Here is a 72,089-nt window from a genome sequence, read left to right as displayed (position 1 = left end):
AATTATCATTCACTATAGTTACCCTGCTTTGCTATCAAATAGTAGGTCTTATTCATTCTTTCTATTTTTTTTTTGTTGTTGTTGTTGATAACCATTAACCAGTCACACCTTCCCTTTAGCCCCCACTACCTTTGCCTTTCTGTGCAAACCTTTCAGTTATTTCTGACTTATTCAACTTAACATAATAATCTCCAATTCCATCCATATTGTTGCAAATGACAGGATCTCATTTCTTAAATGGCTGAATAGTGCTTTATTGTGTATATGTACCACATTCTCTTTATCTATTCATCTGTTGCTGGACACTGAGGTTGCTTCCAAATCTTGGCTATTGTGAACAGTGCTACAACAAACATGGGAGTGTAGATACCTGTTTGATACACTAATTTCCTTTCTTTTGGGTATATACCCACCAGTGAGATTGTTGGATCATACGGTAGCTCTAATGTTAGTCTTTTGAGAAACCTTTCAGCTGTTTTCCATAGTGGTTGTACTCATTCGTATTCCCACCTGCAATGTACAATGGTTCCCATTTCTCCACATCCTCACCAGCGTTTGTTACTGCCTGTCTTTGGATATAAGCTGTTTTCACTGGGATGAAATGATATCTCATTTTAGTTCTGCTTTGCATTTCTCCGATGATCAATGATGTTGAGCACCTTTTCATATGTCTGTTTGGCATTTGTATATCTTCTTTTGAGAAATGCCTATTCAAATCTTTCACCCATTTTTTGATCAGATTGTTAGATTTTTTTTCCTATAGATTTGTTAAAGTTCCTTTTGTATTCTGATTATTAATCCCTTGTCAGATGAGTAGTTTGCAAATATTTTCCCCCATTCTTGTTTCTTCACTCTTCTTTCATTTATGTGATTCTCTAAACTGGTTATTCTAGTTAGCAATTGCTCTAAACTTTTTTTCACGGTTCTTAGCTCCCTTGCATTGGGTTAGACTTTGCTGCTTTAGCTCAGTTGAGTTTATTACTCACTTCTGAAGCCTACTTCTGTCAATTCATCAAACTCATTCTCTGTCCAGTTTTGTTCCCTTGCTGGTGAGGAATTGTGATCCTTTGGAAGAGAAGAGGCATTCTGGTTTTTGGAATATTCAGCCTTTTTTGTGCTGCTTTTTCTTCCTCACCATGGATTTATCTACCTTTGGCCTTTGATGTTGGTGACCTTCAGATGGGGTTTCTGTGTGTACATCCTTTTTGTTGATGTTGATGTTATTCATTTGTTTGTTATTTTTTCTTCTAATAGGCCCCTCCGGTGCTGGTCTGCTGGAGTTTGCAGAAGGTCCACTCCAGACCTTGTTTGCCTGGGCATCACGAGCAGAGGCCACAAAACAGCAAAGGTTGATGCCTGTTCCTTCTTCTGGCACCTTTGTCCCAGAGGGTTACCCGCCAGATGTCAGGCAGAGCTCTCCTGTGCAAGATGTCTGTCAATCCCTGCTGGGAGGTGTCTTCCAGTCAGCAGGCGCGGAGGTCAATGACCCAATTGAGGAGTCAGTCTGTCCCTTGGCAGAGGTCAAGCACTGTGCTGGGAGATCTGCTGCTCTTTTCAGAGCTGGCAGGCAGGAATGTTTATGTCTTGTTTGATTCTGTGCCCACAACTGTCCTGTCTCCCAGGTGCTCTCTCCTAAGGAGCTGGGTGTTCTATCTGTAAGCCCCTGACTGTGGCTGCTGCCCTTCTTTCAGAGATGCCCTGACCAGAGAGGAGGAGTCTAGAGAGGCAGTCTGGCAACAGTGGCTGTGCAGAGCTGTGGTGGGCTCCACACACTACAAACTTCCTGGTGGCTTTGTTCACACTGGGAGAGGAATATTGCCTACTCAAGCCTCAGTAATGGCGGACGTCCCTCCTTTGACCATGTTCAAGTGTCCCAGGTTGACTTCAGACTGCTGTACTGGCAGTGAGAATTTCTTGGCTTGCTGGGCTCCAAGGGGATGGAATCCACTGAGCTAGGCCACTTGGATACCTGGCTTCAGCCCCCTTTCCAGGGGAGTGAATGGTTCTGTCTCGCTGGCATTTCAGGCACCACTGGGGTATGAAAAAAAAAAAAGCTTGTGCAGCTAGATTGGTGTCTGCCCAAATGGTCATCCACTTTTATGCTTGAAACCCAGGGCCCTCGTGGTGTAGGCACTGGAGCAAATCTTCTGGTTTGTGAGTTACAAAGACCATGGGAAAAGCATAGTATCTGGGCTGGAATGCACTATCTCTCATTGCATTGTCCCTCACTGCTTCCCTTGGCTAGGCTCCCAACCTCATGCACTTCCTGGGTGAGGCAACGTCCCACTCTCCTTCAGTTTGCCCTCCATGGGTTGCACCCACTGTCTAACGAGTCCCAGTGAGATGAGCCATGTAACTCAGTCAGAAATGCAGAAATCACCCAACTTCTGCATTGATCTCACTGGGAGTTGCAGATCGCAGCTGCTCCTGTTCGGTCATCTGGCCAGCCACTCTGCTATTTTTTTTTTTTTTTGTTGGTTTATAATTTAGTTTTTCTACTTAAGCAAGGTTTGTGCACCACATTTACAGTGTTATACTAGTCTGTGCTTTTGTGTCTCCTTACTGTTACCAGTGAGTTTTGTAGCTTCAAGTGATTACTTATTGCTCATTAATATCCTTTTCTTTCTGACTGAAGTAATCCCTTCAACATTCCTTATAGGACAGATCTGATGCTGATGAAATCCCTCAGCTTTTGTTGGTCTGGAAAACTCTTTATTTTTGTTTCACGTTTGAAGGATATTTTCTCCAGTTACACTACTCTAGGCTAAAACATTTTTTCCTTCAGCACTTTTAATATGTATGCCACTCTCTCCTGGCCATTTTCCACTGAAAAGGCTGCTGCCAAATGTAGTGGAGCTCCGTTGTACATTCCTTGTTTCTTTTCTTTTCCTGCTTTCAGAATCCTTTCTTTACCCTTGACCTTAGGGAAATTGATTATTAAATTATTTGAAGTAGTCTTCTATAATTTTTTCCCGCCAATGTTTGTTGAGAAAAAGGAATAATTCCTATTGAATTGCAATAGTCCCATTTTTGAAATCAATTGACCGTGAATGTTGGTGTTAATTTCCAGACTGTCAGTTGTGTTTCATTGTTCTTTGTGTCTACGGTAATGCGAGTACCATAGAATCCTGATTAGTGCAGCTTTGAAGTCAGCTTTGAAATCAGAAAGTGTAATCCGCCAAATTTGTTATTTTTTCACAATTTCCTTTGGTGTTCTGATCATTTGGCATTTCCAGATATATTTTAGGAGTAGTTTTCCACTTTCTGTGATTAAACATCTGCTGGGTTTTGATAGAGATTGCACTGAATATATAAATGCAATCTATAAAGACTCTACCTGTGCTGGATTTCGGTTCAGCTGGTCATCCTTGCTTGTACAGCTCTGTGATTAATTGAAAATATAATTTTGGCCTTTTATTTCTCTTATCTTAGTTGTAGCAGAAGGATATCATGCTTTTCTGAGCCATGTGTGTTCTGCTCAAAAATGGAAGTTCTCAGCCAGGTGCGGTTGTTCATGCCTGTATCCAAGCACTTTGGGAGGCCAAGATGAGGGGACCGCTTGAGAACAGGAGTGGGAGGCCAGACTGGGCAACATAGGGAGACTCTATCTCTACAAAAAAATAAAAAAATTAGCTGGGTGTTGTGGTGCATGCCTGTAGACACAGCTACTCCTGAAACTGAGGTGGGAGGACCACTTGCGTCCAAAAGTTTGAGGCTGCAGTCAGCTGTGATCAAGCCACTGAATTCCAACCTGGGTGACACAGCAAGACCCTGTCTTCCTTGTCCCACCACCCCCCTAAAAAAGACAGTTCTCACAGGTATTTTTTATGTATCAGGTAACACAAGATCATATGAAAAATTATTAATTGTTTGTTCTTGCCTGTACCAGACAGGTAAAATTGAAAGCAGTTATACAAATAGTATACTAACTCCTCATAAAGACTACTCAAAGAGAATATTATTATCATCTGAGTTTTACAGATGATTATATTGAGGGAGAGAATAGTTGTAAAATGAAGTCTCAGACCATAGTTACATGAAACAGAAAATCTGGTTTCCTATCTTGGCAGTCTGACTCCTAAATCATCTCTTAGAAACCATTATACTAAAAAATGGAAAAGAAATAAAATCCAAGATTGGAGACTGATTTTAATATCTATTCCTCTTAAACCATTAATTAGTCAATAAATTAAATAGAGAAAAATAAAGCCAAATATTCATATATGAAGAAATCTAGACTCTTCAATGGAAACATGTGTTTTTCAAGTAACCCACAATAGTGACACGATTGCTGAGTATTTTAATTAAAAAATTAATATTTAAAAATTAGACTCTAGAGAAAAACTTATTCAAAGACCTCAGCATGAGAGATAAGTTTGATAAATATTGAAAATGGGTTGAAAAGCCCAAATGGGAAAATAGGGCTACATCTACCTGGATGATCTCCCTGAAATTAATTTTCCATTTTAGAAATTATAGGACAACAATTTCTTCTATCCATGAGGGGATGGGCATGTGTGTATGTGTGTGGCTGCGTTTGTATTAATGAGCGTGTTAACAGTAAGTTATACAAAAGTATTACTAGCCACCAGGTTTTAAGAATTATTGGCTTTTCTGAGGTTCCCAAGAAAACCTTGAATGCTTTTGGTAGGGAAAGTTGGGATTCACTCTACATGTTACTGGCGTTGAAAAATTAAATCTACCTTGGTGATGATCCTAGTTATGGCCAAGCTCCCTTTTCTGGGTAATACAACCCATGTGTCATCTATGTATTGGGTTGTAAAATTTCTCTAACAACTGAAGTTGCTGAACACAAATTATGGAGAGGTTAAACAAGGAAAAAATTGCAGAACAACATGCCAATCCTTGGCATGCTAGTAGATGAGAATTCAGCTTTCACTTCAACACCTATATGGAAAATTTTATCTTACAGCAAGGACATTGTGTTTGAATAGGAGTTAATTTGAGCTGTGCTGGAAATTATCATGTTTTCCATAAAGGCAGCATTAATTTCATCCATTAGCATATTGAGATGCTTTCCTGTTTGACATCGGTCACAGAATTTAAAAGGAACAAGAACATTACTGCATATTCAGGAATCAGGTACACATAGAAGTTAAGGTCTGGACTTTAAAGGGAATCTTGACCAGTGATATTAGGCCTGCCTTTTAAAAAAATTAAGATATGATAAATTTACTACCAGTCATTTTTTCACTAACAACAATATTTGTATTTTCCCATGGATGCCTACATTAAACTTTTAGACTATTTTTGTATTTCAAGATGTTTTTCTTTGAGTCCTTTTAAGAGTTGTTAAAAAATCCTGAAATTTCCCTTACAGTATGCTGTTAACTGATTATATTTTTTCAAAGTCATTTGACATAATGATTGATTAAAGGAAGTATCTCCAGTGTAATTATGCTTGCTTATAACAAAAGATTATTTAAAATTGAAGAGAAAATGTTAGACAAATTTATAATGAAATATAAATAAATATGTATAATACATAAGGTATTATTAATAAGTATATATGGAATAACAGTCATAGAATAAAAAATTAATTTTTTGAAGTAAAAATACATCCTGATTGAGAATAGAAAAGGGCTTGGAAAATATTGTTTAATAGTATTTTATATAAATACAAAACTGTAAATATTAGTCTGACATTACTTATTTTGGAAAGGATTTGACATAATGGGAATTTTCATACATTACTCCTAGAATTATAAATCTGTGCCATCATTTTGGCTGAGCCTGGTGTTATCTGATTAAGAAGAAGGATCACATCCTAAGACCAAGTATTTTCACTCTTATCAGAATACATATACATACACATGCATGTCACTGAGTTTTAATAGCTAAAGTTGAGAAGTCCTCCAAATGTCTATCAGTCCTACAAATAGATAAAGTAGTAGTGGCATATCTTATACAATGGAGTACTATACAGTGAGCAAAATTAACAAATAAGACTGACATGTTTACAACAGAATAACACAACAAAGAAAATGAACAAATTGGAGCTATATAGATATTAATACAGATGTGAGAGGAATTATCAAGATGGAAAAATACATTTACTATAATCTCATTTACATAAAGTTTGGAAAATCTTATTTTTAATACATTGCAATTTATTACATTGGTGATCAAACTTGCCAGTGAAACATGAGTGATCATCATAACAATTGGGAGAGTCAGGATGGAAGAAAATATCATCAAGAAAACATATATTGGGATTATCTGCATTGCTGGCAAATTCTATTTCTGACGAAGTTGTGGTAACATCGATGTTAACGTTATAATTTTTTCTTTTTCTGTTTATGAGGTGTTATTACTCTCTATATGTATGTTATGCTCCACAATAAAAAATGTTAAAAAAGCAGAAACATAAAGTACATTTCTAAGTATACAATTAGGATGACACAGCATATTCTCATAGATACCATTGTAATTAGAGTTTTTGCTGAATCAAGGAGAATACAGCATTATGGTACTGAGAAATCCAAGTTAAAATTTAAAACTTTTCTTTTTTTATTTTGAACAGGGTCTCACTCTGTTGCCCAGGCTGGAGTGCACAAGCACAATTTTGGCTCAATACAACCTCCACCACCTTGGCTTAAGTGATTCTCCCATCTTAGCCTCCTGAGTAACTAGGACAACAGGCATGCACCACCACGCCCTGATATGTTTTCTTCTACTTTTTGTAGAGACCGGGTTTTGCCATGTTGCCCAGGCTGGGCTTGAACTCCTGTGCTCAGGCAATCCACCTGCCTCAGCCTCCCAAAATGCTAGGATTACAGGTGTGAGCCACCACACCTGGTCCAAAACTTTTATTACATTAATTAAAACAAAAGAAGAGATAGGCAGGAACTGTAAATCCACCTTCTTAATGATAATATGAGTTTGAAACATCAAAATTTGAATATTTATGATTGATAGACACCTTTTTGTAACTTACAATTTAATTACTTATGACACACATTTGAAAGTGTCAGAAACTAATGAATTTCCAATAAAGTACAGTACGATGAATATTAAATATATGAAATTAAATATATTAAAATGTGTCTGTAAAGAAATATTTATATTTGTATTGTTAGCATTCTAATTTCACCATAGTATTCCTGTGTACACTAGTGTGTTGGTTAAAGCATTTTGTTACTATAAGATTTTTGGCTCTGCATTAGAAAAAAAATCATAGAAAGGCAAATTTGTTAAGGTAAAACATATGTAGCATGATTTTTTAGTATGTTTGTGTATATATAATGCTACTTTGATTGATATAGTAAAATAATCCAGATTTAGTCACCATAGCTAAGATGGGAAAAAGCATTTGCAAGAATTTGGCTTGCTAATGATGCTATTAAAAGGAGAAATAAAGTTGATATACTGTATTATTGCATACTAGTATGTGTCCATGTTCTTATTGAAAAATGCCCCAAATCCCCAAAATAGAATCCTAATTGTTGGAGGTCACTTTTCTTATCAACTTTTAAAATGTAGTGAAAGAGAAAAAAAGCAAATAAATCATGAAAATATGTTGGTTTTACATTATTCTTGATGAAGTACCATGTGAAATTTGTCTAGCCCTGATGCTGAGAATAAGAGAAGAATCACAAGCCCATGAGGAAGAATAATAGTGTTCATTACCCTGAACTCCAGTACATAGAATCAAGACTGGCATCACATTCATCAAATAGCATTCTCCCTTTCACCTGCCATCATCATTATCATCATGATCTATGTTTTCATCTATCTCATTAAATGATTTGTTTTTGAAATATTTAAATACATAAATTGGAAAATAAGTAATTTTAAAAATATAAATGTGGGAAAGTTACAGTAGCAAACAGCAAAGTTGAAGTCAAGCTCAATACATTAGATTTAGAAATTGCATAGTTTATTTTACAATACATTGCTTAAGCAAATAATTATTTATGGACGACTTTAAATGAATCTGCCATTCTCTATGATCACGATATAAACAATTTAGATTTTAGTGTAAATAGAACTCCCTAATAAGAAAGATAAAGCAAATAACACATTTTATGAGCAAGCTTTTATTTCTAAAGAAGGGTTTTAGGACCAAATCGTCAAACAGAGGTAAGACCTCAGATCTTGTCACACTTGAGTGAGTGATGATGGATTTCGAAGGTTATAGTTCTGTAACAAAAACTATATTCATGGATAGCGAATAAATGGTGGAATTCCATAGATGCACCAGATTCAGTTTTGTTTCCATGAGACTGACTTAAAGTCTACTTATATCAGATGTCCTTCATTTTTTGATAAACTTGTAAGTATTGTTTTACTATCTGATATTTGAAAGACTGTTATAAACTAAGAAGTCTTGATTTCTGCTAATAAAAACAGAGTAAAATTACAATCATGGAATAGAATGGTGGAGCTGTGGTTGAGATACTTTATCTTATTAATTTTAATGACATTTTGAGATCCAGTACTGCTCACTGAATTTCCCTGTGAGGAGAGTTTGTGATAACGACCCAGAAACAGACAAGTTACTATCCAAAATGCTAATCACATCAAATGAATTTCCAGCTTCTTCCAAGTTGCAGGAGGATGCCTAGACCTTGCTTTTATTCTCTTCTTTGACAAAAGTATTACAAAAAGAAGAAAATCATTACCACTTTCATGTCAGGAAAGTGACATGGAGATGGACCTAGGCTGTTTTTTTTTTTTTTAATTTATTTTTATTATTTATTTATTTATTTATTTATTTTTACAATGAAGTTATAGAACTTTATTTTATTAATTAATTAATTAACATTATTATTATACTTTAAGTTCTAGGGTACATGTGCATAATGTGCAGGTTTGTTACATATGTATACTTGTGCCATGTTGGTGTGCTGCACCCATCAACTCGTCAGCACCCATCAACTCGTCATTTATATCAGGTATAACTCCCAATTTACTGTTCCTTCTCTTGCCCTGCATCAGGTTACTTGAGGGTTTATGACACATTGTGGAATTTCCCATTTTTGTATTGGTTCATTTTTAAGTGTGCATTATAACTTTAATAATACAAACTTGTAATTAAAGAAATGTCTCATAGAAATTATTATTACTCATCTCATTATATACTGAGGGTAAGTATCAACTATTTGTATACATTCTTATACAACAATAAGATAGTTGAAATAGGAACTTTCTTATTTAGTTGCAACATGAGAAAATTTGAGATGATGTTATCTTCTAAGCCCAGATCTTTCCAAAGGATTTCTTCTAGCCTTAATTATCCCCCTCACAGGACAAACCATTGCCATTCCCCACCCATTTTTTTCTTTTGACTCCTGAATTCCTGACACAACAAGGTTGTACATATTTCTCACACTCTTGGTTTAGCAAAGTTCTTTTATCAATTATGTTTTTCTGCAGGAGAAAACCCTCCAAAACTACATTAGACATAAATGTCTCACATGTCTTTGGATTTCATCTTTTTGTTTCCTTGTTTGTTTGCTTTTGAGATGAAGTTTCACACTGTTGCCCAGGCTAGAGTGCAGTGGGGTGATCTCGGCTCACTGCAACCTCCACTTCCCGAGTTCAAGCAATTCTACTGCCTCAGCCTCTTGAGTAGCTGGGTCTACAGTTGTATGTCACCATGCTCGGCTAATTTTTGTATTTTTAGTAGAGACAGAGTTTCACCATGTTGGCCAGGATGGTCTCCATCGCTTGACCTCATGATCTGCCCTCCTCAGCCTCCCCGAGCTTGGCCTGGATTTCATTTCTCTAAGCTCGGTATGGTGGATGGCTCTGGTGATTTGAGATGGGCCAGATTCTGCATCTTGGAGATAGAGTTTGGCCAATTTAGTCTGGATCAGGTGGGGGCAATCTGAGTTCACTAGTTTCTCATTCTCCTTCTGGGAACAGTGTAATAGCCAGGTGATATTCTCATTGTAAATGGAAAGAGGAAGAATCTCCAGTATGGAAGCCATATCAAATCTCTGTGCAAAGTGTTGTAATTTTCTCTTTATCAAAGCAAGTTAAAAGACTGAACTCCAAGTTTAGGGGCAAGGTAGTCAGTCTTCCTTTGATGGGCGGATACTGCAAGATCATATATCAAAGGGTCTGATACTTAGGAATTCTTATAAAATTGCTAAATATTTTATCTAATAATAAATGTTTAAACATTAGACTTGAGAGAAACTTTACCAAAGTCCTAAGAATTAGAGGTATGTTTGATAATAAATATTATTCATGGGCTGAAAATTCTGAGTGGGAAAATAGGACTACTTTCATCTGCACAACCTCTTGGAAACTAATTTTCTATTTTGGAAATTATGAGAAAATAATTTGTTCCATTCATAAGTGGTATGCATGTGTGTGTATTTGTGTGCATATTTATGAGCTTGCAAATAATGAAGTTATACAAAAGTATTAGTAGCAACCAGATCTTATGGAGTACTGGCCTGCCTGTGGTTCTCAAGAAAACCATAGATGCTTTTGATAAAAGCAGTTTGGATTCTGTGTATTTAAATCTGGCATTTAAAAAAGTCCATATTGGTGATGATCTTAGTTATGACTAAGCTCCCTTTAAGGATTTAGACATTTACTGTATGATCTATGTGTTGGGTTATAAAACTTCCCTAGGAACTGAAGTTGCTAAAAACAAATGATGGAGAGGTTTCACAATGAAAAACTGCAAACACTGAAAGTGAATACGTCCTTATTTGTGTACTAGCAAATGAGGATTCAGGTTTCCTGTTAATTTCAGTATGAATAATTCCAGCCCATAACAAGAACAGACAGTGAATGAATGAGTTAATTTGAGTTGTTTGAAAATAAGAATGTTTTCCATAAGGAGATGATTGAACTCGTCAATTAACATGCCATGGTGATTTCTGGCTTGATGCTGGTCACAACATTTAAAAGTAAAAAGAATGACCCAGCACATTCACAAATTAGGTGTGTATAGAATTTAAGATCAGGATATTCAATAAATCACAACCAGTGACACTACATTGAGTGGTGAAGCCAGCTGGACTCCCTGGGTGGAGTGAACAATTGGAGAACTTCTCTGTAGTTAGCAAGGGGATTGTAAAATGCACCAATCACCACTCTGTAAAAAGGCACCAATCAGCACTCTGTAGCTGGCCAGAGAATTGTAATGCACCAATCAGTGCTCTGTAAAACTCACCAATCATTGCTCTGTAAAATGCACCAATCAGCACTCTGCAAAATGTACCAATCAGTGGGATCCTAAAAGTAGCCAATTGCTGGGAGAATTGAAAAAAGGGCACTCTGGTAGGACAGAAATGGAATATGGGAGGGGACAAATAAGGGAATAAACCGGGCCTCCCCAGCTGGCAGCAACAACTCCCTCAGGTCCCCTCCCATGCTGTGGAAGCTTTGTCCTTTTGCTCTTCGTGATAAACCTTGCTACTGCTCACTCTTTGGGTCTCTGCCGTCTTTAAGAGCTGTAACACTCACTGCGAAGGTCCGCAGCTCCATTCTTGAAGTCAGCGAGATTACGAACCCACCTGCAGGAACCAACTCTGGACACACCACCAGCATTTTAAAAATTTCTTTTTGTCTGTTCGGACATGATAACTTTTCTACCCATCATTTCTTCCATTCTAGTAGTGGTTATATTTGTTATTGGAAATTTTGCTAATGGCTTCATAGCATTGGTAAATTCCGCTGAGTGGGTCAAGAGACAAAAGATCTCCTTTGCTGACCAAATTCTCACTGCTCTGGCGGTCTCCAGAATTGGTTTGCTCTGGGTGTTATTATTACATTGGTATTCAATGGTGTTGAATCCCGCTTTTTATCGTTTAGAGGTAAGAATTACCACTTATAATGTCTGGGCAGTAACCAGCCATTTGAGCAACTGGCTTGCTACTAGCCTCAGCATATTTTATTTGCTTAAGATTGCCAATTTCTCCAGCCTTATTTTTCTTCACTGAAAGAGGAGAGTTAAGAGTGTCATTCTGGTGATGCTGTTGGGGCCTTTGCTATTTTTGCCTTGTCATCTTTTTGTGATAAATATAAATGAGATTGTACAGACAAAAGAATATGAAGGAAACATGACTTGGAAGATCAAATTGAGGAGGACAATGTTCCTTTCAGATACGACTATAACCATGGTAGCAAACTTAGTGCCCTTTACTCTGACCCTGATGTCTTTTCTGCTGTTAATCTGTTCTCTGTGTAAACATCTCAAGAAGATGCAGCTTCATGGTAGAGGATCTCAAGATCCCAATACCAAGGTCCACATAAAAGCTTTGCAAACTGTGATTTCCTTCCTCTTGTTATGTGCCATTTACTTTTTGTTCGTAACCATATCAGTTTGGAGTTTTCAGACTCTGGATAATAACCCTGTCTTCATGTTCTGCCAAGCTATTGTATTCAGCTATCCTTCAGCCCACCCATTCATCCTGATTTGGGGAAACAAGAAGTTAAAGCAGACTTTTCTTTCAGTTTTGTGGCGAGTGAGGTACTGGGTGAAAGGACAGAAGCCTTCATCTCCATAGATTCCCAAGACGGGCATTGTGTGTCTTCTAGCAGAAAACAAACTGGTGGTGTATGGAACATTTTTATATTTCTTACTGTGTTTTCTGTAATGTATGTGTATGAATAATTTCCAAACCTATACCTAGAAAAGTCTTTTACCTAAAGTTAGTCTAAAAAAGTGTATATATATGTGTGACTGTGTTTATGCATGTGTGAAAAACTTAAGAACATTGACAATAACATACTCTTTTTTGTTTTTTCATACAAACTGCCAAAGTATACAAAATATGATAAAAAATCTTCAGAATTATGAAGCCATGTTTATTTCATGCATGTATTTTATGTTTCATTTGTAGAATTTATGTCTGATTTTAATTATTAAGAACTAACAGCTTATCTCAGGAAAAATGTTACTGTTTTCTATTGTTATTTGAGCCACGAAAATATACCACAGTGTGCTTAGAATTCATTGTTTGAACCTCTAACTTATTGGATGGTAATGTCATTCAATTCTAAATCAATAATGAGGATGTCTCCTTGGGGTTTTAGTCTGTTATGAATTCCTATTTTATGTTTAGTAAAAAGCAAACAGAATTATTATTAGAAAGCAACACACCCAATAAAATTCGAGTACAAGCATATGCAGAGTAAATTTCGTCTATATCTGCCATAAGCTGTACTGAGGAATATTAGATGTCGTACAAGTATGCGAATAGCTTAGACAAAAATCTCTTTGATAATAAAGGGATTAAAAATCATGATCATGATCTTGATTGCTATTTTCGGTTTCCATATGCAGTTAGAAACCTCATTTTGTTCAGCTTTTGAATTGAAGAAAAGATCTTTTTGAAGTCGAGATGTGATGTAAACTATTTTACTATTTTTTCTAAAGCACTTCTAAGCCCCTGAATTGCTAATTATATCCTTATCTTCCATTTATAAAATTCCTTCTAAACTTCACATAAGAGAACTCAAATTTTCTCTTTTCTAAAAAAAACCAATCAATGAAAAAACTATAGAAATTACGGAAAATAATTCAGTGAAACTTTTTGTAATGTTAAAATAGTATCTATGAAATCTATGTATTAATTATGGGATGTGCCTTTAAGTTGTACTTTTGTTGTCAGTGATGAAAGTGTTTTGACATATTCATTAATAGAAAGTACTATTATAAGAAAGAAATGCAGAGTCTTGTTCACAGCTATATTCTACCTGACTGTATTAATTCTTGGTGTTATGAAATTTTAACAATGTTATTTAAACCTTAAGACAAATTATACCAACACCTGATTTATGTATTTTTTAATCATATATCTTCCTCAGTTCCCTGTAAGAACCGTAAAATGAGAGATCATGTCTGTCTTGCTTTCTGTTGACTCCCAGGAACTAGAACCCAGCACCAAGAATAGATGGTCAAAAATGATATTTTCATGAACAAATAAATGGGAGGATAAAGTGGATAAGTTAATGTGGTAAACCAATGAAAAGAAAACTCATCACAAAATCTGCAGTTGCGTGAATTCCGCTGTTCTGGTCTTAGGTTGAGGTTACAGGCTTATCCAATTAGAATCTTTCCTCAAAGTAAAGTTTGGCTATTCCAGAACTTTAGGGGAAATATCACAACAATATAATCTTGATGCAGCTGTATCAGGTGTCTGAATTGGAGGCAAGGTAGAACATGAAAATTAGATGGCACTTATTACAATATTATTTAAAAAGCATATACAAGACTTTGGTCTATTCACATATGTATTTTTTATTGCCAATTATATATTTGTATTATGATATTTTCTAGTTGATTATTATATAAACAAAAATGGCATTTCATTTCAAAAAATTTGGTTAGTAACCAGCTACTTCACAGGGAGGTGCTCTGCTGTTCTGCCTTACATCAATTGTTTCTTGGCGGAGGTTATGAAAATCACACCTCATGCCCACAGTGTGGTGATACATTCAAGTCCCAAACGGAAAGATGATCTGGATCAGGCAAGGTGCTGGCCAGGGGAGTAGGACATACTGAAGGGAATCTGAGACATCACATGTTTGTATGCAATACCGCCCCTCCTTGTGCCACTCAGATGTGCTCATACTCTCCAATCATGGCTGCTTTATGAGCATATGACTTGTACAGAGTTGTACGGGTTTTGTGCTTATAGGGGCTTGTGCTTACAGGGACTCTATGCTTTAATTAATGTTCTGCACTTGCTGTTTTGTTTTTCAAACAGAGGATACTCCTCTGCTGAAGAAGGAATGGTCTTGCACTAATTCCATAGGGATTTGCTCTCCCCTCTCCTACAGGCTTCTCAGTGACATGCATAGAGTCCTATAATGCCAACTGTGTATGTCTCTAGCAGCTTTGAATTCTGCTGGATCATCTAGCACAGTGGCCAGAGCGGCTTGGACCAGAGCCTATTAACTTCTTTAGAGCCCTCTTTTGTTCTGGGTTCCACTCGAGACCAGTAGCCTTTGGAAACTTCGTTAATGAGTCAGAGCAATATTTTCAAATGTGGAATATGTTGGCTTCAAAATCCCAATAGACCCCCAAAACATTGTGTCTCTTTTGTAGTGATAGGAAATATATGGAGACAGCAATATGCCATTTACTTTAAAAAAAAGATTGTTTTGACATGTGGTCTAGGGACACTGAATGCTTTAAAACATCACCTATGTTGTAGGTCCTTGAATCTTCTTAGGTTTATTTATTTTCTTTTGGTATTTTCCTTCCATTCAACATTAGGGTATTTTATTGTATTTAAGAAACTTGTCATTTCCTCATTATTGTACCAACTAATGTGTTATTATTATTGTCATTAATTTGAACAGGTTATCATTCTGTCCTTGCGGCTGGAGTGCAGTGGCCGAATCAAAGCTCATTACAGCCTCAACCTTCTGGCTCCAGTGATTCTCCCACCTCCGCATTGCTAGCAGCTGGGACTGCAGGGGAACACCACCACGCCTGGCTAATTTTTGTATTTGCTGGAGGGTTAGGATTTCACCATGTTTCCCATGCTGGTCTCAAACTCCTGGCCTCAAGTGATCCGCCCATGTCAGCCTCCAGAAGTGCTTGGATTACCGTCATGTGCCACAGGGCCCAGTCTTAATATTATTAATGTATTAAATTAGGTCGATGTTTTAAAAATTGTAAATTAAACTGAGAACAGTATGACAGAGCTCTGACATAAAACAGTGAAGTCGGGAAGGGGAACATCACACACCGGGGCCTATCATGGGGAGGGGGGAGGGGGGAGGGATTGCACTGGGAGTTATACCTGATGTAAATGACGAGTTGATGGGTGCAGCACACCAACATGGCACAAGTATACATATGTAGCAAACCTGTACGTTGTGCACATGTACCCTACAACTTGAAGTTTAATAATAATAAATAAAAAAAAAAAAAAAAAAAAAAAAACAGTGAAGCAGTGCTGTTATTCTTAATACAAGGCAAATTGTTTTGATTTTCCATCTTATTATGTATAGATTAAGAAACTTTCACCACATCATGAGCCCTGTAAAAAGTACCAAAAGCTAAGCTCTGCTCAGTGAAGATAGCATATCCAGGAAAGCATTTGTGAGTGTTGTTTTAAGTTTATGGAAATCTGCATGTATTTTATAATCCATCTAGTTTTGGTAGAAGCCAGATAGGTTAAGTGAATAGGGATATAAAGAGACTACCATCCCCTGTAACTTGCAAGTGTTTTGTCATGGCAGTGACCAATTCCATTCCTTAGGGAATGTGGTTATTATATTCTATATATTGTGTTGCCAGTAGTGGAGAATTTCAGAGGCTTCCGGTTGGTCCTGCTATAATAATGTCCCTTACTCTATAGTTCAGGAAGAATGTGACAGTTCTGCTAGCTGCCTTAGATATCCATTTCAATTACACATTCAGGAAGAGGTAATAACTACAAACTGATTACATCCACCTTGGGATGGACATGAGCCAAAGCTCTAGGTAGCATCTGACCTTCAAGCACTCCCACTGCAGGCTGGATGTGATGGCTCTTGCCTGTAGTACTAGTTCTTTGGGAGGCCAAGGTGGGAGGATCATTTGAGAGCAGGAGTTCCCTGTGCTGCATATGGAAACTCCATCTCCACAAAAAATTTTTTAAAAAAATTAGCTGGCATGGTGGTACATGCCTATAGTTCCAAATACTTGGGAAGCTGAGGCAGGAGGATTGCTTCAGCCCAGCCACTCAAAGCTGCAGTGGACTATGATCCTGCCACTGTACTCCAGCTTGGGTAACAGAGGGAGATTCTGACTCAGAAGAAGAAGAAAAAAGAAGTGTAAGTTCTCACTGGTGTCTTAAATATCAAGTAAAATAGGATTAAATCAATAATTAACAATCTTTGGTTCCTGCCTAGAGCAAACAGATAAAATGGAAAGTAGTTATATGAATAGTGTATTAACTCCTAAGAAAACTAACCAAAGACAGTTTTATTATCATCTTTTTTTGTTGTTGTTTGTTTTTTGAGATGGAGTCTTGCTCTGTCTCCCAGGCTGGAGAGCAGTGGTGTGATTTCGACTACCTACAACCTTCATCTCCTGGGTTCTAATGATTCTCCTGGTGCAGCCACCTGAGTAGCTGGGATTATAGGCGTGCACCACCACACCTGGCTAATTTTTGCATTTCTAGTGGATACAGGGTTTCATCATATTGGCCATGCTGGTTTCGAACTCCTGACCTCATGTGATCCACCTGCCTCGACCTTCCAAAGTGCTGGGATCACAGGCCTGAGCCACTCCACTGGCCTATCATCTGCTTTTTATAGGTGAGTGTACTGAGGCAGGGAGTAGTTGTAAAATGGAGTCTCAGATCATAGGTTTACCAAGCCAGGAATCTGGTTTCCTGTCCTGGCAGTGTGACTCCAAGATCCCCTCTTAGAAACCATTATACTATAAAAACTGAAAAGAAATAAAATCCAAGATGGGAGATTGATTTTAACATTTATTCATCTTAAACCATTAAGTAATCAAAAATAAATTATATGGAGGAAAATAAAACTGAATATTTATACACAGAGAAGTGTGGACTCTTCAATGGAAAACATTTTTAAGTGCTCAAGGAATAGTTATAAAATTGCTGAGTATTTTAATTAAATAACAAATATTGAAGTATTAGGCTCAAGAGAATAACTTAGTAAAAGGTGTAAGTATGAGAGATTAAGTTTGATAAACATTGAAAATGCACTGAAAAGCCCGAGTAACAAAATTATTTTTTCATTTTTCATTTTTCCAACCATGAGTGGTATGTACGTGTGTGTGTGTGTGTGTGTGTGTGTGTACGTGTTTGTGTTAATGAGCATGTTAACAATAAGTTATACAAAATTATTAGTTAGCAGCAACCAGATTTTAAGGAATATTGGCCTTCCTGGGCTTCCCAAGAAAATTTTGTATGCTTTTGGTAGGAAAAGTTGGGATTCACTAAATCTGGCATTGAAAAAATGAATCAACAGTGGTCATGATTCTAGTTTTGACCAAGCTACATATAACAGTGTAGGCATCTGATGTACGATTTATGTATTAGAATAGAAAATTTCCCTAACAACTGCCGTTGTGAATACAAATTATGGAGAGTTTAAACAAGGAAAAAATTACAAAATGATGAATAAGAATATGATCTGATTTTCATGCTAGCAAATGAGAATTCAGCTTTCATTTCAACATCAGTATGAAACATTTTGTCTTATAACAAGGGCATAGTATTTGAATAGGAGTTAATTAGAGCTGTTTTGGAAATTATCGTGTTTTCCATTAAGACAGCCTGGAACTCATTCAATAGCATGCCCCAGTGCTTTCCATTTTGACATTAGTCAGAGAATTTTTTTTCTTTCTTCTCAGCTCACTGCAAGCTCCACCTCCTGGGTTCACACCACTCTCCTGCCTCAGTCTCTCCAGTAGCTGGGACTACAGGGGCCTGCCGCCACGCCTGGCTAATTTATTTGTATTTTTGGTAGAGAGGGTTTCATCGCGTTAACCAAGATGGTCTGGATCTCCTGACGTCGTGATCCATCTGCCTCAGTCTCCCAAACTGCTGGGATGACAGGCGTGAGCCACTGTGCCCAGCCAGTCAGAGAACGTAAAAGGAACAAGAACATTACTGCACAACCAGAAATCAGGTGCACATAAAAATTAAGGTCAGGACCTTAAACGGAATCTTGTCCATTGATATTGGGCCTGCCTTAAAAAAATTCAGACATGGTATCTTTATTAGTACTCTTTTCTTTTTTTTTTTTTTCCTATAGCAGCAATGGTAGAATTTGTATTTTCCCGTGGTCAACTTCATTACGCTTATAGACTATTTTTATATTTCAACATTTCTTTTTCTTTGAGTCCTTTTAAGGAGTTGTAAACAATGCTGAAATTTGCCTTTCCGGATGCTGCTAATGAATCATATTTTCTCAAAGTAGTTTGACATAATGTTTGGTTAAAAGAAATACGTCTAGTATAATCACACTTGTTCATAACAGAAAAGTATTTAAAACTTTAAGAAAAAATATTAGAAAAACTAATAAAGGAATATGAACAAATATATAATTCATTATTAATAAATGTGCATGAAATAGTCATAGAATTTAAAAATAGTTACAATTTGTAAATAAATGATACGTTTTAAATTATAATAGAAAAAGGCTGATAAAATGTTAGGTTTAATATTTTCTATAAATATAAAGATGTAAAAACTAGTCCGATGTTACTTATTTTGGAAAGCATATGAAGTAATGCGAATTTTCATACACTGCTCCCAGGATTGTAAATCAGTGCAATTACTTTAAGTATGGCAATATCTGATTAAGATGATAGATCACATTCGAAGACCCAGTATTTGCGCTCTTACCAGAATACGCACGAACACACATGCATATCACTGAGTTTTAGTAGCTAAAGTTGAGAAGTCTCTTACATTTCCATCAGTGATAAAATGTATGAATAAATTATAGCACACTTATACAATAGAATACTATAAAACAATCAAAATGAACCAACTAGAGAGACATGTTTACAAAGAAGATAAATAACAAGGAAACTGAACAAAGTTAACTACCTAGATATGAGAGATACTAAGATGGAAAAAAGATTCCAGTATAATTCCATTTATATAAAGTATACAAAAATATATTTTTAATGAATTGCAATTTATTACCTTGTCGTCAAAATTCTAAAGTGAGACATATGAGTGACTATCACCCATCAAAAAGTGGGCAAAGGATATGAACAGACATTTCTCAAAAGAAGACATTCATACAGCCAACAGACACATGAAAAAATGCTCATCATCACTGGCCATCAGAGAAATGCAAATCAAAACCACAATGAGATACCATCTCACACCAGTTAGAATGGCAATCATTCAAAAGTCAGGAAACAACAGGTGCTGGAGAGGATGTGGAGAAATAGGAACACTTTTACACTGTTGGTGGGATTGTAAACTAGTTCAACCATTATGGAAAACAGTATGGCGATTCCTCAAGGATCTAGAACTAGATGCACCATATGACCCAGCCATCCCATTACTGGGTATATACCCAAAGGATTATAAATTATGCTGCTATAAAGACACATGCACACGTATGTTTATTGCAGCACTATTCACAATAGCAAAGACTTGGAATCAACCCAAATGTCCATCAGTGACAGATTGGATTAAGAAAATGTGGCACATATACACCATGGAATACTATGCAGCCATAAAAAAGGATGAGTTTGTGTCCTTTGTAGGGACATGGATGCAGCTGGAAACCATCATTCTTAGCAAACTATCACAAGAACAGAAAACCAAACACCGCATGTTCTCACTCATAGGCGGGAACTGAACAATGAGATCAATTGGACTTGGGAAGGGGAACATCACACACCAGGGCCTATCATGGGGAGGGGGGAGGGGGGAGGGATTGCATTGGGAGTTATACCTGATGTAAATGACGAGTTGATGGGTGCAGCACACCAACATGGCACAAGTATACATATGTAGCAAGCCTGCACGTTGTGCACATGTACCCTACAACTTAAAGTTTAATAATAATAAATAAATTTAAAAAAAAAAAACAATTGGGATAGTAGGGATGGAGGAAATAAAAGGGAAATGATATCAACAGGAAGGCCCATATGGGGAGTGTCTGGATTGCTGGCAATTTATACTTTATGACGAAGATGTGGTAACATGAGTCTTAATGCTATATTTTTTTCTTTACTGTACATTTAGGTTTTATTACTTTATATATATGTTACACATTAATGAAAATACTTAAAAAGTAGAAACATATAATAAATGAATGCATACAAAATAGACTGAAAAAACATATTCTTATAGACATTGCAATTAGAGTTTTTGCTGGATAAAGAAGAATAGAGCATTATGATAGTAAGAAATCCAAGATAGAATTTTAAACTTTTCTTTAAATTAATTTAAAAAGAAAGAGATAAGCAGGAAGTCTACGTCCACACTCTTAATGTTATTTTTACTTGGAAATACCAGATTTTGAGCATCTGTATTTTACCAGACACCTTTTTTTCTTATTTCCTATTTAATTATTTATGATAACGACATTTCAAAATGGCAGAAATTAGTGAATTTCCAATAAATTATAGTAATACAGACATTAGATATACAGGACAATTTCTCTAAATTTATCCCTAAATGAAATAATTCTACACATATTTTTACCATTCAAAGATTATAACACCATGCATATGTACACATGTGTGAGGAAAAATATTTTGATACTACAAATTTTTTGAATATTAGAGAAAAATTAGTAGAAAGATAATTTTGTTAAGGCATAAAACATGTAGTTTAAATACTTTGACTGCTATAATAAAATCACCCAGATTTTGTGACAGAAGCTGAGAATGTAAATAAGCAGTCAAGAGAATTTAACTTGGTAATGATGCTATTAAAAGATGAAATGCAGTTTATACACTCTATAAGTGCACAGAGTATTTGTTTAAGTTCATATGAAAGTGGAAAAAATTAAACAGCCAAAAAGAGAGTATTCTTTGCTAGAGGTCACTTTTGCCATAATTTTTAGAATGTGAGTCTCGAGTAAATCATTAGATATATGTTGGTTTTATGTTTTTCTTGATGAAATACTATGTGAGGGTATTTTTCTAGCCCTGATTCTGAGAATAATATAAGAATCATGCCAAACACTGTGGCTCATGGCTGTAATCCAAGCGCTTTGGAAGTCGAGGCTGGTGGATCACCTGAAGTCAAGAGTTCTAGACCAGCCTGGCCAACATAGTGAAACCCACTGTCTACTAAAAATAGAAAAATTAGCTGGGCACAGTTGTGGGCACCTGTAATCCCAGCTACTTGGGAGGCTGAGGCAGGAGAATCAATTGAACCTGGGAGGTGGGGTTGCAGGTAGCCGAGATTACACCATTTCACTGCAGCCTGGGTGACAAGAGTGAAACTCCGTCTGAAAAAAAAAAAAAAAAAAAAAAGTAAAGCCATGAGTAAGAATAATAGTGTTCCCCGACGACCCTTATCTCTAGTACTTTGAAAAGAAGACTCAAATCACATTTATTAAATAACATTCTCCCTTTTAGCTGACATCATCATCATTATTATCATCATCTACATTGACATGTATCTTAGTAAATGATTTATTTCTGAAATATTTACATACATAATTTGGATAACGTCTATGTAATTTCTAAGAGATGTCATTATGGGAAAGTTATATTAGTAAACAGCAAAGTTCAAGTCAAGCTGAATACTTTAGATTTAGAAAGTTAGGTATAGTGCAGTTTAAAATACTTTGCTTAAGAAAACAATTATAGATGATATTAAACTAATCCAAGGAACACTATAAAAAGGATTTTGATTTTAGTATAAATAAAATCACTTAATAAGAAAAATAAATAAACCATTTCATGATCAAGCTCTTATTTCTAAAGAGAGGATTTTAGGCCTAAATAAATCAAACAGAAGTAAGCCCTCCCTCATATCTTCTCTATGTCATTTGGATAATGATGGAATTCAAAGGCACAGGCAACTGTTTCTACAACATAAGCAAAGTGAAAATTAATTCATGGAATACAATGATGTAGCTGTTGTTGATGAACTATATTTTATCTATTGCAATGATGTCCTAAGATTCAGTGCCGCTCATTGAGTTCCCCTGTAAGCACAGTTTATGGTGAGGACCCAGCAAAAGACAAGCTACTGTCTCCAGAAAGCTACTCACATCACCTTCATTTCCAGTTTCTTTCAAATTGAAGGTAATTTCTAACACAAAGCTTTTATTCTAGTCTCTGACCAAAGTGTTAGGAAAAGAATAAAATTGTTACCATTTGCGTTTCTAACACACTGAAACAGAAAACAAAAAATCCAAAAAACCAAAAACACTTTAAAAAGAACATGGTGGTAAGAGTAGCTTTTTTCAGTTTCCCCATGGAAAATGATTTGTGGAAGGAGAATAAAAGATTATTCTGAACACAAAAGCAGTAAGACTGAAAACATGAATTATAAATATTGAGAATCCAATAGACAGAGCTAACCAGTTAGTTGCAGTAGAAAAGAGAATCAGTGAATTGGAAGATAGCTACACAGAATGAAACATAGAGAGAAAGAGATGGAAAATACAAGGACAGAGGGTAACACATTGATGCTACCATCAGAACACCTAACGTACTGCTGGAGTTCTGTCAGATTAGAGGAGAGAAAATTGTGCAAGAGAAATGTTGCAAGGATTTTTCCAAAAGTGATAAAATGTATCCCTCCATATATTTTTTGTAATCTCCAACTTCAGGCATGATAACTAAAACCTAATTAACAAAAAATAATAAAGGGTACCAAAGATCAATAGAAAATCTGAAAAGTAGATAGAGGTAGAAGATAGAGTATGTTGAAAAGAACTGCATTCTAAATACAACCTGACCTGATTTTAACAGAAAATATGGAAGCAGGAATTCAAAGGAATCATGTCTTCTGTGCATTTCCAAAGAGTAGTAGACCTTCATAAACAGAAATTGAAAATGCTATTTTTCTGATACAACAAAAATTACTGAAAATACAAAGTTCAACATGCAATGAGCAATAAAAATTAATGACAATGAAAAATAAGTGTGTAATTCTAAATAAATCATGACTATATAAAAGAATAGTGTCTTGTTGGATTAAATGTAAAATTGATAAGATATATGCAAATAGCAATAAACAGACTGGGGATAAAGGTGACAGGAATAAATTTAGTCAAACATGTTTTGGGATTTTCTATGACTGTGAGATAATCAAGGACCTGGTAGTCCTATACCCAGCTGTATATATGCGAAGGAATTGTAGCAAATGATATGTGAAAGAATGTTCATTGTGGCATTATTCTACTAGCTCAAAAAATAAGCTGCCCATATGTACATCAAATAAGGATGGATACATAATTACAGTAAAGTCATAAATTGGAAAAATCTAGAGAAGTGAAAAGAAATGAATCACATGTACATGCACCTATGTGATGAAATTTCAGATACATAATGTTGAGCCCAGGAAGCCATGAATAAAAACATATAGGATCTCACCTCTACACAGTTCAAAGCAGGCCAAACCAAGCTGTTCAATTTAGGGTTGCATACCTAGTTGGTAAAGTATAAAGAAAATTTTTAAAAATGATCATCCTAAATTATAGATGTTGCTTATCACAGGAGGTGTGAAGAAAGTTGTAGCGGATTGGAAAGTGGCATTGAGGTAAACCTAGGTTCTTAGCAGTGTCCATGTCTTGTCCTACATAATGGTTACATGAGTGTTTATGACACATTGCTATGTTTTCCATTTTTGTTTTGGCCCATTTCTAAGTGCACAGTCTAGTTATAATACAAAAATTATTACTGAGGAGAAGTGTTCCATGAAAATTATTATTACTCTGCTCATTATATACTGAAGGGAAAAATCCACTATTTGTATACTTTCATGTATAACTCTAAAAGATTTTAAGTAGAAGTGTTCTGATTTTGTTGCAACTTTTGGAAATTTGACATGATGGTAACTGCCAATCCCAGATTTTTCAATAGGTTTTTCTTTTAGGTTTAATTATCCACTTCATATAACAAAACTTTGACATTTTCATCTCACACCAGTTAGAATGGCAATCATTAAAAAGTCAGGAAACAACAGGTGCTGGAGAGGTTGTGGAGAAATAGGAACACTTTTACACTGTTGGTTCAACCATTATGGAAAAAAGTATGGCGATTCCTCAAGGATCTAGAACTAGAAGTACCATATGACCCAGCCATCCCATTACTGGGTATATACCCAAAGGATTATAAATCATGCTGCTATAAAGACACATGCACATGTATGTTCATTGTGGCACTATTCACAATAGCAAAGACTTGGAATCAACCCAAATGTCCATCACTGACAGACTGGATTAAAAAATGTGGCACATATACACCATGGAATACTATGCAGCCATAAAAAATGATGAGTTTGTATCCTTTGTAGGGGCATGGATACAGCTGGAAACCATCATTCTCAGCAAACTATCGCAAGAACAGAAAACCAAACACCACATGTTCTCGCTTATTGGTGGGAATTGAACAATGAGATCACTTGGACACAGGAAAGGGAGCATCACACACTGGGGCCTATTGTGGGGAGGGGAGAGGAGGAAGGGATAGCATTAGGAGATATACCTAATGTAAATGACGAGTTAATGGGTGCAGCACACAAACATGGCACATGTATACATATGTAACAAACCTGCACGTTGTGCACATGTACCTTAGAACTTAAAGTATAATAATAATAATAATGATAATAATAAAATGTTGGTTTGGTGATACTTTTGTGGCCCTTAGTATTTTTGATTTGTAATCTTGCTCTGGTTACCCTGGATGAGAGTGTGTGGACAAAAAAATATGAAGGGTATTTGTCTTGGATGATCAAATTGAGGAATGCAATACACCTTTCAAACATGGCTGTACCCACGCTAGCCAACTTCACACCCTTCATTCTGACGCTAATATCTTTTCTGCTGTTAATCTGTTCTCTGTGTAAACATCTCAAAAATATGCAGCTCCATGGCAAAGGATCTCAAGATCTCAGCACCAGGGTCCACATAAACTGTGATCTCCTTCCTCATGTTATTTGGCATTTAATTTCTGTCTGATCACATCAACTTGGAATCCTAGGACACAGCAGAGCAAACTTGTATTCCTGCTTTGCCAAACTCTTGCAATCATGTATCCTTCATTCTACTCATTAGTCCTGATTCTGGGTAGTAGAAATCCAAAACAGACCTTTCTTTTCATTTTGTGGCAGGTGACATGCTGAGTGAAATAATAGAAACCCTCAACTCCATAGATTCACAGGGGCAGCATCGTGTGTCTTCTAGCAGAAAACAAACTGATGGTATCTGGAATATTTTATATTTCCATTGGTTTTTCCATAGTTTATGTATTTGAGTAATTTCAAAACAGATACCTAGAAAAGTCATATATATATATGTGTGTGTGTGTGTGTATGTGTTTGCATGTGTATGAATAACAATATTGACCATAAACTATGAAGCTGAGTATATTTCACATATATATGTATGTGTATTTTATGATAGTTCATCATGTGATATTTCATGTGAACAATTTATTGTCTCTACTTACAATTAAGAACTTACAACTTTTATCAGGATGTCATTTCTCTTTTCCGTTTTAATTTGTACCTCATATATGTACTTAACTATCATTGTTTGAACCTCTAATTTTTTGAATGGTAAAAACATTCAATTCTAAATCAATGATGAGAATGTATCTTTGGGACAGGTTTTATTTTATTATGAATTGTTATTTTATGTTTCATAGAAAGCAAATAGAATTTTTTTAGATAATGATGCACACTATATAATTTGAGTGACAAACATATGTAGAGTAAATTTTGTATATATATACCAAAAACAGTACTAAAGTATACTAGGTTTATAGCAGTATGTGAATAGCTTAGAAAAAAACACATTTCTGTAATAGAAATGAAGAAACATGATCATGATAATTTCAGTGCTGTTGTAATTTTTTGTGTGTAGTTAGAAAAGTCATTTCTTTCACTCTTTGAATTAAAGAAAACTTTTTTTGAAGTTGACACCTGATGTCAAGTATGTCAATTTATTTTGCTTAGACACCTCTGAGCCCCTGAATTTTCAGTGTTCTCTTTTATCTCCCATTCTTAATATTCCTCAAAAAAATTCAAATATTCCCTCTCTTAAAAAAAAACTCAATTTAAACAGGGTATAGAAACTATGGATCATAATTGAATAAAATGTTCTGCAAATGTTAAAAATCGTCTGTCAAATCTATATATTGATAACAGGAAATGTATTAATGATATGTTTTATTGGGGGTGGGCTGTGAGCTGAGGCTCCTCAGATATCTCTTTCTATTTTTATTTTGTATTCCCCCATAGTTTCTCCAGCATTTGGCTCAAGGCGCCAAGGGCACATGTGACAAGAAGGCGTCGGCTTTTTAAACCTTGGAAGTTCTTCTGTGTCAGTTCTGAGATGATATATTAAAACAAATCATGAAGGCCCGTTTCGAAGGGTAGGGGAATAAGCCTCCATCTATTCATGTGAGGTATGTCGAAGCACTTGGACATGTTTTCAAACTACCAACTTTGATAATTCAGAACTGTGCTCCCTTTTCCAACTTCGTCCTGATACAAATGTATGATCTCTGGACGCTGCCAATATTCTCCTCAATTCCATCATGAACCTTTCTCCTTAATTCAGAATCTGTAGACTAAGCTGTAAAACCAATGACTGTCAATGTATTCTATAAGAAATAGTTGGCCAAAAAAAAGAGAAAAACATAATAAGTAGTAAAAATATATACAAAACATTTTTGCTTACACTAACGATCAAATAACACCCATAGGACCAAGCCTCCCACAGATACTTTCTATACATTCTGGATAAAATATTTAAAAACACAGCCATCCATAGGCAATGGAGAATGAACAAAAGAGGCAGATACTGGAGAGTGGTCGGCACTTGGAAGAAGGGAATAGCAAGGAGTGAGTTTCCTGATTTTATAGCTGGTCCTAGTGTACACCATTCAGAGGACTAAAACATCAGTAGAAAAGCTGTAGCCTTACTGGGTTGAAGTAACAGAAGACTGAGTTTGGGATAACACGAGCAGCAGGAGGTCAGGAGAAAATCTGAGAAAGGAGAACGGCCAGAAATGGGGAGCTCTAACTACTGAATATAAACTATCCAAAGCTTTGGCTGGTCCCTACACTATGCATATATAGGGCAGACTTCATGTAGCCCAGCTAAAATAATAAAATTGAGATTTCAGTTATCATCAAGCACAGTGAAGACAGAGATAGCAACAAAACACATTACTTTAGGCAAAGATAGCCTTTTCTTGAAAACCCAAACCACATTCCATTACCTTACATAACAGTCATATTCCTTGTCCATTCTTGTTTCTACCATGGTTTTAACTCCTACTTTTTTTGTTGTCTGGTGTGACTCTGCTGGCAGCCATTTCACAGTGAGGTGAGAGAGGCAGAATGGTGGTCATTAGATACGTGCACTTGGCTCCCAGCATTTTTGCAGAAGGGCTACAAGGGGGAAACCACAGCCAACATTAGTCCACGGAAGAGAGAGAGGAGGGAGAATGTTTCTGCTCAGCTGTCATTTGACTTCTATATCCTATTGGCCAGGGTTTACCTGAGGCGGAACTACCATCTCTGTTGTTCTGTCTTACATCATCTAGTCCCCTGGTGGAGGTTTTGAAAGTCAGACCTCATGCCCACAGTGTGGTGATGCATTCAAGTTCCAAACGGAAGGTTGATCTGGTTCAGGCAAGGCGTTGATGAGGGGAATGGGAGATAGTGAAGGGAATCTAAGAAAGCACATGTCTGTGTCCAGTGCAGTCCGATCCTTTTGTTACTCAGATGTGCTCATGCTCTCCAGTCATGGCTGGCTTTAGGAGCACATGATTTGCAGAGTTGCACAGAGTTTTGTGCCCAGAGGGGCTTGTGCTTAGATGAACTCTGTGCTTGGATTAATGTTCTACACTTGCTGCTTTTTTTTTTTTTTTGTCAGGCAGAGGATACTCCTCCGTTGAAGAGGGAATGGTCTTGCATTAATTCCATAGGGATTTGCTCTCCCCTCTCCTACAGGCTTGTCAGAGACGTGAACAGAGTCCTATAATGCCCACAATGCATGCCGCTGGATCATCTGGCACAGTGGCCAGAGCAGCTTGGACCAGAGACAATATCTGCTGTAGAGCCCTCTTTTGTTCTGGCTTCCGCTTGAAACCAGTAGCCTTTGGAAGCTTCGTTAATGAGTCAGAGCAATATTCTCAAATGTGGAATATGTTGTCTCCAAAATCCCAATAGGCCCCCAAAACATTGTATCTCTTTTGCAGCCATAGGAAATATAGAGAGCAACATGCCAATTACTTTTTAAAAGATTGTTTCAACATGTGGTCTAGGAACGCTGAAAACCTTAAAACATCTCCTATGTTGTTGGTCCCTGAATCTTCTCATATCCCTTTTCTTCTGGTATTTTACTTCCGCTCAATGTTATAGTATTTTACAATATTAAGAAACTTGCCCCTTCCTGTTTACTGTACCAACTAATGTATTATTATTATTTGAGACAGGGTCTCATTCTGTCCCTGAGGCTCGAGTGCAGTGGCAAGATCACAGCTCATTACAGCCTCAACCTTCTGCGCTCAAGTAATTCTCCCGCCTCGGCATTGCTAGCAGCTGGGACTGCAGGGGCGCATCACCACGTCTGGCTAATTTTCTTATTTTTTGTAGGGCTGGGATTTCACCATGTTACCCAGGCTGGTCTAAAACTCCTGGGCTCAAGTGATTTGCCCATGTCAGCCTCCTAAAGTGATGGAATTACAATCATGTGCCAGAGGGCCCGGTCTCTAATATTATTAATATATTAAATTAGCACGATGTTTAAATATACATATAAATTAAACAGAGAACAGAATTGACATAGCCCTGACATAAAACAGTGAAGCAGTGCTATTATTCTTACAATACAAGTCAAATTTTTTGATTTTCCCTCCTAATGGGTGTAGATTAATAAACATTCACAAAATCACGAACCCTGTAAAAAGTGCCAGAAGCTCTGCTCTGCTCCATGAAAATAGCACCTCCTGGAAAGCATTTGTAAGTGCTGATTTAAGTTTATGGTAGTCTGCATTCATTCTATAACCCATCTGGTTTCGGTAGAGGCCAGATAGGTTAAGTGAATCCGGTTACAGAAAGGACTACCATCCCTTGTAACTTGCAAGTGTTTTGTCATGGCAGTGACCAATTCCATTCCTTAAGGAATGTGGTTATTACATTTTATATATTGTGTTGCCACCAGAGGAGAATTTCAGAGGCTTCCCCTTGGTCCTTCTATAATAATGTTCCTTACTCTACAGTTCATGAAGAATGTGAGAGTTCTGCCAGCTGCCATGCATATCCATTTCAATTACACATTCAGGAAGAAGAAGTAACTACAAACTGATTAGATCCACCTTGGAATGGACATGAGCCGAAGCTCTAGGTAGCATCTGACCTTCAAAAACTCACACTTCAGGCTGGAGGTGATGGCCCATGTCTGTAGCCCTACTACTTTGGGAGACCAGGTGAGAGGATCCCTTGACAGCAGGAGTTCCCTTTGCAACATGTGGAAACTCCATATCCACAAAAAATTGGAAAATTAGTTGGCGTGGTGGTGCATGCTTATAGTTCCAAATACTCGGGAAGCTGAGGCAGGAGGATTGCTTGAGCCCAGGCATTCAAGGCTGTAGTGGGCTATGATCCTGCCACTGTACTCCAGCTTGGGTAACAGAGAGACTCTGTCTAAGAAGAAGAAGAAAAAAAAAGAATTAAAAGTTCTTACTAGTGTCTTAAATATCAAGTAAAACAGGTTCAAATCAATATTTAACAATATTTGGTTCCTGCCTATAGCAAACAGGTAAAATTGAAAGTAGTTGTACAAATAGTATATTAACTCCTAAGAAAACAAGCCAAAGACAGTTTTATTATCATCTCCTTTTGTTGTTGTTGTTGTTGTTTTGAGACAGAGTCTTGCTCTGTCTCCCAGGCTGGAGTGCAGTAGTGTAATCTTGACTAACTACCAACTGCAACTCCTGGGTTCAAATGATTCTCTTGCTGCAGCGATCTGAGTACCTGGGATTATAGGCATGCACCACCACACCTGGCTAATTTTTGCATTTCTAGTTGATACAGGGTTTCACCATGTTGGCCATGCTGGTCTTGAACTCATAATCTCAGGTGTTGAGGTCTTGAACTCATAATCCTCCTGGATTATATCCTGAAGAGTGTTTTCCAACTTGGTTCCATTTTCCCCATCACTTTCAGGTATACCAATCAAACATAGGTTTGGTCTTTTCACATAGTCTCATATTTCATGGAGCATTTGTTTGTTCCTTTTCATTCTGTTTTCTCTAATCTTGTTTTCATGCTTTATTTCATTGTATTGATCTTCAGTATCTGATATCCTTTCTTCCACTTGCTCGGTTCAGGTACTGATACTTGTGTATGCTTCACAAAGTTCTCATGCTGTGTTTTTCAGCTCCATAAGGGCATTTATGTTCTTCTCTAAATTGGTTATTCTAGTTAGCAATTCCTCTAACCTTTTTTCAAGGTTCTTAGCTCCTTTGCATTAGGTTAGACCATGCTTCTTTAGCTCAGTTGAGTTTCTTACCCACCTTCAGTGATAATTTCAAGCCAGTGGATCTTAGCTTGCTGGGTTTCAAGGGCATGGGATGTGTTGAGCAAGACCACTTTTTCCCCTGGCTTCAGCCCCCTTTCCAGGGGAGTGAATGGCTCTGTCTCGCTGCCATTCCAGGCACCATTGGGTGGTGAAAAAAACTTGTTCAGCTAGCTTGGTGTCTGTCCAAATGATTGCCCATTTTTGTGCTAGAAACCCAGGACCCTGGTGGCATAGGCACCGGAGGAAGTCTCCTGGTTTGTGGGTTACAAAGACTGTGGGAAAAACGTAGTATCTGGGCTGGAATGCATTGTCCCTCATTGCATGGTCCCTACTGCTTCCCTTGGTTAGGGGAGAGCGTTCCCTGACCCCATGCACTTCCCAGGTGAGGCGATGCCCCACCCTCTTTCAGCTCATCCTCCTCCGTGGGCTGCAGCCACTGTCTCACCAGTCCCAGTGAGAAGACCCGTGTAACTCAGCTGGAAATGCAGAAATCACCCACCTTCTGCATTAATCTCACTGGGAATTGCAGACCAGAGCTGTTTCCATTCGACCATCTTGCCAACCATTCTGCTATTTTTTTATTCGTTCATCATTTAGTTTTTCTACTGAAACGAGGTTTATGCACCACATTTACAGTGTTATACTAGCCAGTGTTTTTCTGTCTCTTTACTATTACCAGTAAGTTTTATAGCTTCAAGTGATTACTTATTGCTCTTGAATGTCCTTTTCTTTCTGACTGAAGCAATCCCTTTAACATTTTTTATAGGACAGATCTGATGCTGATGAAATCCCTCAGCTTTTGTTGGTGTGGAAAAGTCTTTATTTCTCTTTCATGTTTGAAGGATATATTCTCCAGTTACACTATTCTAGGCTAAAACTTTTTTTTTCCTTCAGCACTTTAATATGTATGCCACTCTCTCCTGGCCTTTTTTCGACTGAAAAAGCTGCTACCAAATGTAGTGGAGCTCCATTATACATTGTTTGTTTCTTTTCTTTTGCTGCTTTCAGAATCCTTTCTTTATCCATCAGTTTCAGGGAAATTGATTATTAAATTGCTTATGGTAGTCTTCTTCAATTTTTCCCAGCATTGTTTTTGAGAAAAACAATTAATTCCTATCGAATTGCAATAGTCCCTTTTTTGAAATCAATTTACCACGAATGTTGGTGTTAATTTCTGGAATCTCAGTTGTGTTTCATTGTTCTTTTTGTCTACCATAATGCAAGTACCATGGAATTCTGATTAGTGCAGATTTGAAGTAAGCTTTGAAATCAGAAAGTGTAATCCTCCAAACTTGTTACTTATTATCAATTTCTTTTGTTGATCTGTTGATTTGGCATTTCCAGATATATTTTTTGAGTAGTTTTTTACTTTCTGTGATAAAGCATCTGCTGGGATTTGATAGGGATTGCACTGATATATAACTGCAATCTACAGACTCTCCTTGTACTGGATTTCATTTCAGCTGGTCATCCTTGCTTGTACAGCTCTGTGATGAATTGAAAATATAATTTTGGTCTTTTATTTCTCTTATCCTAGGTGTAGCAGAAGGATATCATGCCTTTCTTAACCTGGAGTGTTCTGCTCAAAAATGGAAATTCTCGAGCAGGTGTGGTTGTTCATGCCTGTATCCAAGCACTTTGGGAGGCCAAGATGAGAGGACAACTTGAGAACAGGAGTTGAAGTCCAGACTGGGCAACATAGGGAGACTCTGTCTCTACAAAAAATAAAAATAAAAAAATTAGCTGGGTGTTGTGGTGCATGCCTGTAGGCACAGCTACTCCTGAAGCTGAAGTGCGAGGACCACTTGCATCCAAAAGTTTGAGGCTGTAGTGAGCTGTGATCAAGCCACTGAATTCCAGCCTGGGTGACACAGCAAGACCCTGTCTTCCTTGCTCCCCCACCAAAAAAAAAAAAGGAAGTTCTCACTGGTATCTTTTATGTGTCAAGCAACATAAGATCATATGAAAAATTAATAATTGTTTCTTCCTGCCTGTACTAGACAGCTAAAATTGAAAGCAGTTATACAAATAGTATACTAACTCTTCATAAAGACTACCCAAAGAGAATATTATTATCATCTGAGTTTTACAGATGATTATACTTAGGCAGAGAGTAGTTGTAAAATGAAGTCCCAGAGCATGGCTATATGAAGCCGAAAATCTGGTTTCCTATCTTGGCAGTCTGACTCCTAAATCCTGTCTTAGAAACAATTATACTAAAAAATGGAAAAGAATAAAATCCAAGATTGCAGACTGATTTTAACATCTATTCCTCTTAAACCATTAATTAATCAATAAATTAAATAAGGAAAAATAAGACCAAATATTCATATACAAGGAAATCTAGACTCTTCAAAGGAAAACATCTGTTTTTCAAGTAGCCCACAATAGTGACACAATTGCTAAGAATTTTAATTAAAAAATTAATATTTAAGAATTAGACTCAATAGAAAAACTTATTCAAAGGCCTCAGCATGAGAGATAAGTTTGATAAATATTGAAAATGGGTTGAAAAGCCCAAATGGGAAAATAAGGCTATGTCTACCTGGTTGATCTCCCTGAAATTAATTATCCATTTTAGAAATTATAGGACAACAATTCCTTCTATCCATGAGGGAGTGAGTATGTGTGTATATGTGTGAGTGTGTTTGTATTAATGAGTTTGTTAACAATAAGTTTTACAAAAGTATTACTAGCCACCAGGTTTTAAGAATTATTGGCCTTTCCGAGGTTCCCAAGAAAACTTTGAATGTTTTTGGTAGGAAAAGTTGAGATTCACTCAACATATTACTGGCATTGAAAAATTAAATCTACTTTGGTGATGATCCTAGTTATGTCCAAGCTCCCTTTACTGGGTAATACAACCAATTTGTCATCTATGTATTGGGTTGTGAAATTTCTCTAACAACTGAAATTGCTGAACACAAATTATGGAGAGATTAAACAAGGAAAAAAGTAGTAGATGAGAATTCACCTTTCACTTCAACACCTATATGGAAAATTTTTTCTTACAGCAAGGACATTGTGTTTGAATAAGAGTTAATTTGAGCTGTTTTGGAAATTATCGTGTTTTCCATAAAGGCAGCATTGATTTCATCCATTAACATACTGAGATGCTTTCCTGTTTGACATTGGTCACAGATTTTAAAAGAAACGAGAACATTACGGCACATTCAGGAATCAGGTACACATAGGAGTTAAGGTCAGGACCTTAAAGGGACTCTTGACCAGTGATATCTGTCCTGCCTTTAAAACATTCAGATATGATAAATTTACTACCAATCATTTTTTCACTAACAACAATAATACATTTATATTTTCCCATGGATGCCTACATTAAACTTGTAGACAATTTTTATATTTCAACATTTTTTCTTTGAGTCCTTTTAAGAGTTGTTAAATAATTCTGAAATTTCCCTTACAGTATGCTATTAACTAATTATATTTTTTCAAAGTCATTTGACATAATGATCAATTAACAGAAGTATCTCCATTATAATTACATTTGCTTATAACAAAAAAGTATTTGAAACTTGAAGAAAAAAGGTTAGACACATTTATAATGAAACATAAATATGCATCATATATAAGGCATTCTTAATGTGTATATGAAATAACAGTCATAGAAAGAAAAAAGATTAATGTAATTTTTTGAAGTAAAAATACATTCTGAATAAAAATAGAAAAGGGCTTGGAAAATGTTGTTTAATAACATTTTATATAAATACAAAAGTGTAAATGTTAGCCTGACATTACTTATTTTGGAAAGGATATGACACAATGGGAATTTTCATACACTACTCCTAGAATTATAAATCTGTGCCATCATTTCAGCTGACTATGGCATTATCTAATTAAAATACACATTTGAAAGTGTCAGAAATTCATGAATTTCCAATAAATTATAGTACGATGGATGTTAAATATATTAAATTAAGTATATTAAAAATGTTTCTCTAAATGAAATATTTATATTCATATTGTTAGCATTCTAATTTCACAATACTATTCCTGTGTACACTGGTGTGTTGGGTAAAGTATTTTGTTACCTTTTTTTGGCTCTGCATTAGAGAAAAAAATCATAAATAGGCAAATTTTTTAAGGTATGAAACTTATTTAGCATGATCTTTGAGTATGTTCATGCATATTTAATGCTACTTTGACTGCTAGAGTAAAATAATCCAGATTTAGTCACCATGGTTAAGAATAGGAAAAAGCATTTGCAAGAATTTGGCTTACTAATGATGCTATTAAAAGATGAAATAAAGTTGATATAATGTATTATTGCATAGAGTATGTATGCATGTTCATATTGAAAAATGCCCCAAATCTTCAAAATAGAATCCTAATTGTTGCAGGTCACTTTTGTTATCAATTTTTAAAATGTAGTGAAAGAAAAAAAGCAAATAAATCATGAAAATATGAATTGAATTTCCCTGTGAGGAGAGTTTGTGATGATGACCCAGAAACAGACATGCTACTATCCAAAAAAAACTATTCACATCAAATCAATTTCCAGTTTCTTCCAAGTTGCAGGAGGATGCCTAGACCTTTCTTTTATTCTCTTCTTTGACAAAAGTATTACAAAAAGAAGAAAATCATTATCATTTTCATGTCAGGAAAGTGGCATGCAGATGGACCTAGACTGTTTTCCATGTTCCTCCTCTTGCCCTGCATCATGGTTACTTGAGTGTTTATGATATATTGTTGAATTTCCCATTTTTGTATTGGTTTATTTCTAAGTGTGACTTACAACTTTAATATACAAATTTATAATTAGGAGAAATGTCTCATAGAAATTACTATTACTTGTCTCATTGTATACTGAGGGTCTTCCTGTGATAGGAGGATACTGCAAGATTATATATCAAAGCGTCTGGTACTCAGGAATTCTTAGAAAATTGATAAATATTTTGTCTAATAATAAATGTTTAAATATTTGACTTGAGAGAAACTTTACCAAAGTCCTAAGAATTAGAGATATGTTTGATAATAAATATTATTCACGGGCTGAAAATTCTGAGTGGGAAAATAGGACTAATTTCATCTGCACAACCTCTTGGAAACTAATTTTCTATTTTGGAAATTATGAGAAAATAAATTGTTCCATTCATAAATGGTGTGCACGTGTGTGTATTTGTGTGCATATTTATGAGCTTGTGAATGATGAAATTATACAAAAGTATTAGCAGCAAGCAGATCTTATGGAGTACTGGCCTGCCTGTGGTTCTCAAGAAAACCTTAGATGCTTTTGATAAAAGCAGTTTGGATTCTGTGTATTTAAATCTGGCATTTTAAAAAGTCCATATTGGTGATGATCTTAGTTATGACCAAGCTCCCTTTAAAGATTTAAACATTTACTATATGATTTCTGTATTGGGTTATAAAACTTCCCTAACAACTGAAGTCGCTAAAAACAAATGATGGAGAGGTTACAGGAAGAAAATTCAAACACTGAAAGTGAATTTGTTCTTATTCGTGTACTAGCAAACGAGGATTCAGGTTTCCCGTCAATTTCAGTATGAATAATTCCAGTCTATAACAAGAACAGACCATGAGTGAAATAGTTAATTTGAGTTGTTTGAAAATAAGAATGTTTTCCATAAAGAGATGATTGAACTTATCAATTAACATGCCATGGTGATTTATGGCTTGACACCGGTCACAACATTTAAAAGTAAAAGAATGACCCAGCACATTCACAAATTAGGTATGCATAGAATTTAAGGTCAGGACATTCAAGCAATCACAACCAGTGATATTACATTGAGAGGTGAAGCCAGCTGGACTTCTTGGGTTGAGTGGGGGAATTGGACAACTTTTATCTAGCTTGTAAGAGGATTGTGAAATGCACCAATCAGCACTATTTAAAAACCCACCAATCAGCACTCTGCAGCTAGCCAGAGGCTTGTAATGCAACAATCAGTGCTCTGTAAAAAGCACCAAACATTGCTCTGTAAAATGCACCAATCAGTGCTCTGTAAAACACACCAATCAGCAGGATCCTAAAAGTAGCCAATCGCAGGAAGGATTGTAAAAGGGACACTCTGATAGGACAGCAATGGAACCTGGGAGGGGGCAAATAAGGGAATAAACTTAGCCACCCCAGCCCACAGCAACAACCTCCTCAGGTCCCCTCCCACGTTGTGGAAGCTTTGTTCTTTGGCTCCTCATGATAAACCTTCCTACTGCTCGCTCTTTGGGTCCATGCCATCTTGAAGGGCTATAACACTCACTGTGAAGCTCCGAGGCTCCATTCTTGAAGTCAGCCGGACCATGAACCCACATGCAGGAACCAACTCCGGACACAATACCAGCATTTAAAAAATTTCTTTTTGTCTGTTCAGACATGATAACTTTTCTACACATCATTTTTTCCATTCTAGTAGTGGTTACATTTGTTATTGGAAATTTTGCTAATGGCTTCATAGCGTTGGTAAATTGCATTGAGTGGGTCAAGAGACAAAAGATCTCCTTTGCTGACCAAATTCTCACTGCTCTGGCAGTCTCCAGAGTTGGTTTGCTCTGGGCATTTTTATTAAATTGGAATTCAAGTGTGTTGAATCTAGCTTTTTATAGTATAGACGTAAGAACTACTGCTTATAACCTCTGGGCAGTAACCAGCCATTTCAGCAACTGGTTTGCTACTAGCCTCAGCATATTTTATTTGCTCAAGATTGCCAATTTCTCCAACCTTATGTTCCTTCACTTAAAGAGGAGAGTTAAGAGTGTCATTCTGGTGATGCTGTTGGGGCCTTTGCTATTTTTGGTTTGTCATCTTTTTGTCATAAACATAAATCATATTGTACGGACAAAAGAATATGAAGGAAACATGACTTGGAAGATCAAAGTGGGGAGTGCAATGTACCTTTCAGATGCGACTGTAACCACGCTAGTAAACTTGGTACCCTTCACTCTGACCCTAATATCTTTTCTGCTGTTAGTCTGTTCTCTGTGTAAACACCTGAAGAAGATGCAGCTTCATGGCAAAGGATCTCAGGATCCCAGCACCAAGGTCCACATAAAAGCTTTGCAAACTGTGATCTCTTTCCTCTTGCTATGTGCCATTTACTTTGTGTTCCTAATCATATCAGCTTTGAGTTTTGAGAGTCTGGATAACAAACCTCTCTTCATGATCTGTGAAGCTGTTACATTCAGCTATCCTTCAACCCACCCATGCATACTGATTTGGGGAAACAAGAAGCTAAAGCAGACTTTTCTTTCAGTTTTGCGGCAAGTGAGGTACTGGGTGAAAGGACAGAAGCCTTCATCTCCATAGATTCACAAGAGGGGCATTGTGTGTCTTCTAGCAGAAAACAAACTGGTGGTGTATGAAACATTTTCTATTTCTTACTGTGTTTTCTGTAATGTATGTGTATGAGTAATTTCCAGACATATACCTAGAAAAGTGTTTTACCTAAAGTTATTCTAAAAATGTGTGTGTGTGTATATATATGTGTGTGTGTGTGTGTTTATGTGGATATGAAAAACTTAAGAACATTGACAATAACATACTCTTTTTTGTTTTTTCACACAAACTGTCAAATTATATAAAATATGACAAAAATTTCTCAGAATTAGGAAGAGATTTATTTCATACATGTATTTTATGTTTCACTTGTAGAATTTATGATGGCTGCTTATAATTATTAAGAACTAACAGCTTATCTCAGGAAAAATACTGCTGTTTTCTATTGTCATTTGAACCACACAAATATACCACAGAGCGCTTAGAATTCATTGTTGGAACCTCTAACTTTTTGGATGGTAAAGTCATTCAATTCTAAATCAATAATGAAGATCTATCATCGGGGTTTTATTTCATTATGAAGTCCTATTTTATGTTTAGTAAAAAGCAAACAGAATAGTTAGAAAAAAATGCACACAATAAAATTTAAGTTACAAGCATATGCAGAGCAAATTTCTTCTATATCTACCGTAAACTGTACTGAGGAATATTAGATTTCATACAAGTATGTGAATAGCTTAGAAAGAAATATATTCTATAAGAGGGATGAAAAATCATGATCATGATCTTGATTGCTATTATCAGCTTATGTATGCTATTACAAAAGTCATTTCTTCCAGGGTTTGAATTAAAGAATATCTTGTTTTGAAATTGAGCTCTGATGTAAATTATTTTTCATATTTTTTCTAAAGCACTTTTAAGCCCCTGAATTGCTAATTATATCCTTACCTTCTATTTATAAAATTGCTTCTAAACTTTAGAGAAAAGAACTCAGATCTTCTCTTTTCTAATTAAAAAAAAAACCTATCAATGTAAAAATACTATAGAAATTATGGAAAATAATTCAGTGAAAGTTTTTTTAAATGTTAAAATAGTATCTATAAAATCTATATATTAATTATGGGATGTGCCTTAACATTGTAATTTTGTTGTCAGTGATGAAAGTGTGTTGATATATTCATTACTAGGAAGTTCTATTATAAGAAAGAAATGTACAGTCTTGGTCACAGCTAAATTCTATATGACTGTATTAATTCTCAGTGTTATAAATTTTTTTTTTTTTTTTTGAGACAGAGTCTCGCTCTGTCACCCAGGCTGGAGGGCAGTGGCCGGATCTCAGCTCACTGCAAGCTCCGCCTCCCGGGTTTACGCCATTCTCCTGCCTCAGCCTCCCAATTCTCAGTGTTATAAAATTTTAGTGATCTTATTTAAACCTTAAGATAAATCATCCCCACACCTGATTTATGTATTTTTTAATCATATATCTCCCTCAGTACAATGTCAGAACCGTAAAAAATGAGATCATATCTCTCTTGCTTTCTGTTGACTCCCATGAACTAGAACCCAGCAACAAGAATAGATGGTCAAAAATGATATTTTTATGAACAAATAAATGGGTGGATAAAATGGATAAGTCAATGTGGTAAACCAAAGAATAGGAAACTCATCACAAAATCTGCAGTTGCATGAATTCCCCTGTTCTGGTCTCAATTTAAGTTTACCGGCTTATCCAAGAAGAGTCCTTCCTCAGAGGAAAAGTTTGACTATTCCACAATTTTAGGGGAAATATCACAATAGTCTTGATGCAGCTGTATCAGGTGTCTGAATTGGAGACAAGGTAGAACATCAAAATTAGGTGGCACCTATTACAATACTTTTAAAAAGCATATAGAAGACTTTGGTCTATTTGCATATGTATTTTTTTCTATTGTGAATTATATATTTGTAATATGATATATTCTAGTTGATTATTATATAAACAAAAATGGCACTTCGTTTCAAAAAATTGAGTTAGTAACCAGCTACTTCACAGTGAGGTGCTCTGCTGTTCTGTCTTACATCACTTGTCCCTTGGTGGAGGTTGTGAAAGTCAGACTTAATGCCCGCAGTGTGGTGATACATTCCAGTCCCAAATGGAAGGATGATCTGGATCAGGCCAGGTACTGGCCAGGGGAATAAGAGACAGTGAATGGAACCTGAGAAATCATATGTTTGTGTCCAATACCGCCCCTCCTTGTGCCACTGAGATGTGCTCATACCCTCCAGTCACAGCTGACTTTATGAGCATATGACTTGCATAGTTGTACAGGGTTTTGTGCTTATAGGGGCTTGTGCTTAGAGGGATTCTATGCTTGGATTAATTTTCTGCACTTGCTGTTTAGTTTGTCAGACAGAGGTTACTCCTCTGCTGAAGAGGGAATGGTCTTGCAATAATTCGCCAGGAATTTATTCCCCCCTCTCCTACGAGCTTGTCAGTGACATGCACAGAGTCCTATAATGCTCACTGTGCATGCCTCTAGCAACTTTGACTTGTATTGGATCACCTGGCACAGTGGCCAGAGCAGCTTGGACCACAGCCCATATCTGCTATAGAGCCCTCTTTTGTTCTGGGTTTCACTTGAGACCAGTAGTCTTTGGAAACGTCATTAATGAATCAGAGCAATATTTTCTTTTTTTTTTTTTTCTTTATTTATTTATTTATTTATTTATTTATTATTATTAAACTTCAAGTTGTAGGGTACATGTGCACAACGTGCAGGTTTGCTACATATGTATACTTGTGCCATGTAGGTGTGCTGCACCCATCAACTCGTCATTTACATCAGGTATAACTCCCAATGCAATCCCTCCCCCCTCCCCCCTCCCCATGATAGGCCCCGGTGTGTGATGTTCCCCTTCCCGAGTCCAAGTGATCTCATTGTTCAGTTCCCACCTACGAGTGAGAACATGCGGTGTTTGGTTTTCTGTTCTTGTGATAGTTTGCTAAGAATGATGGTTTCCAGCTGCATCCATGTCCCTACAAAGGACACAAACTCATCCTTTTTTATGGCTGCATAGTATTCCATGGTGTATATGTGCCACATTTTCTTAATCCAATCTGTCACTGATGGACATTTGGGTTGATTCTAAGTCTTTGCTATTGTGAAAAGTGCTGCAATAAACATACGTGTGCATGTGTCCTTATAGCAGCATAATTTATAATCCTTTGGGTATATACCCAGTAATGGGATGGCTGGGTCATATGGTACATCTAGTTCTAGATCCTTGAGGAATCGCCATACTGTTTTCCATAATGGTTGAACTAGTTTACAATCCCACCAACAGTGTAAAAGTGTTCCTATTTCTCCACATCCACTCCAGCACCTGTTGTTTCCTGACTTTTTAATGATCGCCATTCTAACTGGTGTGAGATGGTATCTCATTGTGGTTTTGATTTGCATTTCTCTGATGGCCAGTGATGATGAGCATTTTTTCATGTGTCTGTTGGCTGTATGAATGTCTTCTTTTGAGAAATGTCTGTTCATATCCTTTGCCCACTTTTGGATGGGGTTGTTTGTTTTTTTCTTGTAAATTTGTTTGAGTTCTTTGTAGGTTCTGGATATTAGCCCTTTGTCAGATGAGTAGATTGCAAAAATTTTCTCCCATTCTGTAGGTTGCCTGCTCACTCTGATGGTAGTTTCTTTTGCTGTGCAGAAGCTCTTTAGTTTGATGAGATCCCATTTGTCAATTTTGGCTTTTGCTGCCGTTGCTTTTGGTGTTTTAGACATGAAGTCTTTGCCCATGCCTATGTCCTGAATGGTACTACCTCGGTTTTCCTCTAGGATTTTTATGGTATTAGGTCTAACATTTAAGTCTCTAATCCATCTTGAATTAATTTTCGTATAAGGAGTAAGGAAAGGATCCAGTTTCAGCTTTCTACTTATGGCTAGCCAGTTTTCCCAGCACCATTTATTAAATAGGGAATCCTTTCCCCATTTCTTGTTTCTCTCAGGTTTGTCAAAGATCAGATGGCTGTAGATGTGTGGTATTATTTCTGAGGACTCTGTTCTGTTCCATTGGTCTATATCTCTGTTTTGGTACCAGTACCATGCTGTTTTGGTTACTGTAGCCTTGTAGTATAGTTTGAAGTCAGGTAGCGTGATGTCAAAAGAACAAAGCTGGAGGCATCACGCTACCTGACTTCAGAGCAATATTTTCAAATGTGGAATATGTTGGCTCCAAAATCCCAATAGGTCCCCAAAACATTGTGTCTCTTTTGTAGTGATAGGAAATATATAGGGAGAGCAAAATGCCATTACTTTAACAAAGGTTGTTTTGACATGTGGACTAGGGCCACTGAAGGCTTTAAAACATCTCCTATATTGTAAGTTCCTGAATCTTCTCAGGTTTATTTCTTTTCTTTTGGTATTTTACTTCCATTCAACTTTAGGGTATTTTGCTATATTTAAGAAAATTTCCATTTCCTGATTATTGTACCAAGTAATATATTATTATTATTGTTATTATTTTGAACATGTTCTCATTCCATCCCTGAGGCTGGAGTGCAGTGGCAGGATCAGAGTTCATTGGAGCCTCAACCTTCTAGGCTCTAGTGATTCTTCTGCCTCTGCATTGCTAGCAGCTGGGACTGCAGGGGCACAACACCACGCCTGACTAATTTTTGTGTTTCCTGGAGGGATATGATTTCACCATGTTTGCCAGGCTAGTCTCAGACTCCTGGGCTTGAGTGATCTGCCCACGTCAGTCTCCTAAAGTGCTGGGATTACAGTCATGTGCCATAGGGCCCTGTCTGTAATATTACTGATATATTTAATTAGCACAATGTTTTAAAAAATGTAAATTACACTGAGAACAGAAGTGACATAGCTATGACATAAAACAGTGAAGCAGTGCTATTATTCTTAATATGAGGCAAATTGTTTTGATTTTCCCTCTTAATGGGTATAGATTAAGAAACATTCACCAAATCATGAGCCCTGTATAAAGTACCAGAGGCTCTGCTGTATGAATATCTTCTTTTGAGAAATGTCTGTTCATATCCTTTGCCCATTTTTTGATGGGGTTGTTTGTTTTTTTCTTGTAAATTTGTTTGAGTTCTTTGTAGGTTCTGGATATTAGCCCTTTGTCAGATGAGTAGATTGCAAAAATTTTCTCCCATTCTGTAGCCTGCCTGTTCACTCTGATAGTAGTTTCTTTTGCTGTGCAGAAGCTCTTTAGTTTAATTAGATTCCATTTGGCAATTTTGGTTTTTGTTGCCTTTGCTTTTGGTGTTTTAGACATGAAGTCCTTGCCCATGCTTATGTCCTGAACGGTATTACTGAGGTTTTCTTCTAGGGTTTTTATGGTATTAGGTCTAACATTTAAGTCTCTAATCCATCTTGAATTAATTTTTGTATAAGGTGTAAGGAAAGGATCCAGTTTCAGCTTTCTACTTATGGCTAGCCAATTTTCCCAGCACCATTTATTAAATTGGGAATTTTTTCCCCATTTCTTGTTTTTCTCAGGGTTGTCAAAAATCAGATGACTGTAAATGTGTGGTATTATTTCTGAGGACTCTGTTCTGTTCTATTGGTCTATATCTCTGTTTTGGTACCAGTACCATGCTGTTCTGGTTACTATAGACTTGTAGTATAGTTTGAAGTCAGGTAGCGTGATGCCTCCAGCTTTGTTCTTTTGACTTAGGATTGTCTTGGCAATGCGGGCTCTTTTTTTGATTCCATATGAAATTTAAAGCAGTTTTTCCCAATTCTGTGAAGAAAGTCATTGGTAGCTTGATGGGGATGACATTGAATCTATAAATTACCTTGGGCAGTATTGCCGTTTTCACAATATTGATTCTTCCTATCCATGAGCATGGTATGTTCTTCCATTTGTTTGTGTCCTGGCCATCAGAGAAATGCAAATCAAAACCACAATGAGTTTTAATCTCACACCAGTTAGAATGGCGATCATTAAAAAGTCAGGAAACAACAGGTGCTGGAGAGGTTGTGGAGAAATAGGAACACTTTTACACTGTTGGTTCAACCATTATGGAAAAAAGTATGGCGATTCCTCAAGGATCTAGAACTAGAAGTACCATATGACCCAGCCATCCCATTACTGGGTATATACCCAAAGGATTATAAATCATGCTGCTATAAAGACACATGCACACGTATGTTCATTGTAGCACTTTTCACAATAGCAAAGACTTGGAATCAACCCAAATGTCCATCAGTGACAGACTAGATTAAGAAAATGTGGCACATATACACCATGGAATACTATGCAGCCATAAAAAAGGATGAGTTTGTGTCCTTTGTAGGGACATGGATGCAGCTGGAAACCATCATTCTCAGCAAACTATCACAAGAACAGAAAACCAAACACCGCATGTTCTCACTCATAGGTGGGAACTGAACAATGAGATCACTTGGACTTGGGAAGGGGAACATCACACACGGGACCTATTATGGGGAGGGGGGAGGGGGGAGGGATTGCTTTGGGAGTTATACCTGATGTAAATGACAAGTTGATGGGTGCTGACGAGTTGATGGGGGCAGCACACCAACATGCCACAAGTATACATATGTAACAAACCTGCACGTTGTGCACATGTACCCCAGAACTTAAAGTATAATAATAATAAAACAAAGAAACAAACAAACAAACAAAAAAACGCTATCAGGATAGAAAAAAAAAGAGAGAGAAAGAAGTAATAATACCAAAAATCTAAGGAGAAAGATGGAGCATCAATAATGTTTTTGCTTGAATTTCCACTAAATCAGAGTGAGGGTGACCCAGCATCTAATTTAGTTTTATTTAAAATAGCAATATAGATATTGATAGATTAAACTGCAGGGGATATTATTACTATAGACATAATATGACTTGCAGTTGTACAGTTAGTATGTTTTAGTATCTTAGTTACTAATCTCACTTTTTACACATAGCTGCATAACCAATTAAATATGAGTTTTTTTGTGTATGGTATGAAATAAGAATTTAAATTTATCCTTATGTATGTCCTCTAAATGTCTTTCAGTCCTCCAAGTGGATAATCAAATTGTGACATACTTATACAATAGAATACTATACAGTGATCAAAATTAACAAACTAGACAGACATGTTTACAACAGAATAATACGACAAAGAAAATGAACAAATTTGAGCTACATAGATAATAATACTCACAGATATGAGAGGAATTATCAAGATGGAAAAATACATTCAGTATAATGTCATTTACATAAAGTTCAAGAAAACATATTTTTAATGCATTGTAATTTGTTACATTGGGGATAAAACTCTACGGTGAAACATATGAGTGATCATCAAAACAATTGGGATAGTCAGGAGGGAGGAGATAAACGGGAAATACCAACAAGGAGACATGTATTGGGAGTATCTGGATTGCTGGCAAATTCTATTTTCTGACCAAGTCGTGGTAACATTGACGTTAATGTTATTTTTTTTATCTTACTGTTTATTAGGTTTTATTATGCTCCATATGTAGGCTATGCTCCCCCCCAAAAAAATGTTTAAAAAGCAGAAATATAAAGTATATTTCTACATATAAAATTAGGGTGATACAGCATATTCTTATAGATACCATTGTAATTAGAGTTTTTGCTGAATAAAGGAGAATAGAGCATTATGGTACTAAGAAATTCAAGTTAAAATTTAACATTTTTCTTTTTTTTTTTGAGACAGGGTCTCACTCTACTGCCCAGGCTGGAGTGCACAAGCAGAATCTTGGCTCAGCGTAACCTCTGCTATCCATGCTCAAGTGATTCTCCCATCTCAGCCTCCAGAGTAGCTAGAACAACAGGCATGCACCACCACCACACCCTGATAATTTTTTCTATTTTTGGTAGAGATGGGATTTTGCCATGTTTCCCAGGCTGGTCTTGAACTCCTGTGCTCAGGCAATCCACCTGCCTCAGCCTCCCAAAATGCTGGGATTCAGATGCAAGCCACTAGACCTGCCCTGAAACTTTTTTTAAATTATTTTTTTTAAAAAAGAAGACATAAGCAAGAACTGTAAATCCACCTTCTTAATGCTAATATGAATTTGAAATATCCAAATTTGAATATTTATGATTACTAGACACATTTTTTCTTATTTTCCATTTAATTATTTATAATACACATTTCAAAGTGTCACAAACTCATGAATTTCCAATAAATTACACTATGATGGATATTAAGTATATACACCTATTATCCCAAAATGTATCTCTAAATGAAATATTTGTATTCATATTGTTAGCATTCTAATTTCACAATACTATTCATTTGTACACCTACGTGTTGGGTAAAATATTTTGTTACTGTAAATTTTTTGGTTATGCATTAGAGAAAAAATCATAGCAAGGCAAATTTGTTAATGTATAAAACATATTTAGCATGATCTTTGACTATGTTTGTGCATATACAATGCTACTTTGACTGCTATAGTAAAATAATCCAGAGTTAGTCACCATAGCTAAGAATGTGAAAAAGCATTGTAAGAATTTGTCTTGCTATAATGATGCTATTAAAAATGAAACAAAGTTAATATACTGTATTATTGCATAGAGTATTTGTCTATATTCATATTGAAAAATGCCCAAAAACCCCAAAACTGAATCCTAATTGTTGGATGTCACTTTGCTATGAATTTTTAAAAGGTAATAAAAGAAAGAAAAGGAAAGAAATTATTGAAAATACGTTGGGTTTTCATTATTCTTGATGAAATACCACATGAGGATACTGGTCTAGGCCTGATGCTGAGAATAATATAAGAATCATGAGGCTATAAGACCTAAGTATTGCCAAAAAAAGAAAATCATTACCATTTTCATGTCAGGTGTACTAAAAATTTATAAAAACTATTTTTTAAGAACTCGGTATTATAAATACTTTGTTTAGTTTCTCCATTAAAAAATGATTTATAAAAGGAGAATAAAAGTTCATTTCTACCCCTAAAACAGTAAGATAAAAAGAGTAATCAATATTCAGAATCCAATAGACAGAGTTAACAACTAGTTAAACATAAGAAAGTATTAGTGAACTGGAAGGTAACTACCCAGAATGAAGCATAAAGATACTGAGATAGAAAATATATGGCTAGAGGGTCAGAGACATTGAAGCTACAGCTAGAACAGCTAACATGCTTCTGCAGTTCTGGAAGAAAGTTGGGCAGAAGCAATGTGGAGATTTTTCCAAAAGTGATAAAATGTATCAGTTCATATATTTTTAGAAACCATCAAACTTCAGACAAGATAACTAGAATCAAATTAACATAAAATGACAGGACATCAAAGACCAATAGGAAATCTGAAAAGTAACTAGAGGAAAAGATAGGTTATGTTAAAGAGAATAACTGTCTAAATGACAACCTAATTCTTAACGGACAAAAATAAAGATAGAGTTCAAAGGAATCATGTCTTCAGTGTATTTCAAAAGTAGGATAGATCTTGATAAACAGAAACTTAAAATATATCTTTTCAGATAAAAGAAAAATTGTTATTGTTATTATTTTTGTTTGTAGAGTTGGAGTCTCACTTTGTTGTCCAGGCTGGAGTTCAGTGGTAGGATCATGGCTTACTGCAGTCTGGAACTCCTGAGCTCAAACCATCCTCCCACCTCAGCCTTGTGAGTAGCTTCGCTATGCCTGGCTAGCTTTTTCATTTATTGTGGAGGCCGTTTCGCTGTGTTGCACAGGCTGGTCTCAAACTCCGGGGTTCTCCTACCCCAGCCATACAAAATGTTGGGATTATGGGTGTGAGCCACCCTGCCTGGTCAATAAAGGGTCTTATTGAAAATATTAAGTTGAATATGCAAGAAGGAATACAAATTAATGAAAGTGACAAATATGTGCATAATTCTAAATGAATGTTTACTGTAAAAAATAATAATGTCTTGGGGTAATTATAGAATTGATAAGACATATGAAAATGGCAAAACTAGAATGGAGGTAAAGGTGACAGGAGTAAGATTAGTTAAATCATTTTTTGAACTTTCTGTGTCTATGAGGAAATTTTGAACAATGACAATATAATTCTACTCATAGGTATATATACAAAGGAATTGTATCAATGATATATGAAAGAATGTTCTAGTAGAATTATTCATAACTATTCAAAAAAGAAGCTGGCCAAATACATATTAAGGTTGGATGAATCATTACAGTAAATCCATACAACGGAACAACATAGAGAAGTGAAAAAAAAAATCACATGTACTTGCAACTATGTGACTAAATTTCAGAAACATAATGTTGAGTCCAAGAAGCCACAAACAAGAAGAACATATAGGAATGCACCTTCACACAGTTCAAAGCAGGCCAGACCAAGCTATGCAGTTTAGGGTTGCATACCTAGTATGCAGAAAAAGTATGAAGAAAATCAAGGAAACGCTCATTATAAATTACGGATATTGCTTATCTCCAGAGATGCAAAGAAATGTTTAGGGGCTTGGAAACTGGCATGGAGGTGGACAAACGCTGTTTTCAGTGTTCCTTGTCTTGCCCTGCATCACAGTTACTTGAGTGCTTATGATACATTGCGTTATTTCCCATTTTTGTATTAGTTCATTTCTAATTGTGCATTATAACTTTAATATACAAATTTGTAATTAGAAGAAATGTCTCATAGAAATTATTATTACTGATCTCATTACATACTGAGGGGAAATATCAACTATTTGTATACATTCTTATACAACTCTAAGATAGTTGAAATGGGAACTTTCTCATTTAGTTGCAACAGGAGCAAATTTTAGATGTTATCGTCAAACCCCAGATCTTTCCAAAGGCTTTCTTCTAGCCTTAATTATCCACTTCACAGGAACAAATCTTTGCCTGTGAAGTGGATAATCTATTTTTACTTTTGGCTCTAGAATTCCTGACAAAACAAGCTTGTACATATTTCCCACACTTGGTTTAGCAGAGTTCTTTTATCAATTATATTTTTGTGCAGGAGAAAATCCTCCAAAACTACATTAGATATTTATATCTCACACGTTGTTGGATTTGTTTTTTGTTTTTTCTGAGACAGAGTCTTGCTCTGTCGCCCAGACTGGAATGCAGTGGCGCCATCTCAGTTCACTGCAACTTCCGCCTCCCAGGTTCATGCCATTCTCCTGCCTCAGCCTCCTGAGTAGCTGGGACTACAGGCACACGCCACCATTCCTGGCTAATTTTTGCATTCTTAGTAGATATGGGGTTTCACCCTGTTGGCCAGGATGGTCTCTGTCTCTTGACCTCATGATTCGTCTGCTCGGCCTCACCCACACTGGGCCTGGATTTCATTTTTCTAACCTGGGTTTGGTTGGTGACTGTGGTGATTTCAGATGGGCCAAATTCTGCATCTTTGAGGACGTTAGAGTTTTGCCTAGTTAGTCTGGATCAGGTGGCAGCAATCTGACGTCATTAACTTCTCATTCTCCTCTGGAAACAGTGTACTAGCCAGGCGATATTCTCATGGTAAATGGAAAGAGGAAGAATCCCCAGTATGGAAGCCATCTCAAATCTCTATGCAAAGATTATTAATTTTCTGTTCATCAAAGCAAGTTAAATGATTGAACTCCAAGTTCAGGGGAAAGGTAGTCAGTCTTCCTGTGATGGGAGGATACTGCGAGATTATATATCAAATGGCCTGGTACTCAGGAATTTTTATAAAATTGCTAAATATTTAAGATAATAATAAATATTTAAACATTAAACTTGAGAGAACCTTTACCAAATCCTAAGAATTGGAGATATGTATGAAAAATAAATATTATTAATGAGCTGAAAACCCTCAGTGGGAAAATAACACTAATTTCATCTGGAAACCTCTTGGACATGCGTTTTTTAATTTGGAAATTACAAGAAAATAAATTGTTCCGTTCATAAGTGGTGTGCCCATGTTTGTATTTGTGTGCATATTTATGATCTTGTGAGTAACAAAGTTATACAAAAGTATTAGCAGCTAGCAGATCTTATGGAGTACTGGACTGCCTGTGGTTCTCAAGAAAATCTTAGACGCTTTTGACAAAAGCAGTTTGGATTCTGTATATTTAAATATGTCATTAAAAAATGTCCATATAGGTGATGATCTTAGATATGACCAAGCTCCCTTTAAGAATTCAGACATTTACTATATGATGTATGTATTGCGTTACAAAACTTCCCTAACAACTGAAGTCGCTAATGACAAATGATGGAGAGGTTACACAAGAAAAAATTGCAAACACTGAAAGAGAATATGTCCTTGTTTGCATACCAGCAAATGAGAATTCAGGTTTCATGTCATCGTCAGTGTGAATAATTCCAGCCTAAAACAAGAACAGACAGTGAATGAATGAGTTAATTTGAGTTTGAAAATAAGAATGTTTTCCATAAAGAAATCATTGAACTCATCAATTAACATGCCATGGTGATTTCTGGCTTGGAAATTGTGACACTTGTCACAACAATTAAAAGTAAAAAGAATGTCACAGCACATTAAAAAATCAGGTGCATATGGTATTTAAGGTCAGGATATTCAAGCAATCACACAGTTGTAGTACACTGAGAGGTGAAGCCAGCTAGACTTCCTGGATGGAGTGGGCACTTGGAGAATTTTTCTGTAGCTAGCGAAAGGATTGTAAAATGCTCCAATCAGTGCTCTGTAAAATGCACCAATCAGTGCTCTGTAAAATGCACCAATCAGAAGGATTCTAAAAGTAGCCAATTGCAGGGAGGATTGAAGAAAGAGCAGTCTGATAGGACAAAAAAGGAAAATGGGAGGGGACAAATAAGGGAATAACAGCTGCCTGGGTCACCTCCTACTCTGTGGAAGCTTTGTCTTTTCACTCTTCACAAGAAACCCTGCTTCTGCTCACTCTTTGGGTCTGTGCCATCTTTAAGAGCTGTAACAGTCACTGTGAAGGTGTGTGTCTCCAACATTGAAGTCAGCGAGACCACGAACCCACCTGCAGGATCTAACTCTGGACACACTACCAGCATTTTAAAAATTTATTTTTGTCTGTTCAGACATGATAACTTTTTTACCCATCATTTTTTCCATTCTAGTAGTAGTTACCTTTGTTATTGGAAATTTTGCTAATGGTTTCATAGCATTGGTAAATTCCATTGAGTTGGTCAAGAGACAAAAGATCTCCTTTGCTGACCAAATTCTCACTGCTCTGGCGGTCTCCAGAGTTGGTTTGCTCTGGATATTATTATTAAATTGGTATTCAACTGTTTTGAATCCAGCTTTTTATAGTGTGGAAGTAAGAACTATTGTTTATAATCTCTGGGCAGTAACCAACCATTTCAGCAACTGGCTTCCTACTAGCCTAAGCATATTTTACTTACTCAAGATTGCCAATTTCTCCAACCTTATATTTCTTCACTTAAAGAGGAGAGTTAAGAGTGTCGTTCTGGTGATACTGTTGGGGCCTTTGCTATTTTTGGTTTGTCATCTTTTTGTGATGAACATGAATCAGATTATACAGACAAAAGAATATGAAGGAAACATGACTTGGAAATGCAAATTGAGGAGTGCAATGTACCTTTCAAATACGACTGTAACCATACTAGCAAACTTAGTACCCTTCACTCTGACCCTAATATCTTTTCTGCTGTTAATCTGTTCTCTGTGTAAACATCTCAAGAAGATGCAGCTCCGTGACAAAGGATCTCAAGATCCCCGCACCAAGGTCCACATAAAAGCGCTGCAAACTGTGATCTCCTTGTCGTTATGTGCCATTTACTTTCTGTCCATAATGATATCAAGTTGGAGTTTGGGAAGGGTGGAAAACAAAGCTGTCTTCATGTTCTGCAAAGCTATTAGATTCAGCTATCCTTCAGCCCACGCATTCGTCTTGATTTGGGGAAACAAGAAGCTAAAGCAGACTCTTCTTTCAGTTTTGTGGAATGTGAGGTACTGCGTGAAAGGACAGAAGCTTCAATCTCCATAGATTGACAAGAGGGGCATTGTGTGTCTTCTAACAGAAAACAAACTGGTGGTGTGTGAAACATTTTCTATTTCTTACTGATTTTTCTGTAATATACATGTATGAATAATTTCCAAATGTGTACCTAGAAAAGTCATTGACCTAAAATTAGTCTTAAAAAGTATATATATATACACACACACATATTTATATGTGTGTGTGCATATATATATGTGTGTGTGTTTATGTGTGTATGAAAGCTTAGAACATTCGCAATAATGTGACCTTTTTGTGTTTTTTCATACAGACTATCAAATTATACAAAATATGACAAAAATTCCTCAGAATTATGAAGTCATGTGTATTTCATTTATGTACTTTATATTTCATTTGTAGAATGTATGAAGTCTATTTATCATTATTAAGAACTAACAGCTTATCCCAGGAAAAATATTGCTCTTTTCTAATGTGATTAGAACCACACAAATATGCCATATTGTGCTTAGAATTCACTGTTTGAACCTCTAACTTATTGGACGGTAAGGTCATTCACTTCTAAATCAGTAATGAGGATGTATCTTCGGGATTCTATTCCATTATGAATTCCTATTTTATGTTCAGTAAAAGGCAAACAGAATTATTGTTAGGAAACAATGCACACAAGAGAATTCGTGTGACAAGCATATGCACAGTAAATTTCATGTGTGTCTGCCATAAGCAGTACTGAGGAATATTAGATTTCATATAAGTATGTGAATAGCTTAGAAAAAAATCTCTTCTGTAATAAAGGGATGAAAAACCACGATCATGATCTCGATTGCTGTTATCAGTTTCCATATGCAGTTAGAAACATCATTTCATCCAGCTTTGGAATTCAAGAAAAGTTGTTTTTGAAGTTGAGATCTGATATAAACTATTTTAGTATTTTTTTCTAAAGCACTTCTAAGCCCCTGATTGCTAATTATATCCTTATCTTCCATTTATAATATTCCTTCTAAACTTCAGATAACTCAAATCTTTTCTTTTCAAAAAAAAAAAAAAACAAATCAATGTAAAATTAGTATAGAAATTATTGACAATAATTCAGTGAAACATTTTGTAAATATTAAAATGGTATCTATGAAATCTATGTATTAATTTTGGGATATGCCTTAACATTGTAATTTTGTTGTCAATAATGAAATGAATGTGTGTTGACATATTCATTCATAGGAAGCTCTAATATAAGAAAGAAATGTACAGTCTTGTTCACAGCTAAATTCTACCTGACTGTATTAATTCATGGTTTTAAGAAGTTTTAACAATGTTATTTAAACCCTAAGATAAATCATCTCCACACCTGATTTATGTATTTTTTAATCATATATCTTCTTCAGTACAATGTAAGAACCATAAAAAAAGAGATCATGTTTGTCTTGCTTTCCGTTGACTCCCAGGAACTAGAGCCCAGCACCAAGAATAGATGGTCAAAAATGATACTTTAATGAACAAATAAATTGGTGCATAAAATGGATAAGTTGATGTGGTAAACCAATGAAAAGGAAACAAATCACAAAATCTGCAGTTGCATGAATTCCCCTGTTCTGGTCTCAGGTTAAGGTTACAGTCTTATTCAAGTGGAATCCTTCCTCAAAGGAAAAGTTTGGCTATTCCACAATTTTAGGGGAAATGTCACAATAATATAGTCTTGATGCAGCCGTATCAGGTGTCTGATTTGGAGACAAGGTAGAACATCAAAGTTGGATGGCACCTATTACAATATTTTTAAAAGGCATGTAAACAACTTTGGTCTATTTGAATATGTATTTTTTTCTATTGTCAATTATATATTAGTGTTATGATATTTTCTAGTTGATTATTACTTAAACAAAAATGGCATTTCATTTCAAAAAATTGAGTTACTAACCAGCTACTTTACCAAATTTTTTAAAAATGTAATACCTGTTATTGAAGTGATGACATTTATTTAGAAGTCAAGTTCAAGACAAAAATGGCAAGGACATGTGGAAACTGAGACAGGAACAAACGTGATACAATGTGTGGTGATGTCTGGTGTGACTCTGCTGGCAGCCACTTCACAGTGAGGTGAGAGAGACAGCACGGTGGTCATCAGATGTGTGCACTTGGCTCCCGCACTTTTCCCTAAGGGTTACAAGGGAAAACTACAGCCGGCATTAGTCCATGGAAGAGAGAGAGGAGGGAGAATCTATCTGCTCAGCTATCATTTGACTTCTATTTCCCGTTCACCATGGTTTACCTGAAGCAGAACTACCATCTCTGCTGCTCTGTCTTACATCATCCAGTCCCTTGTTGGAGATTATCAAAGTCAGACCTCATGCCCACAGTGTGGTGATTCATTCAAATCCCAAATGGAAGGATGATCTGGATCAGGCAAGGTGCTGGCCAGGAGAATAGGAAATAGTGAGGGGAATTTAAGAAAGCACATGTCTGTGTTCAGTGCCGCCACTCCTTGTGCCACTGAGATGTCCTCACACCCTCCAGTCATGGTTGACTTTATGAGCATATGACTCGCACAGTTGCATAGGGTTTTGTGCTTATAGGGGTTTGTACTTAGAGGGACTCTGTGCTTGGATTAATGTTCTGCATTTGCTGTTTTGCTTATCAGACAGAGGATACTCCTCCGCTGAAGAGGGAATGGTCTTGCACTAATTCCATAGGAATTTGCTCTCCCCTCTCCTACAGGCTTGTTGGTGACATGGACAGAGTCCTGTAATACACGCTCTGTATGTTTCTAGCATCTTTGAATCCTGCTGGATCATCTGGCACAGTGGCCAGAGCAGCTTGGACCACAGCCTATATCTGCCGTAGAGTCCTTTTTTGCTCTGGCTTCCACTTGAGACCAGTAGCCTTTGGAAACTTCTGTAATGAGTCAGAGCAATATTCTCAAATGTGGAATACGTTGTCTCCAACATCCCAATGGCCCCCTGAAACATTGTATCTCTTTTGTAGTAATGGGAAATATATACATAGAGCAACATGTCAATTACTTTAAAAAAAGATTGTTTCAACATGTGGTCTAGGGACAATGAACGCTTTAAAACATCACCTATGTTGTAGGTCCCTGAATCTCCTCAGGTTTATTTCTTTTCTTTTGGTGTTTTACTTCCATTCACTATATTTAAGAAACTTGCCACTTCCTGACTATTGTACCAACTCATATATTATTATTATTGCTATTATTTTAAGACAGGGTCTCATTTTGTCCCTGAGGCTGGAGTGCAGTGGCAGGATCAGAGCTCACTATGGCCTCAACCTTCTGGGCTCAAGTGATTCTCCCGCCTCTACATTGCTAGCAGCTGGGACTGCAGGGGAACACCACCATGCCTGGTTAATGTTTGTATTTTCTGGAGGGTTAGGATTTCACCATGTTACTCAGTCTGGTCTCAAACTCCTGAGCTGAAGTGATCTTCCTGTGTCGGCCTCCTAAATTGAAGGGATTACTGTCATGTGCCACAGGGCCCGGGCTGTAATATTATTAATATATTAAATAAGCACGATGTTTTTTACAAAATGTAAACAGAGAACAGAAGTGACTTAGCCATGATATTAAAACAGTGAAACAGTGTTATTATTCTTACAATACAAGGCAAATTGTTTGATTTTTCCTCCTAATGGGTGTAGATTAAGAACCATTCACCAAATCACGAGCCCTGTAAAAAGTGCCAGAAGCTCTGCTCTGCTCAGTGAAGATAGCACATCCTGGAAAGCATTTGTGAGTGTTGATTTAAGTTTAGAGTAATCTGCATTCATCCTATAACCCGTCTGGTTTTGGTAGGTTAACTGAATCGGATTATAGAAAGGACTACCATCCCTTGTAACTTACAAGTGTTTTGTCATGGCAGTGACCAATTCCATTCCTTAGGGAATGCGGTTATATTTTATACATTGTGTTGCCAATAAAGGAGAATTTCAGAGGCTTCCCTTGGGTCCTGCTATAATAATGTCCCTTATACTACAGTTGAGGAAGAATGTGAGAGTCCTGCCAGCTGCCATAGATATCCATTTCAATTACACATTCAGGAAGAGGTAATAACTACAAACTGATTACATCCACCTTGGGATGGACATGAGCCGAAGCTCTAGGTAGCATCTGACTTTCAAGCACTCCCACTGCAGGCTGGATGTGATGGTTCCTCCCTGTAGTCCTAGTACTTTGGGAGGCCAAGGTGGGAGGATCCCTTGAGAGCCAGAGTTCCATTTGCAATGTACAGAAACTTCATCTCTACAAAAAATTAAAATTTAGCTGATGTGGTGGTGCATGCCTATAGTTCCAAATACTTGGGAAGCTGAGGCAGGAGGATTGCTCGAGCCCAGGAGTTCAAGACCAGCCTGGGAGACATGGCCAAACTCTGTTTCTACCAAAAATACAAGAATTAGTCAGGTGTGGTGGTGTGTGCTTGTAGCCTGTAGTCCCAGTTACTCAGGAGGCTAAAGGCAAGAGATTCCTTGAGCTTGGAGTTGGAGGCTGCAGTGAGCCAAGTGTGTACTACTCCACTCCAGCTTGGGCCACAGAGTGAGACTCTGTCTCAAAAAAACAAAAACAAACAAACAGACAAAAACACTACAAAATCTAGGGTGCACCCATAACATTTATTACTTGCATTTGGTTCATTTAATATGTGTTTGTATCTCAGTTACTAATCCCAGTTTTTACATGTAGCTCTATGATTAAATATGAGGTTTTTTTTTTGGTTTGGTATGATATGAAATAGGATATAAATTCATTTTTTATGTATGTGATTATTCAACTTTCTCATTATCAATTGTTGAAAAAAATTATTAATTCCTATTCAACTGCAGTGGTAGTCTTTTTGAACTCAATGACCATGAACGTCAGTGTTAATTTCTAGACTCTCAGTTATGTTTTATGTTCTTTTTGTCTACTGTAATGCCAACACCACACCATCCTGATAAGTGCAGCTTTGTAATAAGCTTTGAAATCAGAAATTGTAATTCTGCAATTTTGTTTTTATTTTATTTTATTTTACTTTATTTGAGACAGAGTCTCACTCTGTTGCCCAGACTGGAGTGCAGTGGCGGGATCTGGCTCACTGCAAGCTCTGCCTCCCGGGTTCACATCATTCTCCTGCCTCAGCCTCCAGAGTAGCTGGGACTACAGGCGCCCGCCACCACATCCAGCTAATTTTTTGTATTTTTAATAGAGACAGGGTTTCACCGTGTTAGCCAGGATGGTCTCCATCTCCTGACCTTGTGATCCACCCACCTTGGCCTCCCAGGGTGCCAGGATTACAGCTGTGAGCCACCCGGCCAACTTTGTTATTTTTTAAAATTTATTTTGGTCATCTGATAACTTGGTATTTCCAGATATATTGTAGGACTAGTTTTTCATTTTATCCAAAAAAAAAAGAAAAAGAAAAAAACTGCCTGCTGGAATTTGATAGGGATTGCACTGAACATATAAATCAACTCTTCATCTATGAAAGCTCTCGTGCTGGATTTCAGTTCAGCTGGTCTTGGTTGCTTGTACAACTCTCTGATGAATTTAAAAAATATTTTTGGCCTTTTCTTTCTCTTATCGTAATTATTGCAGAAGGATATCTTCCCTTCTTGAACTTGCTATATTCTACTCAAAAATGGAAGTTCTTGACCAGCCACTGATGCTCATACCTGTAACCCCAGCACTTTGAGACGACACTTGAGCCCAAGAGTTCGATACTAGACTAGGTAACATAGGGAAACCCTGTATTCACGAAAAATTTAAAAATTAGCAGGCTTGGTGGTGCATACCTGTAGTTCCAGTTACTTGGAAAGCTGAGGCAGGAGAGCAAGAGTATCACTTGTGTCCAGGAGTTCAAGACTACAGTGAGGTATGATTGTGCCACTGCACTCCAGCTTGGATGAGAGATCAAGAGCCTGTCTCAGAAAAAAGAAAAAAATAAATAGAAGTTTTCACTGACATCTTCTAAATATCTAGTAATACAGGATCAAATCAGCAATTAGCCATCTTTGTTTCTTCCAGCCCCAGACAGGTAAAATGGAAAGCAGTTACACAAATGCTATACTGACTCCTCACAAAGAGAATGTTATTATCATCTGCGGTTTTTGGTGATCATACTGATGCAGAGAGTAGTTGTAAAATGGAATCTCAGAATCATCACTATATGAAGCAGAAAAACTGGTTTCCTCTCTTGGCAGTCTGACTCCGAGATCTCTTGGAAACAATTATACTATAAAACCTGAAAAAGAAATAAAATACAAGATTGGAGACCAATACTAACATCTATTCTTCTTAATAGAGTAATCAAAAGAAATTAAAGAGAGAAAAATAAAAGTGAATGTTCATACCGAGGGAAGTCTAGAGTCTTCAATGGAAAATACATGTTTTTTTTTTTTTTAAGTGCCCAAGGAATATTTTAAAAATTGCTGAATATTTTAATTAAACAATTCATATTTAAATATTACTAGACTCGAGAGAATAACTTATTCAAAAGCTTAAGCATTCAAAATCTTAAGCATGAGAGAATAACTTATTCAAAAGTTTAAGCAATTGACTGAAAAGGGTGAATGGGAAAATAGGGCTATTTCAACCTGGATGACTTGCCTGAAATTGATTTTCCATTTTGGAAATTACAGGACAATAATTCCTCCCATCCATGAGGGGCATGTATGCATGTGTGTGTTTGTGCTAATGAGCTTGTTAACAATAAACTTATACAAACATATTAGCAGCAAGCAGATTTTAAAGGGTATTGGTCTTTTTGCACTTCCCAAGAAAACCTTGGATTCTTTTGACAAGAAAACTTTAGATTCTGTTTACATAAATCTGACGTTTAAAAAATAAATCCACAGTGGTCATGATTCTAGTTACAACAAAACTCCTTTTAACAGTTTAGATATCCAATGTAGGATCTGTGTGTTGGTTTTCAAAATTTCCCTAACAACTGACATTGCCGAACACAAATTATGGAGAGGTTCAACAAGGAAAAATACTGCAAAACAATGAAACAGAATATGTGTTTATTTGCATGCTAGTAAGTGATAACTCATTTTTCACTTCAACATCAGTATGAAAAATTTTATCTTATAGCCTGGACATAGTGTTTGAGTAGAAGTTAATTTGAGCTGTTTTAGAAATTATCAAGTTTTCCACAAAGATAGCATTGAATTCATTCATTAGCATGCCCTGGTGCTTTTCTGTTTGACATTGGTCAGAGAATTTAAAAAGAACAAGAGTGTTACTGCACATTCAGAAATCAGGTGCACATGGAGTTTAAGGTAAGAACCTTAAAGGGAATCTTGTCCAGTGAAATTAGGCCTACCTTAAAAAGAATTCAGACATGGTATGTTTACTACCAGTCATGTTTTCCATACTGGTAATGGAATTTGTGTTTTACCATGGACTGCTATAATTAAACTTACAGACTATTTTTATATTTTAATATTTTTTCTTTGTTTCCTTTTAGGAGTTGTTAAACAATCCTGAAATTTCCACTACAATATGCCATTAACTAATCATATTTTCTCAAAGTCATTTGACATAATGATTGATTAAAGGAAATATCTCCAGTGTAATTACCCTTGCTCATAACAAAAAAGAATTTGAAAGTTCAAGAAAAAAATTAGAAAAACTAATAATGAAATATGAACAAATAAATATATGAAATATATAATCAATCCCTAATAAAAGTGCATGAAATTATAGTCATAGAATTAAAAGAGTGATATAATTTTTCAACTAAAGGTACCTTCTGAATTATAATAGAAAAAGGTTTATAAAATGTTAAGTTTAATAATATTTTATTTTATTTATTTTTGAGACAGAGTCTCCCTTTGTGGTCAAAGTTGGAGTGCAGTGGTGTCATCTCGGCTCACTGCAACCTCCGCCTCTGGGTTCACTTGATTCTCCTGCCTCAGCCTCCTGAAGAGCTGGGATAACAGGTGTGCGTCACCACACCTGGCTAATTTTTGTATTTTTAGTAGAGATGGGGTTTCACCATGTTGGCCAGGCTGGCCTCGAACTCCTTACCTAAGGTTATCCACCCTCCTTGGCTTCCCAAAGTGCTGGGGCTACAGGTGTGAGCCACCACGCCCAGCCAAGTTTAATTATATTTTATATAAATATGAAAGTGCAAAAATTATTCAACGAATTTTAGAAAGCATATGAAGCAGTGGGAATTTTCATACACTGCTCTTAGGATTATAAATCAGTGCAATTACTTTGAGTGTGGCATTATTTGAATAAGATGAAGGATCACATCCTCAGACCCAGGATTTGCACTCATATCAGAATACATATATGTTGTGGGAAGTCAGAAACCCTGAACAGAGGGACCGGCTGAAGCTGCGGCAGAAGAACATAAATTGTGAAGATTTCATGGACATTTATTAGTTCCCCAAATTAATACTTTTATAATTTCTTACACCTGTCTTTAGTGCAATCTCTGAACACAAATTGTGAAGATTTCATGGACACTTATCACTTCCCCAATCAATACCCTCGTGGTTTCCTATGCCTGTCTTTACTTTAATCTCTTAATCCTGTCATCTTCGTAAGCTGAGGAGGATGAACCTCGCCTCGGGACCCTGTGATGATTGTGTTAACTGCACAAATTGTTTGTAGAGCATGTGTATTTGAACAATATGAAATCTGGGTACCTTGAAAAAAGAACAGGATAACAGCGATGTTCAGGGAACAAGGGAGTAACCTTAAACTGACTACCGGTGAGCAGGATGGGACAGAGCCATATTTCTCTTCTTTCAAAAGCAAATAGGAGAAATATCGCTGAATTCTTTTTCTCAGCAAGGAACATCCCTGAGAAAGAGAATGCACCCTGAGGGTAGGTCTATAGATGGCCCCCTTAAGGCCATACTAGTTCAACCATTGTGGAAGACAGTGTGGTGATTCCTCAAGAATCTAGAACTAGAAATACCATTTGACCCAGTCATCCCATCACTGGGTATATACCCAAAGGATTATAAATCATGCTGCTATAAAGACACATGCACACGTATGTTTATTGCGGCACTATTCACAATAGCAAAGACTTGGAACCAACCCAAATGTCCATCAATGATAGACTGGATTAAGAAAATGTGGCACATATACACCATGGAATACTATGCAGCCATAAAAGGAAAAAAAAGGATGAGTTCATGTCCTTTGTAGGAACATGGATGCAGCTGGAAACCATCATTCTCAGCAAGCTATCGAAAGAACAGAAAACCAAACACTGCATGTTCTCATAGGTGGGAATTGAACAATGAGATCACTTGGACACAGGAAGGGGAACACCACACACCGGGGCCTGTTGTGGCGTGGGGGGATGGGGGAGGGATAGCATTAGGAGATATACCTAATGTAAATGACGAGTTAATGGGTGCAGCACACCAACATGGCACATATATACATATGTAACAAACCTGCACATTGTGCACATGTACCCTAGAACATAAAGCATAATAAAAAAATAAATAAATAAAATGTGAAAGAAACCTCATAGTTCACTGTAATTGTCATTCCAATTCTGCATTGTGCACCATTATAGTTACATGTTTCCTACATACCCTGTTTTACTTACCATTGATTAAAATCTACATCCATGATGATGGACCCTGTTAATCCTGAACTTTGCATACTCCCTGACTACATGCTACAAACCACTGAAAGAAATCGTGTCATTTTATTAAAATAAAAAATACAGATTAACTAGAAAAAAAAGGAAAATGAATAAATTTGATTTACATGGATAGCAATATATACAGCTATAGTAGTAATTATTAACATGAAAAACATTCAATATAATCACATTTATATGAAATTTGCAAGAATATTTTTATAGTTTTGCAAATAAATTCTGATAATTGCTTGTAAGAAATTATAAATTCTGATAATCGCTTATAAATTATAAATTCTGATAATCGCTTACAAAAGAAATTATAAATTCTGATAATCACTTACAAAAGAAATTATAAATTCTGATAATTACCTATAAAAGAAATTATAAATTCTGATAATTGGTTATACAAGAAATTATAATTTCTGATAATTGCTTATAAAACAAATTACAAATTCTTATAATTCCTTATATAATTGCTTATATAAAATTATGAATTCTTACACCTCCTTATAAAAGAAATTTTAGATTCTTGTAACTCTTTATAAAAGAAATTATAACTTTTTATAAAACAAATTATAAATTATTTTACGTTCTTATAATTCTTATAATTTGAAATAAATTCTTATTATTTATTACATTGGTGGTAAAACTAAAGTGAAACATTTAAGTGATTATCGTAACTGGGATACTTGGGAGGGAGGAAACAACAAGGAAATTGTATCAACAAGAAAGCATAAATGGGGAATGTTAGATTGCTGACAAATTCTATTTTTTGATAAAGGTGTGGAATATGAGTGTTAATGTTACATTCTTTTTTCCTCTTACTGTACATTTAGATTTTATTGCTTTCCCTACATATGTTAGGTTCCAGAATAATGAAAATATTTTAAAATCAGAAATATTAAATAAGTTAATGAATGTAAAATTAGGCTGAAACTAGTATATTCCTACATGTACCATTGTAATTAGAGTTTTGCTGAATAAAGAAGAATAAAGCTTTATAGTAGTAAGAAATATGGCTAAAATTTTTTACTTTTTAAAAATTAATTTCAAAAAGAAAAATATAAGCAGTAAGTGTACATCCACATTCTTAATGCTAATCTTAATTTGAAACATCAGATTTTGAACAACTATATTGCAATAGACTTTTTTCTTGTTTCCAATTTAATTTTTCATGATATGCATTTCAGATTGGCAACAATTAGGGAATTTTTCATAAAGTACAAATATTAAAGTATGTAGCACTATAGATATTAAGTATATACGACAATTTTTGCTACATTTATCCCTAAATGAAATAATTATACTCATATTGTTACCATTCAAAGATCACAATACTATGCATGTGCATGGCATATGTGTTGGGGAAAATATTTTGTTCCTATAAATTTTTTGATTCTGTATTAGAGAAGAAAACCTAGAAAGATAATTGTTAAGCTATAAAACATATCTAGTGTAATCTTTGAGTGTGCTTGTGTATATGTAGCGTTACTTGGACTGCTATAATCAAATAACCCAGATTTAGTGACAGTAGCTGAGATTGTAAATAAACAGTTGAGAGAATTTTGCCTACTAATGATACTATTAAAAGATAAAATACAGTTTATATGCTCTATAGTTGTATAGAGGATTTGTGTAAGTTCATGTGAAAGTGCAGTGATAATTAAACAGCCCAAAGGAGAAGAATCTTTGTTGTAGGACAGTTTTGTCATGATTTTCAGTATGTGGTAAATGAAAAGAAACAGCCAGTAAATCAGTGGAAATTCATTTTTTTTAACTTATTCTCTTTTTTAAAATTTTTTTATTTATTTTTATTTTTTTATTTTTTTAATTTTATTATTATTATTATACTTTAAGTTCTAGGGTACATGTGCATAACATGCAGATTTTAACTTATTCTTAATGAAATACTGTCTGAGGATGTTTGTCTGTGCCTCATGCTGAGAATAACGTAAGAAACAAGTTCATGAGTCCATCACCCTGAAATGTAGCAGTTAGAAAACATGATTGAAGTCATATTTATAGAAGAGTACAGCCCCTTTTGGCTGACATTATCATCATCGTCAATCATCATCTACATCTATCTCATTAAATGATTTATTTTTGAAATGTTTCCATACGTAATTTGGATAATGTCTAACAAATTTTAAAAATATTGTCATTGTGGGAAAGTTACATTAGTAAACAGAAAATTTCAAATTGAGCCAAATACATTTAGATTTAGAAATTAAGTATAGTTTAGTTTAAAATACATTGCTTAAGCAAATCTTTATAGATAAACTAATCTTAGGAACACTATAAGAAAGATTTAGTTGTGGTGTTAATAAAATTCCTTAATTAGAAAGATAAATAAGCCATTTCATGATCAAGCTCTTATTTCTAAAGTGAAGATTTTATTTTATTTATTTTTTAACCTTTCCACATTTTATTGACAAAGGATTAATAGTATAAATTATGTTTATATTGCAAAGTTTATTTATGGAAATTTGATATGTGTACTTTCACTCCTTTTTACATCTTACATGAATATTTAAATAATTGATATATAACACTCCCTGATGACAGGTAAAGCAAATACTAATCTCAGTTCAGAAACTCACATGTACAACAAATTTAACTTCCCACATATTTAAAAAACTCAGCTTAATTTCCCTAGGGGCTCCATAAACCTGATGGCAGAAATTAAATCTTAGGCAACTCTGGATTCTCCCACAAGCACACTTTGCTTCAGAGTTGTGCTGAAGTTTTGAGGAGGTTGGGAGGAGGCAAGGAGGTGTCCAGTCCTTGGTGCATCTATCCCCTGGCATTCTCCCATCCTGCCCCCAGTTGTCAGCCCACATAGGTTGCTGGCACATCTAAAGTGAGAATTTTAGGACTAAATAAATCAAATAGAAGTAAGCCCTCATATCTTCTATATCTCACCTGATAATGAAGAAGTTTGAAGGCATAGAGCTCTACTTCTGCTAATAAAAAAAAGAGTAAAATTTAATTTGTAAAATAGAATGATGTATCTAGGGTTGAGGTGCTATAACTTATTTATTGGAATGGCATTTTGAAATCCAGCACAGCTAATTGAATTTCCCTGTGGGGAGAGTTTGTGGTGAAAACTCATCAACAGATAAGCTACTCACATCACATCAATTTCCAGGTTCTTCCAACTTGTGGGAGAATGTGTAGACCAAGATTTTATTCTATTTTGTGACCAAAGTCTTGGGAAAAGAAGAAAATTGTTACCATTTTCATATCAAGCATACAAAAAACAAACAAACAAAACCAACCAACCAAAGAACCCCATTTTTTAAAAAAACTTGGTTACAAAAGTACTTTGTTCTGTTTCTCCATAGATAATGATTTATAGAAGGGGAACAAAAGATTATTTCTGCTACTAAAATGATAAGAGCAAAAAATAAATAGTCAGTATTGAGAATCCAATAAACAAAGAGTTAACAACCAGTTAGACATAGGAGAAGAGAGAATTAGTGAACTGGAAGACAACTACAAAGAATGAAGCCTAAAGAGCTACAAGACAGAGAATGCAAAACTAAGTGAATAAGAGGCATTGATGCTAAAATCAGAGGATCTAACATACTTCTGGATTTCTGGAAGATTAAAAGGGAGAAAATAGGGTAGAAGCAATGTTGTGGAGTTTTCCCCAAAAGTGATAAAATGTATTAATCCATATATTTTTAGTAACCATTGAAGTTCAGACAAGATAACTAAAAACAAATTAACATAAAATGACACAGGACATCAAAGACCAATAGAAAATCTGAAAAGTGCCCAGAGGAAAACATAGATTATTATTATTTTTTATCATTATCATACTTTAAGTTCTAGGGTACATGTGCATAACATACAGGTTTGTTACATATGTATACTTGTGCCATGTTGGCGTGCTGCACCCATCAACTCGTCAGCACCCATCACCTCGTCATTTACATCAGGGAACAACTTTCTAAATGAAAACTGATTTTCAACAGAAAAATGGAAGGTAGAATTCAATGGAATCATGTCTTCAATGTGTTTCAAAAGAATAGAGGACCTGCATAAACAGAAATCCAAATGATATTTTTCAGCTAAAGTAAAAAACATTGAAAATACAAGGTTAAACTTGCAAGAAGGAATAAAAATTAACAGAAATGATAAATATGTGCATAATTCTTAATGAAAGTTGACTGAATAAAATAACATCTTGTTGAGTTAAATATATAATTGATAAGATATATGCAAATAGCAACAAAGAGACTGGAGGTAAAGCTGACAGGAACAAATTTAGTTAAATTATTGTTTGCACTTTTCTGTGTCTGTGAGGAGAATTTGAACACCACATTTAATGACCCTGTAATAGGAATTGCTTCAAATGATATGTGAAATAATACTCATAGTAGAGTTACTCATAATAGCTCAAAAATACACTGCCCAAAATATATATTAACTAAGGATGATTGAATGATATAAATGATTACAGTAAATCCATACAGTGGAACAATATAGAGAGGTGAAAAGAAATGAATCACATGTACATGCAACTATGTAACTAAATTTCAGAAACATGATGTCCAGTGCAAGAACCCATGAACAAGAACACACAGGACTGCACCTATACACAGTTCAAAGCAAGACAGACCAAGCTGTGGAGTTTAGGGTTGCAAACCTAGTTGGTAAAGCAAAAAGAAATTCAAGGAAATGATCAGCATAGATTACAAATATTGCTTGTCTCAGGAGATGTGAATAAAGGTTTAGGTGCTTGGAAAGTGGCCTGAAAGTGGACCTAGTCTGTTTGCAGTGTTCCATGTCTTACCCTGCGTAATGGTTACATGACTGTTTATGATACATTGCTCTTTCCTATTTTTGTTTTGGCCCATTTCTAAGTGTGCATTATAATTTTATTTTAAAAATTACGAATTAGGATAAATGTCACATAAAAATTATTAATTGCTCTGCTCATTTTATACTTAGGGGAAAAATCTACATTTACGTACATTCTTATACAAATCAAGAGAGCTAAAGTGAATTCTTATTTTAGTTGCGAAATGGGGAAATTTGAGATGCTATTACCTACAGCCCCCAGATCTTTCCCAACATTTCCTTCTAGTTTTAGATATTCACCTCATATTACAAAAACTTTGATATTTCCAACCTATTTTTCCTTTGGCTCCTGAATTTCTGACACAACAAGGGTGCACATATTTCTCACACTCTTGTTTTATCAGAGTGTCTATATCACTTAGCTTTTTCTGCAAAAGAAACTTCTCCAAAACCACATTAGATATTTATATCTCACATGCTTTTGGATTCTGTTTTCTTAAGCTGGGGTTTGGTGGATGGCGCTGGTGATTTGAGAGGTTTTAAGCTTTGCCTCTTGGATCTAGTTAAAGTTCGGCCGATTTAAGACTGGGTCAGGCAGGGGCAATGTGACTCCATGAGTTACTCATTTTCATTCTGGAAACAGTATGTTAGTGTGGACATGTTCTCATGATAAATGGAAAAGAGCAAGAAAGCCTAATATGGAACCATTTCAAATTTCGATGTAAGGCGTAGTAATTTTCTGTTCATCAAAGCAAATTACATGATCAAACTCAGAGCCCTAGTGCAAGGTTTTCACTATACCTGTGGTGGGAGGATACTGCAAAATTACGTGACAAAAGTCTGGTACTCAGGAATGTTTACAAGCTTTCAAGTAGCATTACCAAAAGCCTAAGGATGAGAGACACGTTTCGTGAGTATTATTCATTGGCTGAAAATCCGGCATGGGCAAAATAGGACTAATTCCACCAGGATGAGCTCCTGGAAACTCATTTTCCATTTCATAAGTTATTAGAAAACAATTCCTTTCATCCTTGAAGGGTGAAAGTGTGTGTGTGTCTGTGTGTGTGTGTTTATGAGTTTGTTAATAGTGATGCCATACAAAAGTATTGGTTTACAGCAACCAAAGTATAAGGAGTATTGGCTTTCCTGTGGTTCCCAATAAAATATTGGGTGATTTTGATAAAAAGTTTAGATTCTGTGTATTTAAATCTGGCATTAAAAAATAAATCCATAGTGATTATGATCCTACATATGATCAGGCTCTTTTAACAATCTAAATACTTGCTGTGTCATCTATGTACTGGGTATTAAAATTTCCCTAACAACTGAAGGGCTGAACACAAATTATGGAAATGTGAAACAAGGAAAAAATTGCAAAGCAGTGAAAGAAGATATGTCTTTATTTGAATGCTAGCAAATGAGAATCCAGCTTTCCCTTCAACATCAGTCGGAAAAATTTCAGCCTATAGCAAGAACAGAGACTGTATGAATAATAATTAATTTGAGCTGTTTTGGGACTGACAATATTTTCCATAAAGGCAGCATTGAACTCATTCATTAGTTTAAGCTGGTGCTTTCCTGTTGACATTGTTCACAGAATTTAAAAGCATAAAGGATGTCATTGAACATTCAGGAATCAAGTGCATATTTAATCTAAAGTCTGAATATTAGAGGAGTCACAACCAGTGGCATTAGGCCTGAACTTTTTACTTGCTTTTTTGTTTAGACATGATGAGTTTTCTACCCATTGTTTTTTCCATTCCAGTAGTGGTTGCATTTGTTCTTGGAAATTTTGCCAATGGCTTTATAGCACTGATAAATTTCATTGCCTGGGTCAAGAGACAAAAGATCTCCTCAGCTGATCAAATTATTGCTGCTCTGGCAGTCTCCAGAGTTGGTTTGCTCTGGATAATAGTCTTACACTGGTATTCAACTGTGTTGAATCCAAATTCATCTAGTTTAAAAGTAAGATTTTTTCTTTCTAATGCCTGGGCAGTAACCAACCATTTCAGCATCTGGCTTGCTACTAGCCTCAGCATATTTTATTTGCTCAAGATCGTCAATTTCTCCAGACTTATTTTTCATCACTTAAAAAGGAAGGTTAAGAGTGTAGTTCTGGTGATAGTGTCGGGGGCTTTGTTATTTTTGGTTTGTGATCTTGTGGTGGAAAACATGTACATAAATGTGTGGACAAAAGAATATGAAAGAAACATAACTTGGAAGATCAAATTGAGGAACGCAACGTACCTTTCTAACTTGATTGTAGTCACGCTAGCAAACTTGATACCATTCACTCTGACCCTGATATCTTTTCTGCTGTTAATCTGCTCTCTGTGTAAACATCTGAAGAAGATGAAGCTCTATGGCAAAGGATCTCAAGATCCTAGCACCAAGATCCACATAAAAGCTCTGCAAACTGTGACCTCTTTCCTCATATTATTTGCCGTTTACTTTCTATGTCTAATCATATCGTTTTGGAATTATAAGAAGCAAGAGAAAGAACTTGTCTTAATCCTTTGCCAAGCTGTTGGAATCATATATCCATCGTTCCACTCATTCATTCTGATTTGGGGGAACAAGAAGCTAAAGCAGAACTTTCTTTCAATTTTGTGGCAGGTGATTTGCTGGGCCAAAGGACAGAATCTGTCAACTCCATAGATTCACCAGAGGTTCATTGTGTGTTTTCTAGCAGAAAACAAATTGATGGTGTCCGGAACATTTTATATTTCCTACAAGTTTTTGCATAGTCTATGTATTTGAGTAATTTACAAAAGTAGAATTAGAAAATTCTTTTACTTAAGTTTATTATATAAAAGTATATATATATGTGTGTGTATGTCTGAATGTATATGAAAACTTAACATTTACCATAACATACCTTTAATCAATTTTTCATATAAACTGTTCAGTTATACAAAAGTAGGATAAGAAATTTGTCAGAATTATGAACCCATGTGTGTTTCACACATATATTTTATTGTATGATATTTCGTTTGAGGAATTTATGATCTCTATTTATAATTAAGAACTGACACCTTATATCAGAAAATTATTGCTGTTTTTCATTGTAATTTGTATTATGTATATGTACCGTAGTGTATGTAACTGTTTAACTATCATTGTTTGAGCCTGTAATTTTTTTGGACGGTAAGGAAATTTAATTCTAAATCAATAACGAGACTGTGTCTTTGGGGTAGGTTTTTTTTTGTTTTGTTTTTGTTTTGTTTTGTTTTTTTGTTTTTTGTTTTTTTTTTAATCATGAATTCTTTTTTTTTTCTTTCCTTTTTTTTTTTTTTTTTGAGATAGAGTCTTGCTCTGTTGTCCAGGCTGGAATGCAGTGGCGCAATCTTGGCTCACTGCAACGTTCACCTCCCGGGTTCAAGTGATTCTCATGCCTCAGTCTTCTGAGTGACTGGGACTCCAGGCATGTGCCACCATGCATGGTTAATTTTTTTTTTTTAAATAGTAGAGATGGGGTTTCATCATGTTGGCCAGGCTGATCTCGAACTCTTGACCTCAAGTGATCCACTGCCTCAGCCTCCCAAAGTGCTAGGATCATAGGCGTTCATGATGAATTCTTATTTTATGTTTAGTATAAAGCAAATACAATTATTGTTAGATAACAAAGCACAAAATAAAATTCAAGGGTGAAATATATATCTAGTGTACATTTTTATGTATATCAAAAGCAATACTGAGGAATATTAGATTTAATATAGTATGTTAATAGCTTACAAAAAATCCTTTCTATAAAAAAGATGAAGAAACATGATCATGAGCTCTTTTCAGTGCTGTTATAAGTTTCCATATGGAATTAGAAAAGTCATCTCTTCCAGTTTTTGAATTAAACAAAAACTTTTTTGAAGTTGAAATCTGATGTTACATATTTTAGTTTTTTGTCTAAGCCACCTCTGAGCTCCTGAATTGCCAATTCCCTCCTTTATCTTCCATCCTTAAAATTCCTCAAAAAGCTCAAATTTTCCTTACTTTAAAAAGAAGCTCAATCTAAAGAGGGTATAGAAACGACGGCATCTATGAAATCTATATATTGATGATAGGAAATGCCTTAAAGATACGTTTTGTTATAATCTTGGTGTAAATGATGAAATGAGAGAAAGTGTGTTGACATATTCACTAATAGCAAGTTCTATTATAAGAAGAAAATGTATAACCTAGTTCAACAGCTAAATTCTGTGTGACTGTTAATTTCTGGTGTTATGCAATTTTAACAAAATTATCTAAATCTTAAGATAAATCATCTCCACATCTGATTTGTTTGTTTATCATATATCTTCCCTGGTACAATGTAAGTACCATAAAAGTGGAGATCATATAGATCTTGCTTACTGTAGACATAAAGACAGCACACAGAATAGTTATTCAAAAATGATACTTTGAGGAACAAATTAATTGGTGAATGAATGAATACATGAACTATATTGGGGTGGTGAACCAATGAAAATGTAACACATCACAAAATCTACAGTTGCATGAATATTTCTGTTCTTGTTTCAGATTGAAGTTACAGGATTATCCAAGAAGAAGAATTTCTCAGAGCAAAAGTTAGGCTATTCCCCAATTCTAGGGGAAATATCACTATAATATAGCATTGATGCAGCTATATTGGATGTGTAACACAAAGACAAAGTGGAAAATAAAATCAGATGGAATTTATTACAATACTTTTTACTTAGCATATAAAAGAGTTTTGCATATGTGCACATATCTTTTCTATTGCAAACTATATATTTGTATTGTGGTATTTCTAGCTGGTTACTACATAAACAAAAATGACATTTCATTTAAAAAATTTAGTTATCAACTATCTTACTAAAATATATTTGTAGATAATATTTTTAATATCCTTTCTAAATGATCACTTTAATCACCATATTATAAACTCATAGAAAAATGAATGAATAATAATTATAACACTGAATGAATATCTTAGTCTCGGGGGTCTAGAACTAGAGCAAATGTCTGATATTAAAGTGATGACATTTATTTGGAAGGAGGTCCATGGCAGCAAAAGCCGGGTCATATGGAAATTGAGGCAAGAGAAGATGTGAAACTATGTGTTGTGATGTGTGATATGACTCTGCTGACGACCACTTCACAGTGAGGTGAGAGAGAGAGAGCATGGCGGTCATCAGATGCGTGCACTTGGCTCCCAGGACTTTTTCAGAAGGGCTGCAAGAGGAAAACACAGCCAGCATTAGTCCATGGAAGCAACAGAGGAGGGAGAACATATCTGCTTAGCTGTCTTCTGTCTTCTATTTCCCACTGGCCAGGGTTTCCCTGAGGCAGAATTACCATCTCTGTTGTTCTGCTTTCCATCATCCAGTCCCTTGGTGGAGGTAATGAAAGTAAGACCTCATGCCCA

At 35.9% G+C, this 72,089-nt stretch overlaps 5 protein-coding genes across 5 annotated transcripts; all 5 read left to right on the top strand.

Annotated features, from left to right (window-relative positions):
• The first annotated feature begins 11,564 nt into the window (after positions 1–11,564).
• On the top strand, positions 11,565–12,494 carry LOC103218612 (taste receptor type 2 member 45). The gene is given in 1 exon segment (XM_007967662.3): positions 11,565–12,494. A coding segment is annotated over 1 exon segment (930 nt).
• A 1,894-nt stretch (positions 12,495–14,388) lies between these two features.
• On the top strand, positions 14,389–25,748 carry LOC119621282 (taste receptor type 2 member 19). The gene is given in 5 exon segments (XM_037990125.2): positions 14,389–14,460; positions 21,945–21,994; positions 25,242–25,535; positions 25,537–25,575; positions 25,577–25,748. Coding segments are annotated over 5 exon segments (627 nt in total).
• Positions 25,749–37,510: 11,762 nt separating this feature from the next.
• LOC103218610 (taste receptor type 2 member 31-like) lies at positions 37,511–38,440 on the top strand. Its single transcript, XM_007967661.3, has one exon. It carries the CDS (start codon positions 37,511–37,513, stop codon positions 38,438–38,440), a length of 930 nt encoding a protein of 309 aa, XP_007965852.2.
• Positions 38,441–51,395: 12,955 nt separating this feature from the next.
• On the top strand, positions 51,396–52,322 carry LOC103218874 (taste receptor type 2 member 43). Its single transcript, XM_037990129.2, has one exon. It carries the CDS (start codon positions 51,396–51,398, stop codon positions 52,320–52,322), a length of 927 nt encoding a protein of 308 aa, XP_037846057.1.
• Positions 52,323–68,434: 16,112 nt separating this feature from the next.
• Positions 68,435–69,414, top strand: LOC103218608 (taste receptor type 2 member 20). Its single transcript, XM_037990130.1, has one exon. The coding sequence runs from the start codon at positions 68,435–68,437 to the stop codon at positions 69,362–69,364; it is 930 nt and encodes a 309-aa protein (XP_037846058.1). The 3' UTR covers positions 69,365–69,414.
• Positions 69,415–72,089: the final 2,675 nt, after the last annotated feature.

This window comes from Chlorocebus sabaeus, chromosome 11 (genome assembly GCF_047675955.1).
Source record: "Chlorocebus sabaeus isolate Y175 chromosome 11, mChlSab1.0.hap1, whole genome shotgun sequence".
NCBI classification, from domain to species: domain Eukaryota; kingdom Metazoa; phylum Chordata; class Mammalia; order Primates; family Cercopithecidae; genus Chlorocebus; species Chlorocebus sabaeus.
This window is presented reverse-complemented; position numbering and strand designations above follow the sequence as displayed.

Bases quoted from the DNA above. Each gene is read 5' to 3' on its own strand.
- LOC103218608 (XM_037990130.1), top strand. From the start codon at position 68,435: ATGATGAGTTTTCTACCCATTGTTTTTTCCATTCCAGTAGTGGTTGCA.
- LOC103218610 (XM_007967661.3), top strand. From the start codon at position 37,511: ATGATAACTTTTCTACACATCATTTTTTCCATTCTAGTAGTGGTTACA.
- LOC103218874 (XM_037990129.2), top strand. From the start codon at position 51,396: ATGATAACTTTTTTACCCATCATTTTTTCCATTCTAGTAGTAGTTACC.